Source organism: Larimichthys crocea, chromosome XII, assembly GCF_000972845.2.
Source record: "Larimichthys crocea isolate SSNF chromosome XII, L_crocea_2.0, whole genome shotgun sequence".
Taxonomy (NCBI): domain Eukaryota; kingdom Metazoa; phylum Chordata; class Actinopteri; family Sciaenidae; genus Larimichthys; species Larimichthys crocea.
Window position 1 is genome coordinate 19,752,500 of NC_040022.1, and position 72,089 is coordinate 19,824,588.

A 72,089-nucleotide genomic window follows, 5' to 3' on the forward strand; every position below is an offset into this window, starting at 1 on the left:
AAAGGAACTTCCTATCACCCTATGTTTCTCCCAGAGAGAGTACTTTTCGCCACATCCTGCTGGGCTCTGGCCCTCACACCCTCAAGGGTCTGTCCAACCACCTCAAAGCCCTCAAGACTAAAAGCCCTGAGGCAGACGCTGACCTGTTCCACAACCAGTTTGCCCTGGTGACCTGGACCATTCAGAGCTGTGCCAACACTATAGCAGGGGACATCTGGTCTTTTGATACAATGTAAAAAGTAATTTCCTCCCTGTTGTGGACCGAGCAGTCAAGGCACAGGAAAACACAGCTTTGAAATTCAAAAGGTGGCTTTATTGTCCCAAAAAAGATTTACAAAACAAGTAATTGAGCTAAACTAACTAAATTAACATAGTTATAGGGTCCTTAAAAGAAATCAACAAAAAACAACTCCACTGAAGAATACATCTAACACAACAAGGTGTTAACTCAACTAACAGACCTTCCGGAATGAGACATGAGGACCAAACCAATGAACACACACAGGAGAGAACAACGTAGCCACTAACTCTGTGCATAGAGCCAAGCTCCTTTCCCTCAGCCCCATCTTTTCCTCCCAGATGAACTTAAGAAGAAGAAGAAGGCCCCGCCTTTGTTAGACCAGGAAAAAGAACAGCAGCCAGGTAGCTCAAAGGCAAAAAGAGAGATAAATGAATACAACTGATTTTAAGATCAATGTAAACTAAATGTGTGCTTCATCTAGAAAACAGTGTGAAGGTAATAAATTAAAATCTAATTTTAAACCAAACAAACTGATTGTGTTTGATGTACTTTTTTTTAGACCCACTGAGCACAAACCAGATGGGATGGCATGTTGCTGTTGAATGCTATGGAAGCCATGTTGGTTAAGTGTGTCTTAAATTTTGAATAAATCACCAACACCATCAAACCTCCTAACCCACCACCATTGTACCCCATGCTTCATGGTGGGAACCACACATGCAGATACCATCCGTTCATCTTCTTTGTGTCTCACAAAGACATGCCGGGACTACTGGTTAGAGCAGTGTGGTCCAGTAAAGATTGCCACTTTGCAAAATGAGCTATGTTTTTTTAATTTTGATCTATTCATTTATTTGTATTTCTTTTTTCTCCCCCGTTGTCTGCTGAGATCAAAAGATATGAGTTTAAAAGCTTGTTATGCTACAACACCTTTACAAAAGTTAACTTTAGGGCCAAAATCAATATTAAACCACCTGAGCAGCAATCCAGAGAAAAATAGTTGTTGTGACAACTTTTGATCAGATGATGGAGACAAAGTAAAACATATGGTAAACCTTCCAATACTTGCCTTCAGTCTCCAACTAAAGCTTGGATCTTCATGAGGTGAAGGTCTGGATTTAGCCATTAGAGGCTCCTAAAACTTTTCCTGTAAAAACTCTTAAAGCTTTTTAGTGGGGGTGAATTTTTTTTTACCACTAGATCCTATCACTTGTTGTACTTTAGCTTTATTAATTTGGTCTATTTTTGATTTTTTTTTTACTGCATATAGATGAAATAGCAACCCTGATTTCAATTAATACGTCTAAACATGTGTTATTTGTGGAAGCTGGAGTCACAAAGTGTAGTAATATTGCAAAATTGTGGCATGTTCCTTTAAGAGTGGGCTGACAGCCTGAATGTGTATCAGAGAAGTGAGAGAAACAAAGAGCTCTCACTTCGCTGCTGATTCCTGCTGTGTCAAACGTCATCACGAAGAGTGGTGGAGAAAATGCAGATTACTGTAAATGAAATCAGCAGAAACACAGAAACATGAATTAGACATGAAACAATGAAAAACTTGTAAGCGTTAACAGCTGAGCTCTTGGTCAATAACAAAAGACAGGACACATCTGACATGTACGCGAACACAAGAGCAGCATTGCAAGATCTGCTGGTTCTTGTTGTGTGGCAAGAAGAAATATTAATAATGTGTAGCACTAACTGGATGTGCCACAAAGCTGCATTAGCTTTAAACAGCTGTTTTTGTTTTGCTATTAAAAGGGTGCTTACCATAGACAATATAAACTATGGATGTCGTATCAGTGACGTCACCCGTAGGGTCATACGTAGAGCCATACGTGAAACTCAGAGTGTGGTGGCTCTGGTCGCCATTTTGGCAGTCTTGCCTCTGTCGCCTCTCCACTAATCAAAAAATAGACGTGGGTCATCGGTGGACCTGAGGTAGGCTGAATGAGGCCTGGTTGCGCAAACAAGCCACCCGTAAAGGCACGTACCTGTCAATCAAAGCGAATTACGCATTATGAATTATATAAAAATTCAGTACAGTTGTCATGGATGTACAAATTATCTCTAGAGACCAAAACCATTTTTTGGTACCAGGCTGTAAACATGTTTATTTCTGCTGTGAAGTTGGACATTTGAACATGGGGACTTATGGAGACTGACTCACTACTGGAGCCAGCCTCAGGTGGACGTTTGAGGAACTACAGTTTTTGGCACTTTTGCCTTGGCTTCACTTCAGCGGAGATTATATTATTCACTCTGGCAATAAAGTGCCTAAACAATGATTCATTACACTCAGATTTAAAACAAAAACAAAAACTTAAGACATATCTTTTTTTGCCCATTCATATTCAAGGTTTTAATTTACTTTCTAACATTTAATTTATTTTATTGTTGTAATTTTTACGTTTGTTGATTTGGTTTTTAATTTTAATGCAATTGTTCATAAACTCCTTTTAACTTTTCATTTTTTCTTACCGGCTTTTATTTATTATAACATTTTAAATTGCGTGGCCTAAGTTTATCTATTTTTTGGGCTTCATGTGTGCATGAAAGGTGCTATATAAATAAATACAGCTTGAGTTTAGATACACCCTAATTTGTTTCCAGTGAAAAAACAAAATAAAAAGGTTAATTTTAATAAAGATCAGGAAACAAGCTAAGTACTTCTACAGACAGGAACAAGTGCACAGACAAGAGGCAGTTTGTTTTCCCCCAGAGTGACTCATCTTCACACACTCAAAGACGATCTTCGTGCTGTACAGAGACAGCAGAGGACTGACGCCAGCAGACAAACTGCTCAAACCCGGACTGTGTTTTCGGACAGGGCTTGTGCTGCAAGTGAACCATTCAACACGAAGTGCTGCAAACTTTACTCAGCTTCAGGCTCTTTCACTCCGCCGTCGAAAGGCCCTTTAAAGCGTTACACATGCCCGGACTTGTGAGCTTGTAGCCGGTTTGTTCGAGTGCCAAAAAACCCACCGGAACAGGAGGTGACAGCGAGTGACAGGAGCTGAGATTGACAGGTAGGCGCTCTCAGTGGAAACACGCATGTTAACACACAGCAAACATAATTAGACTTTTATTAATGGTTTCCGCGTAGCATTTAAATGGCAGCTGGCAACAGAAGATAGATGCTAAATGCGTGTTGCCTGCCACTTGTCGGTGTTTAATGTAATGTTATTTAAGCGAAGCAATATTGGGGCTGTTGCTGAGTCTGTGTGAACCTCTGCGGGGAAAGTTTGGCGCCACAAACTCTGGAATAAGAGTTCAAAATAAGGCAAAACACTGGATAAAGTAAATTATAATAACGATTAAATTCAACTAAACATGAAGTGGACCTCTGTCAGGCTTTAGTAGAGTCTCTTTAAAAAACTAATAATTTTTAATTTATAGTTTTAATTCAATAGTTGAAAATGATGTTATCTCATTTAATTTGAATTCATTTGAATTGCACCGTGCTGTCCTTTTAATGTTCCTGCTCTTTGTGTATAAAATGATTTGTCTTTACATGCCTGAATAGGACAGTCACACTTTTACCGCCAACTTTCATATTGAAGGAGAAATTTCAAGTTCAAATCATTCCCTCCTGTTGATGCTGAAAATGAATGCGACATGTTTAAAAGTGGACCTGCCATGCTCGGAAACACAGATGGAAAGGGTGGTGCTGTTAACCCGGTCTACCAGGTGTAAAGACAGTGGATAAGACGCCTCACCTCCAGTGTGTGGTGTCTATTTAACTGTCCTGTAAGGTTTCATTTTTGCTGCAGGTTGTACAAAAACAGCCAGCTGCTGGTGCTGACAGTTCATTTTACATGTAGATCATTCTTATAGTGAGTTTGTTTACCTGTAAGTGAAGCTACCCTGGCTCACATTAGGCCGAGGGGGCTGTATAAGGAGAGATTAATGGCTTAGTGAAGTATGTTTTGCCTGAAGTCTTCAGAGTTTTCAGTGTCACAATGTTGGCTCCAAGCAGAAACCTCTGTGGCTGTGCAGAAGTGTCAAAGACTGCAGTTCCTTGAATGGCCACTTGAGGCTGGCTACGAAACCAATCTACATTAAGAGCTATTATTAAAATGTCCAAGTTCACAGCAGAAATAAACATGTTTACAGCTTGGTAGGAAAACAGTTTTAGTCTTTATAGCTAATCTATCTGTTCATGACAACCGTACTGAGGCTGAATTTCTTTTTAACTCACCCGGTTCAAATTATATTCAGGCTTAAAGTTCTGCAGAATTAACAGCGTGGCTGTTTTTAATTGACAGGTGGGTGCTGTTACAGATGGCTTGTTTGAGCAACCAGTCATCATTCAGTCTGCCTCAGGTCCGCCGATGATCACCTCCTTCTCACATTTTTAGATCAGCTACGACCCTTCTGCCTACTCGGGGGTGAATTTGAACGGTAAATTTTGGCTGTGTTTAGTCTTATTGACAAAACTGTCACACCACTGTGGATGCCTGAATATGAGCTGGAAACTGTCTGACTTCTCCCTGAGCCGCCTGCATATTTCTTGTTAGTTGGGTCGCCAGTTTATGTAGAGTCGACAGGTGAGAGCTCCTGTCTCTGCCTAGAGTGAAAGATTTAGCTTGTCGACCATAGTTATGACATTATCATAACAAACCTGAGGTGGACTTAGATGCAGTTTTGAATGACCTTAATAGCACTGATATCTTCGCATCCTCTGAAAACAGGTAACATAATTGGAAATAGATGCCTCAAAATAACGGTCTTTGATTAAAGGTCTGGCCTGTAAGATTTCAGGGGGCTCCATTTACAGAATATGGCAGAAATTGATTATAATTTGTTTTCATTAGTGTGTAATCACCTGAAAATACTTGAAAATGGTGCGGGTCCTCTTCCCCCTTCATTAGCAGGCCTCTTTCACGAAACACATTTTGACATGTCAGAGTAAGAAAAGCACAGGAGTCCATTTATAGCTGCTTCTTGTCATGGTTTACTGGGACCACTGAACAGAACAGAACTCACCTTTTTCTACTATGACAACTCAGATTGTTTGCTGTGATGAAGTAGAAATTCCAAGTTTAGTCCACAAAACAATGCAAATATACATAACCCTCTTATGTAACTTTAAAATAGGCTTGCATAAACCTTCATATTGTGGCTATGATTTTCTTTTTGGACAAATGGCAAATATATAGCACACCTGAGCAGTGAAGGTATCATTGCAGCTCTTTGGGTTTCTACAGAGACAAACAGGAAATAATTCTGAATGCAGAGACAACAGACAGGCCTTTTAATTAGTGCAGAATGATCCTCATCATGAGGGAACTTTTAAGTCTGGGGAATTCTTTCAGTAAATGAAATCAGTTTAATAAGATCAGCGAGCATCCTCTGACCCTTGAGTTTGAACCTCCAGAGTAGTTCAGATTTTGTGACGCTGCAGTATATAAAATAAGTCGCATCACCCAGGATGATACAATACTTGTAAGTACAGAAAATATGAGTTGGACTTCAGAAAGACAAAATATGCAGCTCAGCTCCATAAGGACTTTTCTTGTTCCCACTTGCTGTGTGTCATCTGTCTCACACACACACACGGTATCAATCATCCTTATAGAGAAGTTACAACAAGCATGAAGGGTTTTTAGTTGCTCTTTTATTTATCCTGCTCTCTATCTCTCCACGCACACACACACACACACACACGCGCACACACACATGCGCACACACACACGCACACACACACACTGCCAGCCTGCTGTAATAACCCTCATTATCTGTAAATCTGAGTAATGCTCATTGTTTTATGCTTAGCATTATGTAACAATTTGCATATAGCTGACATTTTATTGATACAATTAACCTTAATGGTTGTCAGTGTTTGACTATAAAATCAGATTGACCCACTGTCTTCCGACAGGGTAAAGTCCAGGTCACCTTCGTACAAGAGACTGTTGATAAATCAGGTGGTTGCTGCTGAACACTACATGTATACATTATATTCAATATATGTATGGTGAATCTGAATTCAGTTTGGATTATTGCATTTCTTTGGGTGGTTTCAGTCAGTACTTCACTGCAGTTAAGGTCAATGGAAACTTTATCAGCCTAACTTGCTGATTTAATGGAGGATATTCTAAACCTCTTTCATTATTCTGTTGCTTCTATATTTCCATTTAAACATGACATACTTCAGGATAATTCAGTGTACATTACACCAACTTTAGTAAGAACGCATTCATTAGGGTCTCAGCACTGGAGGAAAGACAAAGATGGTAGATGATGCTGGATGATATTAAGAATGGGATGTTCCTGTGCTGTGGTTGAAGTGTTGCAATGAGCTAAAGACAGGCTGCATGGTTTCACACACACTTTGGGTCTGGTATTGAAGTAGGGCAGTTTGATAATGTGGTTAGATGTAAAAGCTCCTGATGTAAATACAACATTGTTGTGCCAGTGGGAAAAATATATACTCACCACTACATCATGAAACTAGAGTATATTATGTATATTATGTATATTTGGTTGGATTTAATTACAAAGTACTTTTATAGTTATGTGAAGAGGATAAGTATGTAATTTGTTCACGTACTATTGGTCTGTGGTGATAGTGAGAGAAAATCAGGTATTTTATTTTCTCTTCGTCTTCTATTGTTTTTCAATCTGTTTAAGTCAAACTCCATCTCTGATCTTATTCCTTACAGGATGTTTCTTTATTTACTAAACTAGCAGGATGAGGCTGACATGTCATGTGACATGAATGCAGTTAACACATTTACTGTCACAGTCAGTCATGCTCTCCTCACTAAAGACTGATTTAGTGGCAGACTGGAAGGCCACCATTGTACATGTCTGATTCCAAAAAAAAAAGAATGCAATGATTTGCAACTTCCTTCGACATAGTTTCACTTCAATACAGTACAAAGAGAAGACAACATATTTAATGTTAAAACTACACAATGTTATTCTAAAATTCCAGAGCAAGGCCAAACTGTACAGTATGAAGGGTAATGCTACACGGGCTCGGGAACACTCAGTTCATCAGAGCGTCTACAAATACACGTTAAGACTCTACCATGCAAAGAGAGAGATATACATTAGCAACATGCAGAAATGCCACTGACTTATCTGAGCCCAAGCTCAACTGAGACACACTGGTCTGAACATGTAGTGTCCTCAGTTTTCCAAAAGCTTACTGTGCGTTGTGTATAGAAAAGGTGACGTTACACAGCAGTAAATATTCCCTGTGTTACAGGCATACAAAAACAAAATCAATAAATTCATCAGTTAAATATCATGATATTTTACACACTTTTCTGGATCTGGGTTGTAGGATTTTACACTTTACATACAGTATTAGGTTGACAGTTGTTAATTTGAGGGCTAATACATGTCCAAAGCTGCAGTCGAGTCACAGCCTTGCATGTTTTAATTGTTTTGTTTATTAAACTGTGTGGTTTTCATTTTCATTTTTCAGTCCAAGCAATCCCCAGTGCGGTAGTCCATCTTAGTTTGTTGCATCTTTGACTGAATTGAAATATTTGGACCTTTGATTGATTCACATTTGATGTTAAACATTTGGCTCATCCAAGCTACACACACATTTCCAACATTTGCTCTCTTACTTTTAGCGGTGTCAGACCTGTTTAGATTTATTTGCGCAGATATACACAGATTTGGGCTGAGAACAGTTTTCTTTTGAACTACTTTCTACTGAAGCAATAGGCCTTAAAAAAACTAACAGAAAAATGCTAAACCAGAGACAAATAAACTGTTAGAAGGGGAGTTTTTTTCTTAAAGAAGGTTAAACCTGAGGCAGCTGGACTCAGTTGCTTGAAGATGTTTTGCCTTTGATCGAAGAAACTTCTTCAGTTCTGACTGACGAGCAGGGAGATCCGAGTACTTATCCTAGGCAGGATCGTTGACCAGGCCATTGTTTCACTTGGTTCGTCAGTGCTCGTTGTTGTGACGACTGTCGTCAGAGTCATTAAAGTCATTAGAAAAGAAGTAAACTTGATCATCTTCAGCTTTTATTACAGGATTAGCTGCAGTGCTTCCTCCTCCTCCTAAAAAGGGTATTTGAAAACGAAAGGAACCAGACTCTTGTACTTGACATGTTTAAACACAGACCTATAAAGATGTTGTAATGTAAAACTATTACTTCTGCTTTGAGACAGTATGATTGCAGATGTAAGATGGATTGAGAAAAAACTGTCAATACTGGCTCGATGCCCAGTGAGCAATTTGCAATATGGAAGAGAGTCAAATAAAGCCAGTGCCAACTCCTCAAGAGGATGTCACAATCCACAGGAGTGTTGCACCACCTTCCTGCATGAGTAAAAAAACGTTTTGAAAACACCTGATTACTTGCAATATTCCTCACTGCAGTCATCTCCATCAGACGGAAGCATGGGTTTGGTCTATACATGTGTGAGCTGTCCACCTGTCTCATGTACTACTGCTAATATTTTTTGGGGCACACTTTGACTGTATGGCCAAGGGTTAGGGTTAGTAGTTGTGGGAATTCACTTTTTCTTTTTATTGACTGATCTGTTTTATATCACCATTGACTGCTGACTCCTCGCTCCTGTTAACCATCCAGTTGGGTCACAGTATGATAAATGTTACAACATAGCAAAATAAGTTTCTGGAAACCAGATGAAACAAGGATTACCTAGTCTGTTGTGAGCCACATTTTGGTCTTTGTCATGGCAGTCATAATGTGTTCATGTGTTGTGTTATCTCTACATGGAAAACCCTGAGCAGGCTGAACGTCAGGATCTGCCCTTTACTGAGTGCACTCTTCTAGTTTAAACTACATGTCCAAGTCAGTAATTAAGAATGACAGCCAGAGATAAGAAGTGCTTTTTTCAACCAACTTGACTCTTCAGTGGGTTTATGAGCAGTGTGTGAACAATGTAATATAACCTGAAGACTTAAAGCTGGTCTCATACTGAGAAAAGAGATGTATCATACCATATTTAGCTACTAGCCAATTTTCATATTGCTTATTCTGTGCCAAAAACCATTAAAAACCCATCAATGAGCCACACTGTTGCCCTGAGTTACATGTTTCTTCGTTATGATAATTATAGATAGTTTATTTTGAGTCAGTCAATTACACTGTCCTGGGGCATTAGAACACCACACCTCCCTGAATCTGCATCTGAAACATTTACACCTTTTTGAGTAGAAAATCTACATTACACTTTACTATACAGCTACATTTGGGACCCATTTGAACAGTGTACAGACCAACCCTAGCCCTTATAAACAGAGGTAGCTGTGTCAGAAAGTATTGAGAGAGGGTTTAGGTAAGCAAAGGTACGAGTCGCTGTGTCTGTCTGATTTAGTGAATAGTTCTCTGATTCATCAAGCTTAAAGTTTGCAGTAATGTCCAAACAAAGCACTGTAAACGGAACCCTAATAAAGAATATAATGGAGACGTGTGTGACTGATATATTGATGGTGTTATACTGCATTTATTATCCTATGACTCATACCTACTGTAAGGTATAGAGAGTTTAATAGAGAGAATACAGGATTTCCTGTGCTATGTCCTCTGTTGGTGAGAGAGGATTGTGTTTCACACTGCTCAGCTCTTTATAGTGTCTCGTCTTCCTCACTGCAGCTTTGTTTGTCCTCAGGAGAGAATATAATCGACCTGGCCTCTATTAGTTCATATCTTATTACTATGGTAGCCTGATCATGGGAGTATTATCACTCTGTGTCCATAGAAACTAACCTGACTGCTCCAGGTTATTTGTTAGACACAACTATCTGGGAGGTCGGTGTTGAAAACTGTTTGGTACTTTACAAAAATACAGGCCAGATGATTGAATGGACCATCTATCTATAACTACTTATGTAGTCAAACTCTTACCAAAGAGAAGACAAAACATCTCTGTTCTTTTACTCTACCTATGATATAACTGATGCTATAGCAGCATCTTTACTAGCCGTCTTTGTTGTTTTTCAGGTACTTCTTACACATGTTGACACACACAGCTATCATTAAATCCAGCTAAACCTGTAGTAGTTCCTTATAAGACGATGACTGGTCTGTAAGCACTGTGTCGGAATATAAGAGGTTAACTCAGAGCCAGGCTAGATGGTTTCTTGCATGTCTTGTCCATAGAAATGTCATTAAAACAAGATTAGTTTCAAGCTCGTCACAGGTCAAGCTAGTGTCCTGAGAACCCAGTATGTTGTTTGTATAAACATTTGTACTGTATAGAAAATGTTAGTAGATGAGTTTAAAATACAGAACAAAGACAAAGGCCATTGTCAGTGTTCAAGAGTTCCTGGTAAACTCAACATGATGCAATTCAAAACACTTTTTTTTGAGTGGTGCCATGTTGACTTCATCAGTGGGGGAAGGCACAATGAATGAAAGGCTTTTCTGTTGACAGTGGAGTGCATGAATCAGCAGTGACTCTGCAGTGGAAAAGAGGCAGGAGAGTCTGGCTTTCTATTGAGCCTGACCAGTCCTGGTTAATCATAAGCTTATTTCAAAAGACAAAGAGTTAGGTCACAGGATGAAGAGTATATACATACTAATATTGTTTCAATAAGTAAGATGTACAGATGATACTGTTAAGTTTTGTGCTAAACTGATATCTCTATCATACATTTGCTACAGTTGGACTGGAGGGGGCAAATTTAGCTTTGTCTCAGACTGAATTTGCATCATGTGAGCTTGATATGTAAATGGTTATGGCAAGGTCACCATTTGAAGTCGAATACTCTCGTCATGTCAGTTGCAGACTACTGAAAAGTGCCAGCAAACAATCTCCAGTGGAGCTGCGCGCATTAAATAACTGGTACTTTTATTAAAAAAACATCATACATAAAAAACAACACCACACCCAATGTTCAAAATACAAAAAGAAATACATGCACTGATTTAAAATAGCGGCTAAAAGCTAACATCACCATGCTAACATGCCAACATGCTGATGTTTAGTGGGTAATGTTTACCTTGTTCACCATCTTTCATGTTAGCAAAAATATTATTCATTTCTCACGTGTCTGTTCATAAAGCAAAGTAATGGAAAATCAAACTGTTGGCCTAGTGATGCCGCAAGATGTTCAGGCAAGCTCAGAATACGACTTGACAATTCATCCAATAGTCAGAGCCATCAAAGGCATTCAGGCTTCATCCTCTGAGGACCATGAATGTTTGAACTTTCATGGCAATCCATCCAGTTTTTTTAGATATTTTAGTCTGAACCAAAGTGTTGGACCAACTAAAATTCAGTCATATTAATAAAAACATAGCAAACAACATGTTTTGCTGATTCTGGTAGTCACTACATTTGTTCCACTGACCTCAGTTGAGCTGCTTTTCTTGTACATTTGCTATCCTCGGTGCTTGACTGTGTTTGTGCAGCTTATTTCAGGCCTTTCTTACACTCTCTAGGGACTGGGTGGTGTTTTTGTGTCTTTATGTGCCAGGGTGGGGGCTCCAGCCATAAAGTACCTTCTCCCGCTGCCCTTCCCACTGACGGACTTGCGTAACAAATATGTAAAAACCGCTGGGGTCGTGTGATGTCGCCCTCCGGCATCATGGCTCAATAGAAAAAGACGCAGCCTACTGTTTCAGCCTGAGCCAGTAACGCATGAATAGTGCACGTGTTGATAAATGAATGACATCCCAGTGGCGATTTGTCACTTAAAAGCTGCCAGATTGTTTGAGTGTGTGTTTGTTTATAGTTCACGCCTATGAGCCTGTATGTGATTGGTGTTACTGTCCCGCGTGCTCGTGTTTCACCGTGCACAGTTACATACGTAGTCCTTTTTCCCTCTCAAACAAAGGAGTCATTTGTGGCGTGTATGCAGGGAGGAAGAATAGCTTGGTGTTTCTCCTTGTTGTGAGCTTCTCCTCTGACACTGTAGGCTCCAGTCAGCTACTTTACTAGGTGGTGGGTGGACTGTGTCCTCGTGTGTCCGTGTGAATTGCATTGATTCATTCATACTGGCCTCTCCTGCGCAGGGCCCCTGAGGCATTCCAACACAGCCCCCAGACCTGGTTTGGAACAATGTCAAGTCAATTCACATCAAGCATTTGAAGTTGCTTCCGGTTGGAGCCTACTGTAGGTTATTGATTCAGCAGACTACAGTCAAATAGTTCTTCTATAATTTGTGTATTGAGGACTTCTATCAGATTACATATGGTCTTGAGTTGTGCTTCTGAGACGATTATACTGTAGGTTGATCAAAGATATCAGATTCATCTGACCGGAGTGGTTTCACTTTTCAGTTTTGCAATGGTGTTATTCATCCCTGTGGTTTAGTGGGTTCCGGTGTTGCCAGCACTCTGTTTGGTCATGTGTGTAAAGTGTGAGTGGGTGGATGGTTGTTTCTGAAATCTTGGCTTCACCTTCATTTCAATAGTTGTAAAGTTGCCAAGAAATAGGGAGGAAGAAAAACAAAAGACTGGCACACTTAAACTAAAGTATATGAATTGTATAAAGGTAGTTGATTTTATATTTTACCCCAAAATGTAACTATGATTAAAGGTTATTCACATGAAGATCATCATTTTCACGTATGGCATGTCTACATTACCCTAAAGAGGCCTGCCATCCTTTTAAACAGGGACTTATTATTCTTCATGTATTTATCTTGAGTTGTTTCACCTGTAGGAACTGCTTTCAGAAAACACTTACTTATTAGAGTCCGGTGCGCTCAAACTGAGTGTGCGTCTGCAGGCCTTTTTGCTGTTGAAACCCTGTAAACCTCCCTTAGTGACTCATCCTCTCATCACAATATTAGGTCTCTCTGCGGGTGCACAAAGACCCAAGGGTGCTCACTTTCAGTCACTCAGGGGAGGATTCAGTGTGCTTGTGAAGGTGTTTACCTGCCTCATGTTGTCGTCTGCACAGGAAACACATCAGATCTGCACTTAGAGGTGACGAGGCAGTCTCTCTGGAACGCTTTGTGGAAGGAAGAAATGTTGATATTTAAACTCCATCAGACTAAAATGTGTGTCTTTTGTTGTCATTTTTCCAGGCAAGTCCTGAAACGTACTCCTGGGTTTGTGTTGACCAATGGATGAGGATGAAATCATGTGAACGTGTGCTAGCCTCGCAGTGCCATGGACTTGTAGCTGGGCAAAATCACACCTCAATGGACTGGGGTCCTCGCCTACACGTGGTTGACCTTTTGTTAGCAACCTGAAAGGTGTATCTACAGTGCGAGAGCAGACGCTGGACTCAGACCAGGAAAGAAAACCAGGTAAGAAGAGCTTACTCTCAGACAATAGTGCTGTATCAATGCTGTTCTTTTTGCTGCTGGGTGTGACTGCATGCTGCCTATGTGTTTGCCATAGTATATGCCGTTTCAACACACACACACACACACACACACACACACACACACACACACACACACACACACACACACACACACACACACACACACACACACTCACGAGTCTATCTGAATGTTTATCTGCCACACTTTCTGTTTGCTTTTCTGTCTCGGTGTGTGTGAGCTATGCAGACATGAGATCATGCCAAACAGTGACTGTGCTCTCCTCAGAGGGGTGGTCCACTGACCAGCTCATTGTATGTCTGAATGGGAACTATTCACCTTTGAAATGAGGAGCAAATACCAGGGATGATGTCATCCTGGGTCACACTGTTGGTTTTTTCGTGTTTGAGTGTGTGGCAGGACACTGAAGACGTCTTTTATGGTCTCCCTGCAGGTACACATTTAAAAACGGAAAACAGATGTGGTTGATTTCCTGTTTTTATCAGACGTGCCTTTGTGTGTAACCACGTGCCCCAGATTAATTTTATTTTCATTTTGTGGGACACAGTCACCAAACAACAATCCTTAGCTGATGAGGTGGAGTTAGGAGGAAGTGAGCGTCATGCTGGTGGTTTTAACAGAAACCCCAATGTTCCTCATGCACAAACAGACCCACGCACAGGATGCTAGCCAGCCAGACACTCCCAAACAGGTGTCTGCAAGCCTCGGTACAAAGAGAAATAATGTGTGTGTGTGTGTGTGTGTGTGTGTGTGTGTGAGAGAGATCGAAGGGAAAGTGAGAGGAACAGGCAATATGAGTGTGTACAGAGTATGTGTGCCTGTGAATGTAGGAATTGTGCCAACATGCCTTTGTGTGTGAGTGGGTGCACTCGCTGACACTTTTGTGCTTTGCTTTTGTTTTGTGCAAACGCCACACGAACAGCCGAATGCTGTGCCAGGCCAGTTGTTTATTTATCAGAGGCAGACCATCAGTGCTGAGCTGTGTAAATGGTTCTAAAATTGGAGCAACGCTGAGGGCAGGTGGAGTGCGGCCATGTTAAAGATGCTTATCTCCCGGTGCTGCTGAGGTCAGATTAGGCCTCCTTCCTCCGCCTGAGGGGACGTCTGACTGAAACATTGTGGTGTAAAGCTCCGGTTTGATACTATATTTATTCAAATACTGTGCTTAAGTATGATTACGTATGATTTTGAGGTATATTCACATTTACAGCATTTTCATTTTATGCCACGTATAATTTTACTTTGCTTAATTGCACAGGAAAATATTTTTGTTCCACTACATTCATTTCATTTTACAGATAAAGATGTTTATATATAAAGTCTTGTGTTACTGCCTGTGATTAAACGTTACTTTCAGAGTAAGAGTAAGTTTTACTTAAATGAAAATCCATCTTCTTCCACTGGTAAAGCTATTTATAGGTTTACTATCTCCGAACCCATCGGCTATCGTGTGTGACGATTTAGCCTCAAACAACGGCCAGTGTTTCTGGGCTTCTGTTGTATCTAGCGGATATCCGGAGAATAGATGACAGATATCCAAGACTTCCTCTGCAGTCCGATTCAAACTTGATTCTTGAGAATGACGAGAGACACATTTCTGCTATATCTTTAGCTAACTTAAAAAAGTGAAATTTCGTCGGAGGATAGCTGATGGCTACCCAGATTACATTTCAGCCAATGAGTTCTGCTTTTTTGCTCTTCACGTGGACTGTTGCAATGAAAGCCCACTCAAACGTGATTGGTCAATAGTATTTACAAAACAAACAGAAAGCAGAACACTTTTGATGACAAAGTCTCTGTCCTTAACAGCTTCTGCATCTATATGTCGATATATGTTCATAGACATGACTACAAGTGGAAACACAGGAAATGATGCTTTTTTTTTTTTATTTCTATGAATGGAAATCAGTGTAGTTACAGTTTCATGTGTGCTAGCTGATCCACTGTAAGCACCATGCAGTCCACAACACAGTTCCTAATAATCTGTGACTGTTTTTGTACTGTAGTTTGTGTCCCTGCATTTGGAAGTAGAAAATTTGTTCCATTATCACACGTGATGCTTCTTAGAAAATGAATGATTGAGTTACTTGCTTGGTTTAAAAAAAAAAAGTGATAGCGGGAGAGAAAGTCAGACAGAGAAAGTATGAGGATGGAGGGAAAGGTACTAAAAGGGAGTCGGGGAGCAGAAAGGAGGCTCCCAGAATAGCAGCAGCGACCAGTGAGTGTGCTTTTTGTGGAGTGTGTCTCTAAATGCTTGGAGGGCCTCATGGGGTCCAGACTGACAGAGGAGAACTTGGAGGAAACGGATCCTCTGGGAGTCAAAGTGTGTGTGTGTGGGTGTGAGAGAGAAGACTGTTATTTTAACCCTGAACTTGCATCCGGCTGTCACACCAAACACCTCCCTCTGCCCCCTGTTGCTCCAGTCTGCTGACCCGTCAGTCTACCTGCAGGCCAGTTGGCAAACACCTCACTGTCACTGTTTTCACTCGGCTACATTTCCTGTCCTTTCCCCTTCAGCTATTTTCTTTTTCTTCATCGTCCTTTCTCTGTTTTCCGTTCCACACAGTTGCACAGGTATTGCGTTACCAGCCCCCCTGAGGACTGGTGTGCTGTCTGTTGCTTCCCGGTGTATTGTATATTCGCCGTCTTGTTAACGCATCAGGTTTCCTGATGAACTGACCCTGTTCTAGATCACCTTGTGACACTGAATCTTTGAGAAGTTCCAGTCTTCTAGTCTGTAGCTGTGAGTTGCCAAAGTCGAGATCGCTTTTATATCTGAAAGACAAACCACAGGTTACTGACCATTATTTACATGTGAAAAGTTTAGGTGTAAGTGCAGTGTAGACAGCATGTCAAATACATCTGGTGTCAGTTTTATACTTACCAGCTCTACACCTCTGACAGGATTCATCTCTGGTTTTACTCGTGTCTCTTTTAAAGGGGAATACCGGGGCGTCTGATGGCCTCGTAACATACAGCATACTATATGACCACAAGGTCCAGATTAGATTTCAGTGGTGGACTGTCAGTGTTATTCCACACGCCTTTATACCTCTACTGTCTCTGCCAATGAAGGCAAAACACCCCAAAAACTATTAAAAAAGCAATTCAAATGTTTCTCATCCTGGGTGTTGATTGCATATAAGGAGTGCAAAACCTCTAAAGACCTTCAGTGTAGCAGAGATCATCTGAAACACCTGCAAGTAAACATAGACACTTGGCCTAGTTTCCTAGAAATCTTTGCACCAGTTGTCTCAAACTGCATAGTACAGGGCACATAATTAAAAACATTAAATTTTTACTTTAACTCATCTAGAAAAGCCATTAGAAAATAAATTCAGTCATTTAAATATTTTGAAAAACATTATTGACATTATTTATCGTCATTTTTATCGTGTGATAAATACCAGAAATTATCGGGTTACATTTTTTAGTCCATATCGCCCATCCCTACCACCCACTGACTTTGATGGGCAACTTTGACAGTTTGACAATTCATTTAAGACTGCAACACAGGACCATGAAATGTAAACATAACATAAAATGTATTTTTAATGAATGAATTACACATTTAATAATACATTGATGTATTTAATTCCAGTTTCAATTAATTAAGGATACATTTAAGTAATTAATTAATGATGTATTTATTTATTTAATTTTGGCACTTTTAGTCCTCCATAGTCCAGCTCATTGATTTACAGAATTGTCCATAATGTCCCAATACCTAACACTAACTTTTAATAGATATTAAAGAGATAGGTGTCTCAGTATAAAAGCCAAAATTTCTGCCGAGTGAGACCTCCATATTGTCTCATCCTATATATTGTCATGTCAACTGATTAAGTCTGCTGGCATGTCGACTTGGAAGTGGTTCTGCTGTGCTTTCCATTTGCTTCTGACTCAAATATTCTATTGCTCTTAAGTTTTATGGAAAGCTGAAGGAAACACATGTTCTTTGCCCTCATCAATGTTGTTATAATGATCAATAATCCTAATAAACAAACCAACAAAAAAAATGGTTCAAAGATACCATAATATCTCTTTAGTGCATGCATTCTTCACAATGTAAATGGTGAGAGGTCTATCGTAGAAGTTCAGGGTTCACACAGTTTTAACACCATGCAGGATTTCTGACGTTTCTGCGTTCAGTTGATAATGCTGAGAAACAAACAATGATGACAGACAGCTGGCCTCAGTTCAGTCTGTTGTTTTCCTTCATTTTCATTGTGTTTTTCTGTCGTAAATTATTTTTGATAAGCTGTATTTTCATTTTTATCTCTCTCTTTCACACACATACATACGCACACAAGGCCACAAGGCACAGTGTGTATTGTTGTCTCTTATCTGTTGTCAGTCTACTCAGTCACTCACTTCTTCTGGGTAGAGGGGACCGGAAGAGCAGCTTACATATTGACCAGGCACACACCCACACACACATATACACACACCTCTTTGTACATAAGTACAGACAGTGATGATGCAATTCTGCAGTCACCGCCCACACACACACACACACACACACACACACACACACACACACGCTGCTTTAAACACTAAGAAGAAAACTTTAAATTAGAGGAAGGTGCGGTGGACTAGATTTAGAACTTCTCTCCGTGGTAGATGTGATATATTTCATCAGTAGAGAGTTTGTCACATGTGTTGTAATATTGTAGTCCATCTTAAAATGCCATCTGTCAGGCTTTTTCTGAGGCCGTGGTGTGAGTGTGCGGATGGAAAGCATTAAGCAGGCGTTTCACTTGTCATTGCCAAAATGAAGGATAAACAACACACCTGCTGTTTATCAGACCAAGGGAGGGTGTCTGCTTTTTCCAAAAATAGAAGAGATTATGTCTCCAGAAACTTCTGACAGACATTATAGAGAATTATTAACATCTATCCTGGAATCCTGTGTGCAGAGGTCTGCAGCAATATTCTATCTCTGCTCAATAACTTTTCTTTACTTTAATATTCAAAAAAATATGGAAAGTCCACTATGCTTCCAATATGATATTAAACACACAGTTATGTTTTCATTTCACCAAAGCAATATAAACACAAATATATAAATTAAAATGTCCCTTTTCCACCTCCATTAGAGCTGTTCTCAACCTTCCTCCTAGCATGTTCAGGAGCAGATATTATGAAATTTTTTTTTTTTTTTCTTTTTTACAAATTTGAGTTACATTTGAGAAAATGGGATTTGGGTGTACAGTACTTACACCTGCCTCATAAGCGTGAATGAAGACTGCTTTGACTGCTTCAGGCTGCCTCCATGTGGCCAGATGGAGAAATTATAATGGTTGATGTGGCTGCAAACTTGTGGCTCACTGTATCATATGTGGGATCTAGGAGAGTTTGCATGGTGTTTAACAATATCCTCCCTCTTACACCACCTTTTCAGAAGTTCAGGCAGAACAACATGGCTGACAACAACATATATATATATATATATATATTAACATGCCAGGTCTCATATAATATAATATATACAGGTTATATATACAGTAGATTTAATGTTGTAAACTTTGTCCACTGCTATGCATTAAAAATGACTAAACCTAGAACTTCAACAACAAAATGAGTCATTTTATAATTAAAATTTCAATTACAATTTCTTTAACAGCCAAAGATCACACAACAACACAAGACATAGCCAGTGAGCTAATATTACTAGTAGTCCTACAGTAAGAAGCCCAGCTCAGCTTCTGCCTTTCAGCCTTTTATTTCACCAAGCTCTCACCAAAAGTCAGTTCAAGGTTCCGACAGCTTCTCGTTTGCTCACTCTCTCCTTTTCTCTTTTTAGCTTCCTCCATCAACTCTTCGGTCTTTTCACATCTGTCATTATGTCCACAGAGGCTGCTGAGCACAGTCACTGTGCCAACTTGCCCTGCACAGGTTCTGGTATGACACCCGCAGCATTCCACTGTGCCACCCTCCTCTGGTGCTTTGAGCTCAATGTCCAGGCAGCCCAGCTAACAAACATTAGGCAACAATAGTTTGCAGCAGTCTATCAGGAAGCTCTGTAAATCAGAGCAGAGCAGCCGGACATCAGAGGGAAAACCAGAAAACAATTTCTCCATAAGATATGATAAATGAAGAAGTTGGTGGTGTGTGAATAATGGTAGAAAAGTTACACCATGTTTCTGAAGGAGCCACATTTAGGATCTGCCTTGACTCCAGGACAACAGGGTTTGACACGTGAGCTCAGGGCGTGAATGAATTAGTATGTTCAGTGTGTCACTTCAATGTCACCACACACTCTCTCACACACACACACACACACACACACACACACACACACACACACACACACACACACACACACACACACACACACAAAGCCCCTGGCATGATGTATGAGCAGGCACCCAGATGGCAGTGAAACACAGAGAGCTTTAGCTTCTGATGATTTGCATACCTCATCACCTGTGACCTTGGCACCAATGCACACACCCAGATTAAGCGAGACAGCGGGACCCTTGCCCCATCCTCCTGTCCCCCTAATCCTGTCCTCTGCTAGCCCAGCATAGCCCAGTATTGCCGCGCAGACTTTAGACCACCCTCTTAAATCCCACCTGTTTAGCCTGCGGGGACAGAGGAAAGCCAACACCACACACACTCACGTGCCCCTTCAACACTTCCCAGAACAACAGCATGAAAGCTGAGGATTATATAGCATGGAGGTCTATCTGTCTCTCGCTCTCTGTCACATTCACATAAACACACGCACATAATGTGTTCTCTCTTTGTCTCTTGATCTCTCTCTCACACACCTCTGTCCGCAGTGGATTTGTTTAGCGTGCCTCTCCACCTCTGATTCAACCGAAGTGGAAATCTTTCTGAGAAAGGGGTGATGAGAGAGGATTTGTTGAGGATAATATTTCTCCTGACAACTCGGTATGAAACACTGTGTGTCCTACAGTGAATGGAAGCCATTAGGGCGTTTGACTCTGTGCCCGACCATGATTGATCCCAACTGAGCCTGCTGGGTTGGGGACAAGCCATCTTTCAACCACATCCTTTTCATCAGGTTTACGGTTTTGGACTTACTCCTGTGAAGCTGTATGTGGTGTTTTGTGCTCTGGATAAAAAGGCAATGATTATGATTCAAAGTCAAAATGTGATACTCTATGAACTCACATACAGTAAGACAATTTGTGTTTTTGCTCCTCCCTATCCCAGGGCAGCCAGAGCCCAGTTTAGATCTGGACAACAGGACAACATAAAGTAATAATGTGCATTTTAGTGATCTGAAGGGAAAAAAAAGTTCTACCAATACAGCATGTTGTTAAGCAATGTGAGCATTTTATACATCCATAGCAGAAAGATGACAGGAAATGAGACTGAAACAAAGGTTCTCAACCGTGTGTGAACCAGGAACATTACAGTCCCTGGTTGGAGTCTTAACTCATCAGCTATAGGGGCACCCACTTAATTAGATAATTAACAGGAAAGTCAGCAAGTAATGGCCAGAACCTTAAACAGGCCAACATGAAGCCCTGTACAGCCTAAGTTAAGATACTGTACAAGGCTAAAGGCTGGACTTTTTCAGTAATTTTGTATATTTACATAATATCACCTGACAGTATGTAGATACCGTAGTACTGTATATAATTTACATTTACAACATATCTGCTAAGTGATAAATTGTTAATTTTGTTTAAAGATTGACATTTTATTTGAAACTGTGTTGCTCTGATGATAAACTGGGCTTTGTCTACCATTCATCATCCATAATAACCCACTGACATTAACTATTTACAGTCAAGTAATTTTTGTTACTTTGTTACACGTCCATCCAGTTTAAATGAAACAAAGCCACTTCCATATGATGAAAGCCTTGTTGGAGCACTGAATTTACTGTTTATCAGAGTGTGCAGTAATGGAAATCCTGAAGGACTATGAGTTAACAGTTTGAGGCGAACATGGAGGCTGTATTATGTGGAGCCCTGGTTGTCTGTGTTTTTCTTGCCGTTGGCTTGTAAAACAATCAGCCAGCGACGGTGCTGATGCAGCGGATTGCATGCTTGAGTTTTCCCAGTAAACACACTGACCTCCTCTTTGTCATAAGATATCTCAAAAATATCAACCTTGCATCGCATAATTGACAAAATGACAAATAACTGTCATAAATCTTTATAAAGACTTGTGACTGGTGTCATGTCATATGATATGGTAATGTCAAGGAAGTGTTATGCACACCCCTAGATTGGATCATTTTTGATGTAGGGTCCTCTGGTTTTACAAAGTTCACTCTATATACACATTATCTTGCGTAAGAAGATAAATGGACAAATAAATAAATAATACAATTTTAAGCATTTTTTTAAGCATTCACTTCTTTCAACTTTTCCACTGTGAGGATTTTCAGCTCTGCGTCCAGTGGAATTTGAAATATTTGAACATTTTTCTAGCATTTTCTGACATTTTATGGTCTAATTGAATAATTGTTAAAATATCTGACAGTTTATTGCCAGTTTCTTAAATTTTTTCAATTCATTGTTTACACTATAAATGTCATGATTTCTTTAAACTGCATTTTTTTTGTTTGACCAATCTAAAATATGGAGTGAAAGTAGTTTGAGCATTGAAAAATGACTTAAGATTCATTTATTTAAACAGTTGGTGTGATCTGTCTCCTACTTTTGACTTAGACAGTGAAGATTTTCTGATATGCAGTGGTTTCCAGAAAAAAGGCAGCAGCAACGTGATCAGATTTGTTTCTCAGCATATGGTGAGGATTTAGAGAGAAACAAGAGGTTTGGATTTGACTGACAGCACGTGGATCAACAGTCAGGTTTCCGCCCACTGGTGTCGAAGGTAAAAGTAAAAAGCAGAGCAGAGGAGAAACGCTGTCTCCACAGTCCACACCCTGACCACAGCTGCATCAGCTTCCTCACTGGCCATTTGCGTTTTTTAACCGTGTCAGCATTTTCCCAGTAGCACTGACCTCAGCACAGTAGCAGAGTCATTGGTCAATCTTAACGTCTCTTTTGATAATGTACAGAAGTGAATCATCTGATAGCATGTCTGGTGTTTTTCACCGCCTGTGGGGTGAAGTCATGGCTTAAGTCAACAAGATCTGAACTCTGACTACAGGCTGTGGGTGGGTGTTCCCACTATGACCTATAAGAAGAAATATGTCTTTTACATGGGTGCTTTGAGTAAGAAAAGGATTCATGTGAAGTCCCACCAGAAACAGGTCTGTTACCCATTTAAGTCCATGTACAGCTCAAGAAACAAACTTTTGATGTGTTAAAGTTTGACGTCTGTTTGTTTCTAAGTGTTTTTTTATTATTAGAATTGGAATAAATGTTTTTTCTATACTACTAAAATCTGGATTTATGTGTGGAAGTACAGGAGAGGTTGGCAAGACTTGGTATTTTGTGTATTCAGGGTCATGGGTTCTTGGAGAGCAGAGAGACATCTTGTAGATGACAAATCACAGTATTATTTTCTTAGATTCAGTGTCTTCTTAATTGGCTTCAGCATGAAAGGAGAACTGAATTAGCACATTAATAAATTAATTTCAGCTTATTAGTTACTAGGAGTAGTGGGAGCTTCTAGAAACAATTGTGTAGTGTCTTTTCTGGTTCTGTCAAATATGAAAATAGGGCGTTGATAATGTCATCAGGGTTTTCATGGCTTATCTTTTGCTTGAACAGGAAATCTGCATTACAAACTCTGTGACTACAGTTTCTATTTAATATATGCACCTTTATGGGGCAGGGTGGAGTTAAAATCTGATTATTTGATTATTTTCTCATTAATCAGTTAATTGTTAGTGTTAATAAAATGAAAAAGTGTCCAGCCCAGTTTCTTTTTTCTTTTTATAAGATGTATCATCCAAAACTGAAGGATAGTTCACACTGAAAGAAAAGAGGGAAAGTCAAAACCAGAAAACAGAGGAATAAACCAAATTCTATGTCATATACACGTGAATTTAAATAAAACGTCAAACATTAGGATTTATTAAAATCTTTAGTGTATTTTATTTTCTCATTTGAAACATTATTCAGAAAAATATAATTCCATTCTTCACTACACTTATTGCTATTTTAATGTAGAAAAATGCAGTTTAATGATGTTAGTATCAGGCCCACAGCTACAATTAATTAATTAATTAATCAATCAAATTAAATAATTATCAATTATTTAATCATATAGTCTATAAACAAGTGACTGTTTTGATTTTGAAGGCATCAGTTTGGGCACATCATTATGTAATAATAAAATAATAATCAATGAATTTAGACATTTTTAGATTAAATGATTTGCTTAGTTAAATCCTTCAACAAATTAAACTATGTTAATTAGTCCTATCTCATCTAATAATAATAGTGACAAAACATAGTAGAATGATATATTTATTTATATGATTATTTTTAATCGTAAACTTTTAAGTTCCAAAAAAGAAAACGAGGTATGAAACGTATACACTCTGCACATGCAGTGCACCATAACTGGAGAAGAGGCTGTACTGTCCACTTACTACCCTGATTATATTTCCACCCTACGAGCCCCGCATCAGTAGTAGACATCAGGGGTTTCATCCAGCTCCTGTTCAAAAGCTTACTGCTTCCCCCAGAGCCTGCAGTCTACCCACCAACAGTCGTAAAGAGACAGGAGGGACCCCAGAGTCCAAGTCCTTTTTCGTCTTTAAGGACTCTGAACGGTCTCTTAAAGGCAGGGTTAAAACTGCCTGCGATGTTTGGCCTGGGAACACTGTGCTGTTACACCCACAGCCTGTCTGCTCTGCTTCTCATCGATCTCCATCACGGGGACAGAGAAGGCGTTTACATGTTTTAACAGGCTCGGCTTTACCTTCCCCCTGACACAAGATGGCTGATAAATGAAGCTCCTGGGGTCAAAGGTTGAAGCCCAAGCATTTGATTATTAAAAGGGGTTTTCCAGGTTTCTAGAGGAGAGTGTGTGTGTGAAATGCGGTCTGTAATGGAAGCGGAGAGGTCAAAGGTGATGGTGTGGTGCTCTTTGAGTAAGTGATATCATATGATGGAAGACATATGAAAATGCCAAAAAATATAATGGAAGAATAGGTTTGCTTGCATTTAAAAAAATGAGATCTGTAAAGTAAAAAAGTTCAAAGTTAAGTAAGTTAAAAAATAATTCTATGTTCCTATTGTTAGCTAATAAAAATATTTTTCTTCAAAGTAGAATAAAATGAATTGTGTCACCGTATATTTCACTCGATTCATACTCAATTATAAAGATTTAAAATCAACAACAGAAGCATTAACTAATAAATAAATCTGAATTTCTGGCCAAATATTGTAGCAGATGTGACCAAATTGGTTGATATTGAGTTTAACACTGCAGAAATAGCATAGACAGCACAAGCCATACAAAATATGAATGCTTACAGAGGCACATGTCGGCATATTTCTTGTGACGCCATGACGTCCACACATTCAGTATTTTTCTTTTACATAATATTTCCTTTGGTACAAAATTGCCTTTAAACTTTTATTCTACTTCTCTACTTCGACCTTAATCGTATGGTTATAGTATGATTATTTTTATGCTATAGTCAGTCTTACCCTTCCAGTTTTACCAGACTACCATACAGTCTGTAACAGAGCGTGTTAACTTCATCAGGGGGAGGTGGTGGGCAGCAGTGACCCCACATGACATCACAGCTCAGCCCTGCTCCATTTATCACAGCTTCAACCGGCCAGGATGTCCCATAAGTCTTTCTGTCTCTTCTTTATCATCTTTTCTTTAATACCGTAGCATCAGTTTTTCCATACTAAAATCTTTACATACTAAGTGTCCAAACCAAGATGTGTATAAACCACATGTGCTATGTGGGATGACTGTTCCTCCACCAATGAGAGCTGTCAGTTAACCTGCTGGACAAGCGAGTGTGATGAGTACATGTTTGTTGATTCTGCATGACTGTATGTTCACTTTCTATGAGAGTGGATGTGTAGACGTGGAAATGCGGAGAAACTGACCCAATGTGTTGGGAATGGGAGCATCGGAGAGGTTAGTGTAGGAGGCGATGGTGAAAGAGGAAAACGAGGTTGTGATCCTTTGGGGTTGCACTCAGAGATCTGATAGGCTGCTCCAGTGACCAGTCTGACCAATAAGGGTCATTGATTTGTGATTCACGTGTGAAAGAGGGAGGGGAACAATGCAACAGTGAACCCTAGAGACCAGAAAAATAAAGCTGTATCCATAAACAGAGAGAGGAAAGCTAGTTCAGCCTATCAGAACTCACAGGTTCATGTGAGACTCGTTTATGTATGAATATTAATTAATATCATTGACTGTCCTCAGAATGTGTAGATGTAATCATACGTATGTCAAGACTTAAATGCAGAAATGCAGGCCTCTGTGTTGTGCACAGTGTCCCTACGTTTTGCTGAAACGTTTGCTCACTGGTGCGTGTGCCTTTTGTGCGGAGGTGAGCGCATGTTTGTATATTTACAGTGCGATGTTGCGTGCCACACTCACACGTGCGACAGCCGGCCTCCGAAGGAGCAGATTCTACAACAGAGCAGAGGAGAGGAGAGGCGGAGGAATGAGAGCAAAAGGCGAATGTTGCTCAGTGGGCTGCGAATAACCAGCCTGAGGACATCAACAGGACTGGAATGGACTCAGAGAGAGAGAGAGAGAGAGAGAGAGAGAGAAAGAGAAAGAGAGGGGGAGAGAAGAAAGGGGTGGTAAGGAATGAGAGGAAAAGCGAAAATGAGGAGACGAGGGAAAAGGAAAGAAGACATGTTTAGGATGGAGGAAGATGTCTGAGCACGGTGAATTGCTGTTATTTACATGTGTTAATGATTTGCTCAGTGGCATCAGGGCTTGGACTGCAACACACACACACACACACACACACACACACACACACACACACACATTGTTCTTTTATTCTATTTTTCCCTCCATCCAGATGTCCACTCAGCAAGGATCCAGATGGCCTGGATACCCTCCCTATAGTGGAGAGGTGCTTTTGATACACATACATACACACACACACACACACACACACACACACACACACACACACACACAAAGCAGCATGACCATGTTTTTCTCCCTCTCACAGGGAGGATTAACTCCTCATTAGGGCTCCCCCGCCTCTTGCCATCGTCCTCCCCCCCCTCCACCCCACCACCTCTCCCTCCTCATGTCGGCATGCCTTGTCTGTCATTGGCTGCTTCTATCAGGACCACCGCTGACTGGCTCGCTGTGACTACAGGACACAGGGGAGCGGGGAGGAGGTGGGATGGGTTGATGTTGCCACGGTAATAGAGGAGGGCGACCACTCACCAAATCATCGAGCCGGGACAGAAATGGAAAAAAATAAATCAAGTGGAGGGCTGCAGAAAGCGGGTTAGAGAGTGAGGGACTGAAAAGAGGAGAGGAGGGGGGAAAAACAATAACGGCAACAGTGAGGGATTAGGCATCGACCGAGCAATCAGGAAGTCCATTTGGGACAAAGCAGCGTTAAAAATCCTCCCAGACTTTAGACGTGATCGTCAGAGCTGAGCTGCCAGTCCGATTGGACAGCTGCTCAAGATCTGTAGGAGGAAAAAAAACATAGAAGCATACACAAAGGAAGGATGAAATGAAACAGGTGAAACATGAAAAACAGCTCTTGGACAATCTCTCTGCTCTCGGTCGCTGTGATATTTCTCTCCTGGCGATGAGTGAGAGGAGGTAAGCTGGCCCGAGTGATGCCGGGGGCACAGAAATAGATTCAGAGAGAGAGAGAGAGAGAGAGAGCCAGGATCTGAAGAGCATGCGTCAGCACTAAGGCAGGGCCAACAAGAGTGAGAGAGAGCGACGGTGACAGCAGAGATGAGCGAGGTGGAGCGAGAGAGAGATTGAGGGTAGAAGTGATTACCGTGGCGTGAGATGGGACGACAGAAATAGAGCCTGCCGGATTTGTCACCTCCAGTGCCACACCTTGGCCGCATCATCCCCGACACTCCATCCAGGCTGCAGCGGCTTCTACAGACGGGATTTCCTCATCCAGGAGGACAATAGGAATCAATAAATGATCTGTTTCACACCTCGGATGCTTCGTGAAGATTAAAGCCACAGACGGGTGAAAAGAACAAACTGTATGTCTTTTTAAAAAAGGCGGATTGTCTTCTGTTTTTCTTCACAAGAGGAGGGAACCCTGTCTGTACACAACAATGCAAAAATAAGGACTGTGTTCATCCTGCATCAAGAATTATTGCCTGCAGCTCGCCAGAGGAATGCATTACTTAAACCCATTTCCATAAAGATAAGCACCTGTGTTTTTACAGACTGGTCAGGCAGTGAGCACAGCCCTGTTATCAGTGTGTGAACATGAGGAACTCAATGTCTGGCCATTTTCAAGGAAAGCTGATTCTCCCTAAATGAGGAAGACAATGAAGGTGGGAGCATTTGAGGTGATGCTGTAGTTAGTTGACTGATGAGAAATAATGTGCTCAGCTGTCTGATGCAGCGATGTACTGTGAGTGACATGCAGAATACCGTACTCGTCTACTTAATAACAGCACTGACCTCGCAGCAGGCTCACTGACCGACTGACTCACTAAGTGGGTTTGCTGACTGAAGCTGTGGCTATTTGAGGACTTCGAGGACAGGTTGCCCCGGGCAGGTACCGGTCGGGAGCTGGAGCTCCAACATGGGGGAGACAGCAGAATACCAAAGGCTGCAGGACACATCAGAGCCTGACTACCAACGTCTGCCCAGCGATGACGAAGAGGTAGACCTCTAAAGTTTCCTTTATTACAGTAGTGATGACACCACAAAGCTACAGACAAACAGCGAAGACACACAAACAATGAGCAGCAATTTCAACAGGTCCCGTTGAAAGAAAATTAAAGGGTGTGACATGATGTAAGGTATTTCTCACTGAGAAGAAAATGAATGTTAGATTGCAATAAAAGCAGTCAGGTAAACAGTAAGTTATTGTCTTATATTATATGTATTATACTAGTTAGTATGTATATTTGATTGTAGATAATATATATCTTTTTGTGGCAGGAACTCTTGGGTGTGTAACATGTGAGTTTGGGTCAGTACCCAAAAGATAAAAGAACATTTGGGTTTTCTTGTAACAGGATTAGTTATACTTTGATTAATAGTCATGTAGTGGGTTAGCACCTGACCAGGTGACAAGCACAAAGATAGAATATTATTTATTGTAATTTATTTTGTCTACAATGTTTCAAGATAAGTCTTTTTCCTCAAAAGACATTTTGTCATTTCATAGCAGGAAATGCACACATCTAAATAGTCAAATCAAAGATGGCTGAATAGTATCAGGGTCCTGGTGTTGTGCATGCTGACTCATTGTCATGACTTACAGGGACACGTGACAGATCAGAGGCATCATTTATATTATTACTAACACCTGAAGTCAAAATGTCCGCTGAGAAAATGACCGAATGTGTAAATATAATTCTGTATCACAGATGTCACCATCTCCTTCCTCAACCGTCACACGCACTCATGCACACACGCCGCCCACACACAAGGCCAGTCCCAGTGTGTACTGAGTTATTGAATGCAGGAGCATGAGGTCATTGATGAAGTGGTGCTGAATGAGCTTGGTGACAGGCAAAAAGTATGACATTTTATACCCACCCACCTCTTCCGCAAACCCCCACGTCCTCTCACAAAGCCACTATGCTGCCTTTAAAAATCTTTATTTTGTGTCACACTGTAGGGAGGCAAACAGGAAATGTGGCAAAGACAGAAGTGGATGATAACAAAAAGTTGAAAAGTACTTTTAAGTACAGCATATTGGCTAGGCTGGTATTTTGGCTAATATTGGCTTATTGGAGATGTATCAAATCTGTGTATGTAAATAAGATAAATAACAAGAAACTGCAGTATAGAAAAGCCAGACTAGGTTTGAGATAATTGATTTATATATATATATAATATATATATATACATATAATAATGGTGTCACTATTGTATAGTTTGTCCCCACGAAAGAACAAATTGATTTTTCAATATATAATTATTCAATATAATAATAATAATAATTCATTATAAAAAAATAAATATTAATAAAAAAATATGGGTTAGTATCTGCCTCAAAATCCCAGTACTAAATAGTTTTATTTAAGCAAAATTCTTGTATGACAGATTGTGTTAAGAAGATTTCTATCTTTTTGTTTGATGGAAAAAGGAAAACACACAAAAAGCTCAGTGTAAGTATAAAAAAAAAAAAAAGAAAAGAAGTTGTTTGTACTGCTACCCAAGCTCTGCATCACTATGAAAAGATTTCATATGACTCCATAGCCGTCTGTGACCGTGCACGGGACAAGTGGGTACAAAAGAAATCGGTGTATGAATGTGTAGATCTGTGCAACAGTTTGAATATGATGAATGTCGACTGTGTGCGGCGTTCAGGCTCTGTGTGCTAGTTCTGCAGAGTTAAGCCGGTGGACGCTGCAGCTGTCCCGCTTGCTCGGAGCTGAATCAGATCACTTTCTTCCTACAGCTGCAGCTTCGTGCTGAATACAGCGGTTTTCTGGTTTTCACACACACAGTCGTGACACACTGCACACAGCCATCGTCAGAAAGTCAGAGAGAAAGATGTGTAAGAAGACAGATGAGAGGAGGTCACATAAGGAAACTGGTGAGGTGTTAAGAGTTTACACATTGTTCGATCAGTCCAACCATCTTATCTGTAATACAGATCCATTTCTGATCTGTAATTCCTCTTTGCAGTATGAAGGGATTAGTGAGCTTTAACCAGCACTGCATTGTTGAGCATCTGCTGTATTTTTTTAAAATGGAAACAATAAATATTATCCATTTTTTTCACTGTACACTACTAGATGATTGCACAGTGTGTGCTGTCTGTAGGAAGTCAATCCTGACATTTGACCGACATTTTATACCGTCCTTTCCCCTCTTAACCGGCTTTAGGGGATCAAAGGAGAGATGGCTCAGGCAGGGGCAACGGTGGGAGGTATTAGCGGGGGGTTGTTTTGGTAGTCTGGCATTATACATATTAGGCCGAGCCACCAAAAGGGGACACTGTACTGTATGTCCCGTGTTCGCCTGGGAGCAGTCTGTTTGTATCCAAAACTTTTTTTCATTCCCACAGTCGGTTCTTGTCAACGCCCACGACACAGTGCCTCTCCTCTCCTGACTCTGAACGATGAGGTACTGTGAACAGTGAAGGGATTTAAGGAGAACGCAAAAGCCATACTTTGGCAGAGGGCTTACTATCTGTGAGATCAGGAGTGACGCATCTCTGTCTGTCTGTGCATGCAGGCCTCCGTCACAGGCATCGTCTGCGTGTAGACATTTTGCTTGCACAGTTGTAAGAAGGATTAATGATGTTTGCTCCACTACTCTCTCTACGCTCTGCTGGTTTCTGGCATCCGTCACCAAACCGCACACTGATGTTTTGCCACCAAAAGGTTGCAACTTATTTCAGAAATGCACTGGCAGCGCATCCGCCCGTATCCACTAAGCTATCTTAATTCCCAACACTGTATGTCAGTGTGAATCCAGCTGATGTGAGCGCATGCCTCTGCGTGCCTGTGTCTGTGTACAGTGAGCATCATATTACAGAATCAAGCCTAATGCGTGTGTGTTTGTGTGTGTGGTGCTCAGACGTAATGCAGACCTCACACAACGCTTTGTTCTTGATAATCTTATTAGCCTGCAAGCCACTAATTTGATGTCGATTCACGATAATACAATCTACACGGTCAGGCATTTAACTTGGGCTTTACAGTATTAGCATCCTTTTCATATTCCAGTTGAACATCCATTGAGTCATGCTACTGTTTGTGTGTGTGTGTAAGTGTGTATGATGAAGAGATGAAGGCCAGATAGGAGCACCTGGACCGGCCTGCTTTAGCTGCTTCATTGTTAATGTGAGGGACAAAGAAAGTCAGGCACGGCTCAACGTCCATGAGAAACTTTAACTTGAATATGAACATATTTAACAATTACCAGGGCAACATAATGCAGCTCTTTCTGCATTTCCATTTCCATTTCTTATTCTTGTTTTCAGTCTCATCCTGGTTTTCATCGTTTCGGGATATCTGTGTGAAGGTTCTCAGTCGTCCAGGTCATCTTTCTTTGAGGAGAGTTAAATCTGGGGCAAAATCTTTGTTGTAGATCAGATGTAGAATGTTTCACCTCTCATCTAAGAGGCGTGTTCAGTCCTAACATTTGGGATACATGTTTCTTTTTTATTATCTCTGTACATGAGTATGCAGGGTTCTTCTTGTTTTGATTCCTGAACCATCACACCTGCTCATTTCTGCACTGACAGGTTTCTGTCTATTGCACTCTGCTCCATTTACGGCTTCCGATGACAGGTAATAGAAAACAAGAGCAATAATACAATTCATGACGCACCTCCAAGCATGGCAGAGGAAGATTAGAGACTTGGAGAAGGTGTTGACGGGATGTCACGGTATCCTGACTTTTCTATCCCAGTACTCCAGCTTGCAGATCCAGGTTTCTCAAAACTGGAATACAGGTCTCCGAATCCAGGATATTGTGTTTATTGTGCAACTCCTTACCAGAATACTGCAAAAAAAAAAAAAAAAAAAAAGATCATGACCGGGATACTCATGTGCACGTAAACACACTCAGTCATATCAGTGTGCTCAACCAAGAGGAAAACGAGGAAATATTTATATCCATCAGGACAGACAGTGAACAGAACACTGTTCAGCACTATGAATACTGCAGTCTACATAGCAATCACTTGCGTGCTAAGATCACACTCATCCACCCAGTTGAACACTCCATCATAAGACTGGTGCTACCTAGTGGTGTCACAGTGGAGCTGCAGGTGGACTCACCGACCATTAATCGAATTGCTCTAATCTGCTTAGTCAGGAGGCAGCTGACGGCACTGTGACACATTCCTTCCACTGATTTAAAACGACCAAGCATCGGTGTGACTTTGGTATCTGATGCTCTCCTTGCACTGTTCAGTAAATACTGCACTGTGACACTATCAGCTCCAATGCCCTCCACTGTCACCGTCAGGTGTCCTCCTTTCTCCCTGACCATGATCTGTTACCTTGTCCAGCTTCTTTCCTGTCATTCTCACGTGTTTTGAGCTGTTGAATGAGCTACAGGCTCTTTGTCCAGCTGCTGATTTAAAGGAATGCGGGCTATTTTAAATCATCTGTTTCACAGTCATGTGAGTTACATAACTGCTCCCATACTTAAACAAACATTATTTCCCTACTAGATAATGTTGACTTTACTGTGACCCATTCCTGAGCCAACTTCTGGTTAAAAAGAGCAGAAAGCATGTGGACTTCAGGAATTTTTTTATGCCATTAATGGCATAACTCACTCCGGGGAGTTGTGTTTCCATGCTCTGTGTGTTTATGTGTGTGTGTGGTTGCAAAAGGGGAAAAGAGAGAGAGAGAGAGAGAGAGGGCAATGAAGGGTCTGTGCTTTCCCCCCCTGATGTCCTGTGACATCCTGTATGCTTGATGGTTTAGAGCCAGATTCATGACATCTGAGTGACTGTGAGAACGAGACAAGTTCACACTTAAACTTTTGAAATAATGGAGAGTGCGGCAGCTAGCCCCCCTCAGCTATTTCTCACAAGAATAAAAGGTATTGTAGAGGCTGTGGACTATTCACACTACAACATAATGTATGTGAGGCAGTGAGGTGTAGCAGTGTGTTTGTGATTTAACTTGATTGTTCAAAATGCACCTCCACAATGGGTAAACATCATGACCAAGCAGGACATGTCAGTCCACCTTCATATGTCAAACACATAAGCGCAGGGTGGCCGACTAAAGAGGGGGCTCAGGAGGTTGAGTGGGTCGTCCACTTAATCAGATGATCGGCGGTTGGCACCTTGCATGGCAGCCAGTGCCATCAGTGTATGAATATGTGTGAATGAGATATGTAGTGTAGAACATTTTGAGTGGTCGGCAGAGTAGACAGAGAATCCTTCAACATGGAGACATGAAGACTTTTGCCACAATGACTCCCTGGAATCCATTTCATCTGGTTTCTCTGATATAAGGGGATTTATTTGGTTACACCTTAATTGGTTCTTTGCATTTGGAATCATTCGCATGTATTGCACTGGTCACATACATGTGTTTTCTCAGTTAATGTCTGTTACTGTCATGCTTAGTGTGCCATTGAGATAAATAGAAAGAAAAGAAAGTGTAATGTTGTTAGATCATAAGTATAAATGACATGATCTGACTATTCAGAGAAACACTGCACTCATATCCTTTGAATGACTTCATAGTAAATTAGATAACTTAAAAACGGCTAGTAATGTGAATGGAGGCACGCAAACGTATGCACACAGAGCACAGCATGTCTGCTGTCCTGCCTTTAATTAAAGTCAGACATTTTATGAGAACATCCCACTTTTGTTGTTGTTTTCTCTTTCCTTCCCTCTCCATGATTCCACCGCCTGCCCGCTCACCTCCCTTCCTTCCTCTAGTAAACTCAAATCTATCTAATTAAATGCAGAAGAGGGTGACAGTGAATGAGAGAGAGGAGAAAAACATCCAAAGTGAAAAGGGCAAAGGGCCAAGTCAAATGCTGAATGGTTTGATTAACTAGCAAAGACTGAAGAAAAGCAATGAGCAGAGAGAACAAAAAGCAGTGAAATTAGGGAACCAAAAGCTTAATGGTGAGAGACAGAATGAGAGGGGGGCTGCTGCTCCTGAGGGTCTGAAAAGCAGCTGGTAAGGGTTTGTTTATAGTCAGCAGAGGGGGAGAGAGATAACATTTTTGGTGGATTAGAGGCAGGAAATAAAAGGCAGCACCAAATAAAGAAGAAAATGCAACGAGTTGGCCAGACCCTAGGGAGAGAAGGAGGGAGGGAGGATTAATGAAGGAGGAGAAGGGTGAGGTTAAAGACTTTTACACTGCAGTGGTAAAAGACAGAAAAGACGTCAGTGAGAGAGAAAAGGAGTGAGAGAGTGGACTGAAGTCAGGTGGGCAGGTCTTTTTATTTTCAGCTGAAACTTGAAGTATTAGTCGCTCGCTGAAAGACATCTGCTGCCTCTGTGATTTATCCTCGCCAGTCAACAGGCCTCTCTGTTTGTACTGCTGTAAACAGGAGATAAGTGGATTCTGTCTGCAAAGCTACTGCAGTCTTTAAAACACACATAAAACACATGGGTACTTTGAAGATCTAGATCACACTTGTGTGTATAGCTGCAACTATTTTCATTTCCCATTAGTTTCTCTGCTGAGAGATTAATCATTTGACCTATAAAACTTACAAACAGCCTAAGTCGATGTCCCCAAATAGCTGGGGCGCCAAAGATCCACGGGGCGGTCGCGAAGTTCTCTTGATTTTAAGGGGTGTAATAAATCTAATGTGTTTAAATATAGATGAGTCAGTATTTAATTCATTAGTGTGACAAAAACAACTACATTTTAACGGCTACATTAAACGTTTATTCATTTATTTAAATAAATAAATCACTATAGAAAAGTAAAAAATGTAGGCTATGTCGTGAAAATTAGGGCGTGTGTAACATCCCGTCTGCAGTATACACAGAGGTAACCTAGCAAAGGAAACAGAGATCTAATGGAAAAATGGCGAAGCGTCAGAAACACATGCAGGCCAACGTAATGGAGTGCAAAAAGACAGTGGATGCGTTTGTGCGCAAAGTGGAGTATAAAAAGAATAAATTGGCAAAGGGAGACCTGCAACAGTTTCCTTTGCTACAGGAACAGTCAGGGAGGAAGTTACCGGATGCTTTGGCCAGACAGTTCACCGGCCACATGGAGGAGCTTCAGGAGCAGATGCACTCGCATTTCTCGGATATTAATAAACATGTCTCAGAAGACGCATGGGTGATGGACCCATTTCTCGCAAAAGAAGAGGATGTGGAGTACCTCCAGGCTGAGGATGAGCTTATGGATATAAAGTCCAATTCTCTCTGTAAGCGGTTTTATGCTGAACATGGATACAAGCGGTTTTGGCTTGTGAAAGGACCAGGAGTCGCTCCGAGACTTGCTCATCATGCGACCACCAAATTTCATCTTGCCATTTGCCACAACATACCTGTCAGAGACTGCATTCAGCACTCTGGTCACCATCAAAACAAAGGCACGCAACAGGCTTGATGTGCACAGTGACTTTCGTTTGGCACTTACCAAAATGACACCAGACATCCCATCACTGGTTCAAAAAATATACAGTCTCATTAAAAGACAGGCTGCCTGGACTCTTAAGGTGTGTGTAGTGACAGTGAAATTAAAAGGAGCTCATAATACAGAGAAAAATGTGTTCCTAAAATTTTAAGTTCTGAAGTTTATATATTGTAGTTTTACACAGGTTTTCCCTCTGTTCAATGCTGCTATTGTTTTTTTTTTGTAAAATAAGTTATGATGTAATTGTGTGTGTGTGTGTGTGTGTGTGTGTGTGTGTGTGTGTGTGTGTGTGTGTGTGAGAGAGAGAGAGAGTTTTAGTTTACAATGGTAAAAATGTGGGTCCCTCAAGAAAAAGGTTGGGAATCACTGTACCACAAGTTTTTGAGTTTAAGGGACAGTCAGACAAGGAATTTGAATTTTAAGATGCGCAGGCAGGGACAAGGATCGAGGAATAGAGGGGAAGAAGTGGTCAGTGTTGGTTGTGTATGTGCTGTGTGTGCGTGTGTGTGACTGTGTGTTTGGGGGTTTCATCACAGGAAACAAGCTCTCCATCCTGCAGTTGAATGTGACCCTTTGGCCCTTGATCAAATGCTCCTCCGGGCTGAATACCATGAAGCCTCTGTCCTCTGCACCACGCACTGCTCTGCACTGCACGGAGACGGTCCGTGCAGTGCACTGACTGACTGACTTTCCCCTCCTGACTGACTGCAGGAGGGGAAAGAGGCGGAGGGGAGGACAGAAAGATGTGGGAGTAGAGCAGGGGAAAGAAACACAGGAGGGAGGAAGGTAGGAATGAGGGTACATGAGGGGAAAAAAGTGGGAGAAGGAAAAACAGCAGAGTAAAGATCAAGTCACAGGAAAGAGATGATATAATTCTCAGACAGTAAAACACACCTTATTGTTCCCTGAAAGAACCCAGACACACATCGTGTTGCACCCTAAAATGTGAAACCAGAGACTCACACACACTCTGGCTCGCTCCTCTTTGCTGCCTGCCCGACTGGCGAGCGACTGAATCGGGAGAAGTTGCTCCTATTTTTAGCCCCACGCTTGATGGAAGGATGGAAAAGCAAACAGACAGTAGCTGCACGCGCAAAGACAGAGAGAGAAAGATAGAGAGGGAGTCTGTGTGTGTGTGAGAGTGTGTGTGAGAGAGAGAGAGAGGGAGAGGGGGAGTGAAGGAAAGGAGGGGAGGAAGGAAGGAGGAGTGACTTATTTGTGAAGTTCTGCAAGTTTGGATGACTGGCTCATTGCTGTCTGAGGAGGGCACATGGCTGGACTGGGCTCAGGGCAGAGCTGGGTGAATTTCTCTGCTGCAAACAGCAGCTCTTAATCACTCCACAGCCTTTTTTCCCCCGCACACATTACAAGACCGCTTAACTTCTCTTGTGCACACTGAAGTGCTCTGTGAATTGCCTTCTTGAGGGAGCTGAAGCTAAAGAAGGGGCTTACAGGACGATTGCCCCGCCATGGAATGTAGCAGATTTGTGTACAGGATCGTAGGCAGCTTTTCTTCCCCGTCTCGGGTTCGGAGCTGCGGGTCTGGATATGAGGAGTGCATGTGCTTCTTGGAATACCCTCAGAGACTAGGGATGTCAAACTGGGAGGACAGTGGCTCTGATTATGGTTTAAAAGAAGAGTAGCCACCTCTGGCTATATAAAACGTGCATGCACTTTCTTTTTTCTTTTTTCTTTTTTATATTTTGTTTTTTTTTGCACCTACACTCCAGACGAAGGACTTCAGGATGCGACGCTTTGAAAAGCTGAAAAAGTCATTCCCCTTCCTGGCACACTTTCACGTATATCGAGTAAGTCTGGTGTCTGTCTGATGTCTCCCTGGTCCAAAGAGGGGTTTTATTATTTGGTAATATGACATGGATAGTTGTAACTATAGTCAGGAGCATGTGGTCTACCCAGATGTTTGAATATAGCATTTGTGTCATAGAAATGGTATTGTGTGTGTGTGTGTCTGTGTGTGTGTGTGTGTGTGTGTGTATGTGTGTGTGTGTGTGTACTCTCCAGCTGGACTGAAAGCCGTCCCCTGGGAGGGTTGTTGTTATTGCAGCAGGATGTTAGAGCAGAACAGATCTGATACAGGACATGGCTTTGGCCAGGAGATGTGTGTGTGTGTGCATTTCTTCACCACCATGAGGAATGAGTTCAGACTAGAGGCATTTCTCAGCAGGAACATCATGTTGTTTCTCTGCATCTGAGTTTCTATATCCCTCTTTCCCCTCCCTGTGTCACATTTTTTCTTTTTATTTAGTTTACCACATCTACTAGCAAGAAATGTCAACTTTTAATGATTTATTTGAAACTGAAAAGCAGGGCTATGTTTCTTTTTTAGTAACATTTCACGTCCCTTTCAAAAAAAATCACACACTCACTGTTTTAGAAATGTGGGGACACTATTAATACTGGACTTGTGGCCTTGGTTGGATTCCTCAGACTCCTGCCATAAGTCACACCTAATAGCTTGAATGTAGCGGTCCTCCTGCTGACCTCGCACCTCCACAATGATCATCATCCTCTTCATCCCATTACAGGAGAAGTCAAGATAAGCACTTTGGAGAAAGCTGTTTTACACATAACTAAAGAATGAAGAACAGATCACCGTTTTTTTTTTCTTATCTGAGCTTTGTCCGATTAGATACAAGCCATCCAAACCACCTCATTCAATGAAGTTATTTCAGTGCAGCACCTGTCTCCGGAAAAGTGTAAAACATCATATATATATGTCTGGCTAATAATTAGTTAGCAAGCTGACAGAGAAATATGATATAACGTCTTCAGCACCTTGATTTTGACCCCTCATGCCTCAGATGTGACACTGTCATGGAAGGAGGCCCAAGAGGAAGCTGCCTTGCGTCTTTGGCACCATGCAGTGAAATAACACTTACATGCTGACTGCCAAGGGAAGATCAGACTCGGCGGATGATGGTGGACACTGTGTACGCCCCATAAAGGAATATGTTTTGCTTCATACACAATGTTTTTTTTTTCTTCTTGTTGGAAAAAACTTTGGCTTTAAACTCTTAAGAACTGCAGATCAACTAAACATGCCACATGGTAAGAGAGCATTCAGCACAGCTTAGTGCAGAAGTGGACCAGCCGAACAGACTGCTGTATCGTCTTTCTCAGGGTAAGGTTCAGGCATGATACAGCAAAATGCAAAATATGGAGATGGATTCAAATGACTGCAGCTGTGGTTAATTCTAAAGCCACAGGCATAGCAGGCATTCAGCGAAGCCTGCGTCTCTATGAAGTGGATCTTACAGGGCAAGTTATATGACTCTAGATCAGGTTAACAATGTTCTTGTTGTACCTGCTTTGCTCTTCAAGCTAACATCAAAGACTGTTCATTCGAACAAAAACAGGCTCAGACCATTTTCAGTTGACCTGTCAGAGTGGATGGAGCCTCCCGCTGACTCCGAGAGCCAAAGCTGAATGTTTGGACGTTACTAGAGAATATCAGCTGACCCACTTTTATGTGCATTGCAACGAATTTGTATCAGGATACAGACATCTGTCATAACCATCTAGGGATTGAGCGATCCCAGCAGACTGGCCTCAGTCAGACCTTCAGAAGTTCATGGAAAATACAGGACCACCCACTTTGTTGAACCTTTTTATCCAGAGGACACATTAGGTGTGTGTTTGTGATCGACGGAAAGATGCTGTCTTACTCTACAGGTCACGGTCATTAAGCAATAGGAAGTGACCTTTAACCAAGTCTATTAAAAAGAAGTTTAAATGACAGAGAGGAAGCTGTGACCCCTCTGACACTTTCCTCTGGACCTTGTAACCTCAGCTCAGCCAGCACAGGAAGTTCCTCATTCACAGTCTAATTAACTACTCAGTGGAGTGACCTCTGTGCCCCAGAACATTCACCCCAAAGGTCTCTCTGTCAATCTTTGCGGATTAGGAATCTTTGTCATTCTTTGTGTTGATTAGGTTGGTTTGTTCTTCCGTTGACACTGAGAGCAATGCTATGGCTCAGTGTGAGCAGGTGTAATGGAGGAGCAGATGAACGCTCTTTACTGGCTTTGCTCTGAATTAAACTCCATCAATAGCCACACGAAGTAGCCCATCAGGATTTAAACTGAGTTTAAACTAAATTGCGTGCTTGTTTCAGCTTGTTACATGAAGTAGACAGTGATGGATGCTGTTTTAAGCTGGGGTGGTGTGTTTTGACGTTGAAGATTGATGGTCTGACTCAGTGTCTTATGGAGGGATGTAGTATACCTATATATTGTGGTCAGATTGTTTAAGAGCCTCCCATTTGTCTTCACTGACACATATGGACACCAGATGTGCATCATTCATCTCATGTATCTCGTGTATTTGCCCAAAATACTACCGTCTTTTCCTGAAGTATGTATAAGAATCTATTTGGATGTCATGTGAATAGTTTGAAGAAAATAGATTGCTGACTAAGTGGTACATTAACATCACAATGGCACAGTATCCGTGTAATAAAAAAAATGAAATAGGGTGATTTATTTTTTCAAGTAAAATTAGTGTATAGTTAGCTTTTTGGCCCACTGACAAACAGCTGATGCTGTGTTTGGCCACTTGCCATGATGTCCCTGTTTATGTGATGTCAGTTTTGGCAACCCAGTCTGCAGTATTGCTGTAAGGCATATTTATGACTACCCGTTGACTCTGATGTAAATGTCTCAACTTCTAAGCAGGTATTTCAGCATGCTGTAAACAATTACTGGCGAGCACACAATGCATCTGAGCTCAATTTCCTCCTTATTTTGTACAGAGAAGAATGGTTTGATTGTCGCTCAGTGACTATCTGGCTGTAGTTTGCAGGTTTGAGACCGAGCATTGTGCAAACTGTTGAATGAATATTGAATGTGTTAAATGGAGTTTCCTGTGCTCTTGTGTGTGTTCTGCAGAAACTGGGAAGTAGCATGCAGTGCGAGGAAGGCACAGAATGGCTGCTGGAGCTGCTGATGGAGGTGCAGCTGCAGCAGTACTTCCTGCGGATCCGAGATGACCTTAATGTCACGCGGCTGTCACACTTTGACTACGTCAAGAACGAAGACCTGGAGAAGATCGGCATGGGTCGACCTGGTGAGAAACTGTGTGTGTGCGTGTAGGTTTTGTTTGTGTGCACAGTATGTACTCTTGAAGATGTGTGTCCAGTCTACCCAAAGGCCACATTTTAATTAGGCTCTGCTGGGATCCTGGAAATGGTTTTGGTTAAGACAACATCACATTAAGCTGAACATAATAAAGATGAGCAAGAGCAGTGCTAGCTGTACGATTCATTTGTTGACCCATTTCCCTGCTGTGTATATAAATATATTGTAATGTCATTCCTGATTTAAGGTTCCATTTTAAGGTATTTTTTCTGCAGAACTTAAAAGGATAGTTTGCCTATTTTGGAATGGGGTAATAGGAAGAATTTATGGATAGTCAGTGTATTACCTACATTAAACCGTCCATAGCAGTGCAGAGCTCTGCTTCTGTAGATAACACACTGACTACCTCACACAACCCCTCTTCAAAATTTTTGTGAAATAAAGGGCAGTACGATGGCATCAGCAGAGTCTTGTTTGTTTATTTTCCCTACATAAATCATAGACATTCAACAATGTTTTACTACTTACATATTTTGCCCCAGGTCATACACACACTCCTGTAGTGGCTTTGGCAGAAAAGCAGTCTCACTTGTTGGTAAAAATTTGTTTGACAGATCAGAGAGTGATTTTCGGAAGCTGCCAAGTATGCTCGTGTCTGAGGAAACTGCCTTGCTTGTTTCCACTGCGTTAGCTCCTCCTTCTTGAATAATCAGAAGCAGGCAGCGTTTGTCTCCTCAGCTCCTCTCTGCTGAGGAGACAGCTCAGCTCCTTCTCTCATTGGATGGCATCATCAAGTACACCTCGAGAGTGGCAGAGTCCCCTAATCTTTCCAAATGCAGTGGTACTCTCCCTCATCCATTAATTATAGACTGCAGAGAGATTAAAAGCTATGTTTAATGAAGAGTGTCCCTCCAATTTTCACTTTCCTTTTGTGTTACTATATAAGGGGATATTCTGCATCTATATATAGCCTGAAGTAATAATTTTGTCTGCAGTAATGGCAGTGTGCCATGTGGCTCACCTTGAGCATAGCTCAAGCAAATCCTCCATCACTAACACCCCTAATAGCATTTTAAAGCCACAACTGGTAATTAGGCACAATAGGAAAGCCAAGTCTTTTGTGTGTGTGTGTGTGAAGGGGATGGTAGCAGTAATGTTAGAAATCCAGTTAATGAAGGGCCTCAGGGCCTCAGGGCCTTGGGTACCGAGCCGCTTAAGTCTAATTGCACCAATTTCCCCATCTCATATATTCACTCACATCTTTCTCCTCCGCTTTGCTCTCTCTTCTCTCTCTCTCTCTGCTCTCCATCTCTTCTTCTTTCTTTATACTTTATCTCCAATCTCTTCTCATATAGAGTGAGTGTGTGTATGTGTGTGTGTGTGTGTATATGTATGTGTATGTATGTATGTATGTATGTATGTGTATATGTATGTATATATATATATATATATATATATATAGATATATCTATATATAATATATATATATATATATATATATATATATATATATCTCACAGTTGAGTGTTTGTATCAACTTATCGGAGATTATTTGGAATTCAATATAGTATATCGTCTCTAACTGACAGACTCTCTTTTTTTCCTTTATTCTTTTGATAAAGGACAGAGACGACTGTGGGAGGCTGTGAAAAGGAGGAAAGCCATGTGCAAGCGCAAGTCCTGGATGAGCAAGGTGACAGACATAGACAGGCACAACACACACACAGAGGACTCATTTATTATGGTACATGGTATGCTTGACATTATGTCGCCACCGTGGCGTCTGTCTGTCTGCGGGTCACAGTGTGGGCACATTCATGTGAAGACAAGAACTGATGAACAATACATGGGAAAAACTTAACACTTCGACCACAGTTTCCATGTATACAGATGATATAATCGCATTTTGCAACACCTTGTTGAATGAATTTTTGTTTCATCACAAAGACGAGCATATTGTAATGTAACCTTTATCAGTGTCATGTTGGTTAATCTGATCCCAGTGCTGTTAATGGGCATAATGACATAATATTGAGACACTGGTGGTAGTAGTGGACTGTGAATGGCAGAGCGGTTTCAAGTCTTTTGTCTTTGAGACAAGTTTACAGCTGTGCATAAAGCCTCACGGTGAGTTTTTGTCTGTTTGAAAAAGTATTTTTTAATAGTCACTCCTCCTGGTTTTGATCTTGACACATCTCAGGATCAGTGCTGATCTTGAAAATGACTATATTTTAAGTAAAAGCTCTAATTAATAGGCAGCATTGTGCATTATTGATCAGATCTAAAACTGCTTTACTTGCTGCTGTACTCAACTTATAAGATTCAGCTCTGAAGATTATAAAGCTCAGTGTCCTGCTTGTGTTTATAAGCTAATAAGAACTGTAACATATGGGTAACAGGCACGTTAATGTAATTTCAGTCTTTTCAGCACAGATAATCATTTATCTCGACACTGTAGAAGCATTTACACAAAAACAAGTCACCCCCTCCAATGTCCTTTTTACAGCAGGGCAAGTGGCATAAAAATAGGTCATTTTAAATAATTGATACGATAGACAAATGAAAACATATGAATAATAAATATTTAACAAAAAATGAAAAGGAGCTCTTTTAATAACTAAAAGCAGGAACTAGCACAAAAATAAATGATTTGTAAGTTAGAATAATGTGCATGGTACAGACTATATCGTTTTATAATAATCTAATTTCTCTGATCTGTGTTTCTTTTCCTCGATTTTATTGTGGTGCAGCTGCAACTCAAAGTGTGTGTTGGCTTTCAGAGATGTTGTGCACATTCTTGTGATGTTCTAAATTATTCATGACAACTAGGCACAGTATTACATTTTTCAATATTTATGGGTTATCAAATTGACTCAAGTCTCACAGTGTACTAGTTCAAATCAGGTCCATGTCTCCAGTGAATGGTCACATAGTGTTAAGAAAATGTTGCGTGTGTGTGTGTGACAGAAGCTTCTGGCTTTGCTAAACATGTGTACTTCATGTGTGTGAAGGTCTGTGGTAATTGTGGACGAGGTCGCAGTGATTTCTCCTTTCAGAAGATGTACACACACATCTGTAGGAAACATTTCTCCAGAAAACAAGACTGCCTGATCCTTCACACGAGAATGAGCACGTACACACGGGTCAAGTCACAAGAGTTGGTGACACACAGATTCAGAGCATGCTGCATTCACAGAAATGTTGTCATGAAGCATAAAGTGTCTCTCTTAAAGAGACAGAACCATGAGTGTCACTCATTCACTTTCACTAAATAAAAAGTACCACATAAGCTCATACTAACTCTGATGCACACCAGGCTGTGAGAAATAAAGTGTGTGAAGGAATACTGAGCAGACATTGGCAGTACTGTGTGTGTGTGTGTGTGTGTGTGTGTGTGTGTGTGTGTGTTGGCCGTTCTCAGTGGAAGTCGCGGTGGCTAGAGGACGGTGCTTGCCATCTAAAATTACACCTGTCTGTTTCCCCCTTTGGCACCATCCTCAGCTGGAGTAATCTGCTTCCTCAGCCATGTTTGTGTGTGTGTGTGTGTGCCGCTCTGCCATAGTCTGAATCTTTTGAATGTCGAGCCTCCTATTTGAAACCCACTTACCGCACAGCAACCACAGAGATGTGGTGTTTTTAAAAAAAGGTCTGCAGCATTATGTCATGTCTGGTCCAGCGTGAATGTGAAACCACACACCGCTTGCTACTGTTTATATCTGGCCAGTCAAATATGTTTGGCAGTGGGGATTCATTGACACCTCTTTTTCACTGACCTTTTTTTTATGAGCCAATACATTCACATTGGTTTCATTCACTTCATGAGTTTATTGCTTTAGGTTTGAGATTGCTCTACCCCTGAGAAATATGTGATTTCCCCTTCATCAAATCAAATCAAATTTTATTTGTATGGCACAAAGTCACAAAGTACATTTGCCACAGAGGGCTTTACAGTCTGTACAGAGAGTGACATGTGCATTCCTATTTTGGCAAACAGTCTTATTTAGAGCCTCAACAAAACAAAGGTTTCCGTTAATGCCTCTGCACAGCACACACATTGTACGAGTTCAAATTCAGGGGAATGGAAAGCTCTTAAGGACACAAACACACACATGCACACAGAAACATTCAGGTCACTTAATCTAATAGTGCCTCTTAATGGGTACTTCCGAACAGCTAAGTCATTGCTTCTGTGTTGTCAGTGCTTAAGCCAAGAGGCAGGAAATTTCTCTCTCACCGATAATGATAAGTGTGTGTGTGGAGACATTACATCATTATTATTACTCACATTGTGGGGACATAACTACGTTCACACAATCACATTGTGGGGACTCTCCTTCCTTTTGGGGACATAGTCCCCATAATGTATATAATTAAATTTTAGGGTGAAGAATCGTCTCAAGAAAATGAATGTCCTCTGAAGTGATTGAAGTGTGTGTGTGTGTGTGTGTGTGTGTGTGTGTGTGTGCGTGTGTGTGTGTGGTGGTAGACCGGCTTCTCCTGCTGTCCCTAGATAAGAGCTGAGGCATCACTGTTGGTGGTGGTGATTCCACTCATCTGAATGCTGGACTCTGGCCATAACTTGACTCTGCTTTCCAACCGCAGTCTCCTCACATCACACAACACACCCACAGAACACATGGTGAGACAGAAGAGGAGGAAGGAGTTATGATGTCGAGGCTAACTGTTTATATGAATGATGAATTATGCTTTGAGGTTTCAGCACCTACAGTAGACTTAGTGGCTCTGTGGGTATGTAGAGAGGCCTGCCAAAGCTGGTGCGCACTTCCATTAAAGCTGTTAACTACAAAGTGGGTTGGCATGGGCTGCACTGAGACTGTTATTGGTTGACTGTGCTGCTTTAAATGTTCTCTTACCTGGTGCCGGTAGTGCAGCCATTTCCAGTTCAGACCTCTTTGCTGCCATCACAAAGTGAGCGGGAGGATGTAAAACTATCATCACTGATTGATAATGCATGATACCTCCGGTGGGTGAGTGGGTAATGTCCTGTGTGTAGGAGAGAAGTTGTCTGTGAGGCTGACAGAGATGGAAAAGGGTGGGAGATAGAGTTCATAAATGAGTGCCTGGTGTTTTTCTTCCATGTCCACCCACTCTCTCCTGTCTCCTGAGAGCAAAGTGACCAGACAGATAGCTGAATGACTAATAAAAGTGGAAGATAAAACTCAAATGTGGACCTTCATGAGAGACTTTTCAACCATTCAGGCAGTTGAAGGGTTCATACTATTGTTATGAAACATGAAACATATTCTTGTCACTCATAGACAAACGGTTTTATCAAATAATGGTGTTTTTTAGTTTCCAACTTTTGCTCGCCTCATTGCACGGCCTGTGTCATTTGCTCTCTCTCCTCCTCTGTTCATCTCTAGGTGTTTAGTGGTAAGCGTCCAGACGGAGGAGATTTCCCCCAGCAGGGCCAGCCGACCTCCTCCTTTCGTAAGCTGTCTCCCACACCTCCTCTAGGCCTGGGGGATGGAGTGCTGTCCGCACAGCCCGGTGGTGGTGGTGGTGGTGCTCCTCTTGATGGGCAGCAGCAGGCTCTGACCTGCCTCATCCCAGAGAAGGATCTGACGGTGTTTGAGAAGCTGGGGGACGGCTCGTTTGGTGTTGTGAAGAGAGGAGAGTGGCTGACGCCTGCAGGGAAGGTGGTAAGGAGACCTGTGCTTTATATTTATTTAGTTCTCTTAAGTGAAAAAAACTTTTGTTAAAGAAAGAACTGGGCCATGGCAACACTACTTCAGTTGTTTTGCGTATAAAACATGTGGCTTCTTTGCATTCTGTGCTGATGTAGGACTTTGTAAAAGCAGGCACATGAATCTGTGTACTCATACTGTCTTTATAACGAGTTTGTGCAAATTTAATTCAAAGATTTCTGAAAGGCTGAAATCTTTGTCCTCGTTTACAGCTGAACGTAGCTGTGAAGTGTCTGAAGACAGATGTGCTCAGTCAGCCCGACGCTCTGGAGGACTTCATCTGTGAGGTCAACGCCATGCACTCCCTGGACCACCAGAACCTCATTCGCCTCTACGGTGTGGTGCTCACACACCCAATGAAGATGGTAGTGGACACACAGAAACTCACACACACAGGGAGGACAGATAAACAGAAACACACATATACAAACAGGTGTACAGTCACTAGTGTACTTGCGTTATCTTGACTTCCTTGTACTCTCATGTAAATATCCCTCTCAGGCGCCCTCTCGACTTGCTTCTTGACCTTACAGTCTGTTTAAATCATGTCAAACATATTAAAGCCTTTGTCATGACTGGAGAAAGAAGGCAGACAGGAAGGGAGGAGGACTAAAATAAAGACTGACATTTCAGCCTTGTTTTCATCCCACTTGAACCCTCTAGTTATTTCCTCTGGTGTATTTACGCCACATGCTTTTTGGACCATGTTGTGATTACATTCTCCCTTTTCTTCCTCCTATTCTCACACCCTTTCCTCCTTTCATATCACCCTTGACTTCTACATCATCTATTCCTCCTTTCCTTTTCACATTACTTCCATGTTCCTCTTTTCACCCACTCTCTCTCTCTTTCTCTCTTCCATGGTGTGAAGGTGACTGAGCTGGCTCCCTTGGGTTCTCTGCTGGAGCGTCTACGATGTGTCCGTCCACAGGGCCCCGTGTTGATCCACACTCTGTGTCAGTATGCAGTGCAAGTGGCCTGTGGCATGGCCTATCTGGAGCAGAGGAGGTTCATCCACAGGGACCTGGCAGCCAGGTACAGAGGACCTTTTTAAATTGGATTTAATATTTTTTAGCAGCTAAAAAAAGGTCAAAATGTATTTTCTAGAGAGGGTGTATTTTTCTCTGTAAAACCTTTTTTTTTTTTTTTTTTTTTTTTTTTTACTGGTATGTTGAATTATTTATATTGCTTGCTCCTTCTCCTCCACCCAGAAATTTACAAGCCATTACAGGGAGACTTGGCCCAAAAGCAAAATGACTCACTGGTTGGCTGGGCTGTACTGGGTGGTCTAATCGCTTGGCCTTGCCCAAATTTGTCACTTTCACTTAACTGTCAACATGATGTAGATTGCTTGAGAAAATCTTTAATGACTGGCAAAAATGAGTCACTTTCCCAGTTAAAGCTGTGATAAAATGTTGATGAGTCCACACGGCTGCTACAGTATGCCAAACTCTAAGAAGATTTCTAAAGCTGCGGTTTAAATGCTGGAACCTTGTAGTGAAGCGTCTGCTGATTTTATAACCAACCAGACTGTGAATTGTATTCTTAATACATCTCAGGTTTATTTGATAATTTAAATTAAAACCTGCAGAGGTCCTGAGCTGTAGAGCTACATTCATTTCAACTCCCCTTTTTCAGCTGGATATAGTTTGATGAACCTCTTAAATCTGTTTCTGTTTGTCTCCTGCGGGGGCCCAAAACCATAATGTTGTCGCTACTGTGGTAACTTATGAGTGTGTTGATGGCCTCAGTACTATGCCACCTAGGCAAAACTTCAAACCAGAGTTAAAACTACAACAAGCTTTATATTAAAAAATGCACAGAAAGCTAAACATTTTACCCTTGTCTATTTAGGAACATCCTGCTGGCCTCAGCTCACAGAGTGAAGATCGGTGACTTTGGCCTGATGAGGGCGCTGCCTAACAACGACGAGCACTATGTCATGCAGGAGCATCGGAAGGTCCCCTTTGCATGGTGTGTGGACTGAGAGAGCAGCACAATAACCAGAGCTGTATTGGATGCAATCCAGAGATGGATAGGAGTGGTTTTAGTGGTTAGGATAGGAATCTGATTTATTTTATTACAGAAAGTTTCCACAGAGAAATCCGATTGGTCACAGCTACATTCCAGCTGTGCAGATAATTCTTTTGTTTTGTTTTTTTTGTTTCTTTGCCAGATTCTGAGTCAGTCAAAAAGTTTGCTAGCAACCTATCCTTCTTTCTTTTTCTTTTTCTATTTTCATGCATATACATGTATGGTTTTAGTTGAGGTTTCTAAACTTTCCTAAAGAAAAGTGCCTTGAATGTTTGAGTAGTTACGTTGAAAATATATCTCTCAGCCAAAGTGAGTGTTACTTTCAGACACACATGCAGATAAATGATTCAGTGTCCGTTCTGCTGCAGGTGTGCCCCAGAGAGTCTGAAGACCAGAACGTTCTCCCATGCTACAGACACATGGATGTTTGGAGTCACTCTCTGGGAGATGTTCACACACGGCCAGGAGCCATGGCTGGGCCTTAATGGTAGCCAGGTAAATGCACACAAAAATCTAAACATATACAATATGTATACAAAAATATTCTGACACCACTATATTCTTCAATTGTCATTCGTCTGTTGACTTTGAATGTTTTTTCTCCTTTGTGAAAAAAACCCAGATCCTGCATAAGATTGATAAAGAAGGTGAACGCCTCCCGAAGCCTGAAGACTGTCCGCAGGATATCTATAATGTCATGCTGCAGTGTTGGGCTCAGAAACCTGATGACAGACCTACATTTGTCGCCCTGCGGGAGTTCCTGCTTGAGGTACGAAGGCTGTCATTTGAATAACCACAGGTCTAGGGTCTTAAATGTGAGGGTTGTTTGAGCTTTATATTTTAAATATCAAGGACAATTTATTTAGGCCCTCATGAGCAAAAGATGCTAGATTGAAATGTTAACAACTTTGGTTAAGAGTGATCAGTGTTCCCTCTGACTTCCAGCATCGTAAAAATGAACTTTTAGCTCCACCTGGTGGAGTTACTGTGAAGTAGAAACTGAAAAATACTCTCAACTGTAAAGACTTTCTCAATCAGCACATACAGGTTTGCTGTGTCTGGTGTCTCATGGGTCTCTTTTTTTCAGACCATGCCCACAGACATGTGTGCTCTGCAGGACTTTAACGAGCCTGACAAACTCCACATCCAGCTTGAAGATGTCATCACCATCATCGAAGGGAGGTGGGTATTACTTTGAACAAGAATCCTTCCTCCAAATTGTTTGCTATTAACTAACAAACAAGCCAGCCAACCTTATTACTGGTAGATGCTGTTTCAGGTCTTCAGGTCTTACCCAGTGATCTTTGAGATATTTTCAAGTAACTCATTAATGGTTACTAATGAAAAGATATTGGATTTCTATTTAAACTAAAGTCATTAAGAATAAGAATAATTTGGTGTAGTACATCCCTGCAAATGACTCTCCATGTCAGTAACTGTCATTCTCTGTGTTTCATTTCTTTCTTTCAGGGCAGAGAATTACTGGTGGCGAGGTCAAAACAAGCGGACCCTCAAGGTCGGACAGTTCCCCAGAAACGTGGTGACATCAGTCGCCGGTTTGTCAGCTCATGATATTAGCCGGCCACTCAAGAACAGCTTCATCCACACAGGACACGGAGACTCCAACCCTCATCGCTGTTGGGGCTTCCCTGACAGGATTGATGAGTGAGGACCTACTTCTGTTTACTAACTTTTAGTCTTATATGAATTTAGTTGGAGGTGTACTGTATGTACAGGATCTGAATGGAAGTTGTAGTAAGAAACGTTCACCAATAGATGGCACTAGCACAATATTTTAAATGTTTTCTAGCATTATGCACTATTATCACACCCACTTAGTTCCTGTATTTTGACATTCACTGTATTTAAGTCTGCCCTTCTCTTCCCTCCAGTTTGTACCTCGGGAATCCCTTGGATCCTCCTGATGTCCTCAGTGTAGACCTCAGTAGTGCTCGGCCCACACACCTACCAGGACGAGTAAGAAGTGAGTAAAGGAGTTGTAAATAATAATGATGACCATTTTGATTGACAAATAACAAAAACTCTCTTAAGTATCAACCATCTCTGGGTTCAAACTCTTTAGTTGGCACCACTGATCGAGACTCATTTAGTATCTGACTCATTGGCTAAAAGTCAAATTTGGAACAGGGTTGGTTCTCCGGCACTGAAACTGCAATCTTCACTTTAAAAGCCAATTTTTGATCATGAATGTCAATTACAGGTACATATTAACATTTGTTATTATTATTAAAGACAAATACATACATTATCATTTGTAATATGATAAAAATAAGCAGCTATGTTGTTTTTTTTCATTTACATCATGGGTTGTGCTTCAAATTTGAAGGTCATGGCGGAACAGATCTCACTTTCTTTTCTTAACACTTGCTGTCAAAGCTTTTATTTGCACTCTGACATTTGCTTCCAGCTTTTTTATTCCTCCCCTAATCTTTCTATCTTTGCTACTGTCTTTTTATTTTCTCTGTTTCTCCTTTGCGGTGGTGGGATTTTATTTTATTTTTCCAGAGGAGCCTCCTCCCCGCCCTCCTCAGCCAGCAGTGTTAATCAAGAGTAAGTCTGGTTTCCCTCAGCAGCTCCTCACCCATTGTTCCTGCCCTCTCTGCTCCCTCCTAGCTCCACTTCTTAGAGGTACATCCCATACTTTTTTGTTTCTTCTTTTGCCTGTCTTTGCAGTGAATCTGTCATCTACTTTTATTTCCTCTCTTAACATCAGTGTTTCTCCATCTTTCCGCCCCTGTGTCCCTATAACAGAAGTGCAGTGTCCTTGCTGTGCATTATCGGACTAACTTCCATCCTGGAGACTTTTTGGAGTGGAGTGTGTCTTGCATTTGTGGTGTGAAGTGACCTCAAAGAGCATCAGTGTCATCACTCACATATTTTTTTCAGTTAAGTAATGAATGTATTGTGTTTGCGTTTCCAGAGCCTTGCTATGATCCAGTGAATAATGATGAGGAGATTACTTCAGCAGGACTAAAGAGATTATCACTTCGGAAAACAGGTTCCCTCAAAGGCTTAAAACTTAAACCCGCTGCGTGGGTCTCTGCTTCTAAACAGGGGAGTGGCCGGATGTCAGGCTCAGGCCACAACCCCAACAGTGAAGTGTCCCTCATTGACTTTGGGGAGGAGTTCCCCGCACCCACACCCTCCCCATCCCCTGTGGTTGAAATTCAAATTCCTTCACTGGCAAAGCTAGCTCTGAAAGCCGAGAACATCCTGGACCGGACACCACCTCAGAGTCCGTGTAGATCGTTGCCCCGCCCCCTTCACCCTACGCCAGTAGTGGACTGGGATGCCCGGCCATTACCCCCACCCCCGGCCTATGATGATGTAGCCCAAGACGAAGACGATATGGAGGTACGGTAGGAGGTGATACAGCACATTTCACATTATGCCAACATCTCCTGCTCTGAAATCACCTCCATCCAGAACAGAATGTACTTAATTTGTGAATTTGTTTTCTCCACAAAGGTGAGCTCCATCAACAGCTCGGAGCAGCAGCATGAAGAGGAGCAGAGTGATGTCCATTATCCAGATGAAGCTCCTCCCTCTGGACAGAAGGTGGAGGGTGAGACTCTTGTCTCCAGGGGTCCAGACAGACCAGACCTGGAGGACAACCTCTTTCTCCCCAGCAGGCAGAGCCAGGGCCTGTCCACCTCCTTCTCCCAGTCAGCAGAGATTTTCCAAGAACTCCAGCAAGAATGCATGAGAAGGCTCAATGTACCGACTGGAAGCGCTGCCCAGTCGAGCGCACCATCACAGATCTCAGCCTTGTGTCCCCAGACTGTCGTATCCCATGATGGACACCAGCAGAGTGTCCTCTCCTCCAATGAAGACAAACCCCAGATTCCCCCCCGGGTCCCCATACCCCCTCGTCCCATAAAAAGGGGTGACTACACATCTGCTCGCTGGTCAAGGGATCTCTCACTGTCACCCACACCAGCTGACACCACAGAAGACGTTTCAGGCCCAGGCCAGGACCGACCACCTCAGATCCCTCCTAGGGATCCTTTGTCCCAGCCGAGCTCCAGGACTCCCAGCCCTATGGGTCTGGTAGTGGGTTCTCCCCAACAAAGAGTCTACTCTGTCAGCCCCACTACTATGCAGGCTCCGCTTACCTCCTGCCCCACACATACCTACGGCTCCTACCTCTCCACCTCTCCAGGTAAACTCATGCCTACCACACACAGCTTTGCCTCAGATCCTAAATATGCTGCACCCAAAGTGATCCAGGCACATGGGAAGGACGCCGCCAACAAGGGCCCCTGTATTCTTCCCATCGTTCGTGATGGACGTAAAGTCAGTAACACCCACTATTACCTTCTACCAGAGAGGCCCCCATACCTCGACCGTTACGACCGCTTCTTCAAGGAGGCAGAGAGCCTACCTTCTAGCGGTGTGGAGGAAAGACATGTGCGGCAAGCTAACACCGCCACCGTCAGACCCATGGTGGTCAGCAGTCAGACTCTCCAGGGTCACGCCCAAGGACAGGGGCTGGTCCAGCCAGGCGAGCTGAAGGCTAATTTCTCCTCCAACAACAACAGCAGCCTGGGTGGGCCGCGGTCAGGGATGAAGACATCAGTTAGTCTGCCTCGTGTTTGTTCAGACGGGCTGACAGCACCAGTGGTCACTGTTTCCTGCACCAGGACAGACGGTGGAGGGAACTCAGCTGACAGGGTGAAAATGGTAAGGTCAGAGTGATTTGAAATGTCTTTTACAACTTCCCGTTTGATACACACTGTACATAGTTTATCATTTATATCATGTGCTCAAAGGTATTATTTATTGCTTCAGTAATTAAAGTGCTAAGCATACTCACTTTATCTTTCATGATGGATGTGCAGTTGGTTAACCTGCAATATACAGTTGACCTCATGTCCTTAATGTTACTTTGATTGCTTTTTTTCTAAATGAAATTAAAAGTATAGTCCTTCAACTAGATTGCCATCAGTTTCCCATCAAGAGCTAAAATATCAGTGCAGTGTTCAGCGTAATCCAATAGGTAAAAAAAACTTTGAATGTAATATAATTGAGCGTGGTGCATATTTAATACATGGTTATAACTGGCTTTTCTCAGTTGTGCATACACTGAACACAAGGGGGCAACAGTAGGACATTTTTATTGGTGGTCCACTCAGTCCAAAGCTTATAGGGAAAGCTGTGTCTGTGTGTGTTTTCCCATTCGGTTAGAGACTGACAGTAAGGGAGAGAAGTTTGCAATTAATGGCAAATACAATAACTGCTCAAATCTGTTCTAATAGAAGAAGTAGATGAACACACACACAACAGCTATTGTGGATAGATGGTGGAGTGATGGACTTTTGTGCCGTGCCCAGGAGGAAAACTGGCACCTTTCTAGCTATCAGTCCACACCCCATAGTGTGATCCAACTAGACACCTTCCAGTTTCCAGGCAAAGTCCATGGACTGAGCTAAGTGTTATCAGAACTAAATTATGATTGATGTGTAAGAGCAAACCAGAGTTGAACTTATGAAAGCTAATGAATCAGACTAATTAAACTGGAAATTACATTTGAATATCTTTTCAGTGTAAAACTTGGGAGTATACAAGCACTCTGTTCCATTATGAATAGCACAAATTAAAAAATATGCCAGTGTTCTTCGGAGACGAAGACTAAATCATTTTAGCTGTGAACTGAATTTAAAAGATGGAGAACCAGAGTTTGATTGGCGATTTTTTTTTTTCTGGCCAATTGATTCTGACACCGACTGAACCAGACTGAACTGGAGTTAGAATCACTGTGAAACACCAAAGGCTTTACATCGATCAGGCACTTGGCATTTTTTAATGGATACTGAAGTGCAGTGAGAATGTGGGATCAGATAAACTGAACTGCAGAGGAGTCACGATGTCAACATGCACTACACGTTTACTAGCTGTAGTTGTTTGAATATTACAGCAGTATAAATAAGGAAATGAAATAAATGATTATACTGCTAGAAAGTCCTATCACAGGAAGATGGTGTCGGTGTCATCTTATTGAAATTAGTTATCTTAAGGTGGATTTGGGTAAACCGAATTAGTAGTACTCAAAAAAGCTTAATCAAATCCATTGATGCTTAAATCCTGCATTTGGATTCTTATCAACTTTTTTTAGATGAGGCTAAAATTAAACAAAAGAGCTTTAATAAATGCCAAAAAGATTTAAAGACATCTTTTCAAGTAGAAGAATCTTACTTGATTGTCAGATTTGAAAGTGTCTGTACACGAAGGAACTAAATTGATTGAGAAGATCGTGTATGCACTGTTGAATGCAGGACTGAGGTCAAGTGTTGTTGGGTGCTGCAGAGACTAACACTGTTGATGTTGGTGTGATTCAGGTGCAGGAGGCAGTTCATGGTGTGACAATAGAGCAGTGCCAAGCCGCCCTCCAGAACCACAACTGGAACGTCCAGAAAGCTGTGCATTATCTGAAGGTGAGAGCACTGCAGGCAGGTATTAAAAAACATATATCCTATCTGTTGTTTATACTGTGAACAACAGATTGTCACCACCTTTATTTGGTGAAAAATGTTGCTACTGTATGATGTGTTATTTATGTTCTGCTATTATCTATTGTAAAGTCTGTGTATATGTTGAATAGTGGATGAAGCTACGGTTACAGGTTCATTCATTACAAGTATCAAGTTGTTAATGGACCATGTTGAGATTTATGACTAATTCTGGATCACATCTTATGAAAATTTTAATTTTCTTGTTGCCTCATGATTGGGTTTTCAGCAGAATATTTAATTAAGTTTATGGACGTGAGTCAAAATTAGAATTAAATAAGTGGCCTAGAATCTTGGAGCTTGTGGTAAAAGGCCCACTTCAGATTGGAGATTTCTTTCTACACCTCATTTAAATTTTTTAACTAATAGCATTATTAGTTGATGTATTCAGTTATAATTTTGGCCCAAGTTTTTACTGCTTCTCATCATTTTTTATGCTCCACAGTACTGGAGTATCAGTTAATAAATAATGTTCCAGACATGAAATTGTTGCATACAAAGTCAAGAACAAATAAAAAATAATATTCGTCTCACACTGTTAAAAAAACCTGACCTGAGTTACAAAAACATAACTTTTATATAAAGTTAGAATAACAAGCATCTCATGGTTCTACTCTATCAAAATAAAGACTCTGAAGTGCACGATTATACTGCAGAGCTGCAATTACTAAGAGAGAAGCACAGTACTCAGTGGTAAACAGTGCTGTGCTGCAGAATGGTCCACAGAGATCCAGTTCATCTAATCTCAAGTCAGGTTCTGTCTTAACCTTTTTTTATACAGGATATAACTGCGATCATTTCGAATTGCTGAATGTTGTTTTTACTTTATAGGTTCCTTCATAGCATATAATAAGAGCAATTTTGTTGAACTTTAATGGAATATGAAGTCGATGCTGCAATAAGCTAAAACTAAAATCAAAACACCATAAATAAAGACACTCTGAAGTCTCTATATCAGTATTCAGCACCCTTTTAGCTGCCTGTGGTTGGTGACACAGGCAGAAAGAAAGATGTGTGGATGGCATTCTCGGATAGCAGTGGGCTCAAGGGATTACTTGACTGCTCCTTAAAAGTGGCTGCAAAGTTTAGAAAATGGAGAAGTAATGCAGTCCAAAGGTCTCAGTTTCAATCTGAGCAACAGAAGTGTGATTGAGCAAAACACTTTGAATTTGTACTAAGGCTGAAATAGTGTCACAGTATACTTACTGGTGCTACAGTCATACTCACCTGAAGGTATTAAAACAAAGATGAATTCTGCAGTTGTCTCCTATACTGTACCTGACACTGCTATAATGTCCCATCTCATGCATTCTCCCAGCTTCTGGCTTCTTTGTGCTGCAATCGTTCTTATCTTTGCTGGTTATCTGTCTCTCTGCAGGTGGAGCAGCTGTTCTGTTTGGGTCTGAAGAGCAGGTCCGAGTGTCTAAAGCTGCTGGAAATGTGCGACTGGAACCTGGAGGTGGCCAGCACACAGATGTTAGATAACTATGGATCCACAACAAGACAGAGGTACAGTAAACTACTCAAGTATCTGTCATAACTTCCTAAATAGAATCTATAATCTAGAATGGGCTGTACTCTCATAGTATTGGCCAGATCAGCTTCTTTAATTCTTCAGTGTTGTTACTTCATATAGAACCGCTAACATACATTTAAAACTGTAAAACTTGTTCCAGATCTTTTGCCTGTCATTGTGGCGGTACTGCTTGTTAAGTGCAGTTTTTGAACATTGCTTCCTGAAATTGAAGTCAGTCATGTATGACCTCGCTCCAAGCGCTAATTTGGTCATGCCTGTGTTCGGAATACATACTATTAAAATCTGCTGCCTAGTTGTTAGAGATTTCCACCAAATACGAAGTACTGCAAGTTTCTGGAATAGTTAACAGCAGGTATATACAGTAGGGATACAGTCTGATGCAACGAGACCTCTGGTGTGTTCTGCTAATGAGACTAAGAATCACATTTGGTTGCTAGACTGTAAAGTTTTCTCTTTCTCTTTTCCTTAGAGAAATACCTATACATCTTATGGAAATGTTTTTTTAAAGCTTGAACAATTTAATCTGTATCTCAGGCCCCAAAAGTGGAAGTCTCTATTGCAATGTAAATGTCGTCTCCTGATTTTCTCAATCTAATCTAAAGCCTCTTTCTATTTGCAGACGGTGACAGGAATCTCAAGCTGCTGAGATCTGATTGGAACTTTCTCATTCTCAGTAAAACATCATTAGAGGAGGTGAATCTGCCCCTGACCCTTCACGTTTATGCTTCCAGTCAGAACACTGTAATTTGACTCTGGAAGAATCAAGCACATTTTCACTGAACTGGCACAAAATACCAAACTTCATCATTTCATTGTACATACTTAGCATGGACAAAGGAATTTTGCTTGTGGGGAAAGATTTTGGGTCATATCTTGACTTTGGTCTGAAAGTTACGTGATTGTTGTATGTATTAGGAAATTGGAAATTGTAGACATCTACCATGTTTTTAAAGTCAAGGCAAAAATGACACTGTGCTTTTAATTTGGTGAGCCTGAAATTTGTCATTCTAACAGATCTGCACAGTGTCACAGATCCTACTTGCTACAATACTCAGTCGGATCCACTTATTGGTATCCTCACTGCCACAATTACACTATTGACCAACTACAGAGATACTTTAATCTTTTCTTTTGATATCGGCATTAAAAAGACAGTTTGAAAGTGACAAGGCCAAAATAAGTTAACTAGCACAATATACACAGTAGCACTTCCTGAAAAGGTTTCTACTTGCTACGAGGTCATTGTATTTTGTCAGAAATATGCCAAGAACTAGTTCGGACTCCTATTTAGTGAATTTACCGTATTTCGGAATTTATAGTAATAATAATAATAATAATATTAGTAATAATAGTGTACAGTGAATGTGCAGATTTTTCATTAAAGGTCAACCTCCTGTATTGGCGACTGTAGTGCCACTTAGATGAAATTGTTTTGAAGACCAATTTTTAAAAATAAATATCATATTGTACCTCTACCAGAAAAGCACAACAAAGCTAATATTTAACTGGCTGTCCAGGTCATGTTGTACAGGGAATCATTTGGCCTGTCTGAAGAGAGGTGGGGATATGATGATGCTGCTGTGGAGACGAGGAAACGTGCAGAAAATAATACTTGAGGCAGTGACGCAGTGCTGCGCTCTCTGTGCAGAGAGTCGAAGGTCAAACCAGTGTACAGAATTCATGGAACGAGAACGAGAAGCAGTTTGTCCAAGATTCACTTCTTATGAAGACCTACAGAACTGTCTAATTTATATCTAAATGGTATATAATTCTCTTTAAAAATCTAATTTATAGAGAGACATTTATGTCTTTGTGAACAAAATATTGTATTATTTTAATATATTTTGAACACAATGCTCAGAGACAAAAATAGACTGTTATGTCCATTACTGGGCAGGCCATTTATTAAATTATTTTAATGCGTCACTCCTTATGTTTAATCACCAATTTATGACTATTGGCACATGTGGCCCAAGAACAAATGGGCTACCAGTGAGTAGAAACTTTCTTTCTCCACCCCTGATGTAGTCTTTCCTTATTCCTTCCTTTAAAGCACTTTGCCCGCACAGAACTCCTGTGCATCAGCTGAAAACTCCTGCCAGCTTGGTATTTTCTGTATACGCACAGGCTACGTTGGCAGCTAATATCAGCAACGTTGTGAAATTTGCCCCAAGGCTTACATCCTGTTCCATCATCATCACTTAAAACGACGACTGTGATATTTTGGTCAGCAGCTTTAGGGGCAATCATTTAAGACCGGAAAGACATGTCAGCTCTCTGTGAACTCATTCACTGCTGGATGGGACGATACATCTTCTGCCTGGGTATTGTCACAGTAGAGCCCTCAAAAAAGGAATAGTTCAAAACTTAGTAAAAAACTTTTGGGACTGTGTAAAAGTTGGGACTTTTGTTCTTCGGGTTTATTCTGGATGTGAGAACTCCACTAAAAAGAAGGAAGTAAATGGCATTTCACATGCTTTGACTTCTAAAATCTACTTTTATGTGATCAACCAGATGTCGACTTGTTCCCAACAGTGCTTCTCTCTATAGAAAAAATAACCAACTGGTACCCATCTATTTAAATTATAATATAAATGTGTATGTCCACATGTAGATACTGGCGTTGCTCCAAACCAAACAGCCCCTCCATATGTCCACAAACACCCCAGAATGTAACAGGTCTGAGTGCAATCTGTTTGGACAGAAACTTCAAATGGCTGAAAAAAGCGAACATGGAGCCACAACAAGCCTGCTATCTGCATGGACACATTAAGAGGCTTTAAAAAAAATAAATAAATAAAAACAGTGTTTTGAATATATCTATAAAGGATGTGCAGGACTGATTTTGGATGACAACCACCAGTAAAAGCTTTCTCCCGTGTGCAATAAGGCTGCTGTCGAACCTGTAACCTCCCAGTCTGTCCAACTATCAGTGCCATCCGGTTGTATAAAAAAACAAACAAAAAAAAAAACTTTCATCTCTGTTATGATGTGTCCATTGAATGCACAGGAAAAACAGTTTTCAGTACGAAATGTTTGGTGAGTCAGTTCTCCTCCCCAAAGTTGGATGAAGTTGTCCTTAAACACTGATCCAGAGTCAGTTTTGCCTTCCCCTCCCCCTTTTGATTTTTTTTGGTAAAGCTGATCAATAATCAGTGCATAAGAACAACTTAATATGAGCAGTGCCTCCGCAGTCAGTTCATGTGTTGTTTGTCTTCTTACCAAGCTGCTGTAGTTGTATTGAAGGACTGAAGTGAACCTTGTGGTGTTATGATCGACCTAAAGCAACATTCTCCTGTTGTGGTGTTGAGACTCTGATGTTAAAAAACTCTGTTCAGTCTTTGTTTCTTCAGAAACCGTCTGCTATTTTAAGTCATTTATATTTTAGCTGTTTTTCCTTCAGTCCAACTTGCCATTTCTTCCTCATTTGTATGTGTTTGCTTCCCAGAATGTGTTTTATTTTAAATGCCTACTGTACAGTTGGTTTTCATCGTTTCTCTCGTCCTGGGTTGATGGAAATGTTCAAGAGAAGTTCATGCTGCCGAATTTATAAATGTATTTTTTATTAAAGAATTAATTATTTTTTACCTCTTCTCCTCTGTTTATTCATCTTTTTCACAAATTTTAGTTTGTTCTTTTAATTATTAGGTGCTGCTTAAAGGGCATCATCATGCAGGATTTTGTTTTTACAAGTTAAGACACACTAGAGGCAAACGCATTAACGTTAATTAATATGAGACATACTGCATTATTTAGCATCAACAAAATATGACTACTAGAACAATAATCTGTGTTTACACAATGCTCACCAGGTTTTGTTAGTTATACGTCATAAATGTGAAATGTCAAGTTAGGAATTAGTTAATAGCTCAGTCCATCTACAGGAAATTAATCAACACCTATTTTGATAGGTTAATTGAATTTAGTTTATTGATTTGACTAATTTATCATGCAACCAATTAGGAGTCTATAGCGAAGCTACTTGAGCTAGTGTAGATTTGAGCTTAAAGCTAATACAAGTTATAAGCAGGGAATTGATTCTCTACTTAAAGCATGTGGGCCTGATAGGGTGCCAGGTGGTACACCGACCATTTTCTAATTCACAATGAAAATAAATTGTTTCACACAGGGGTTTTTGTTGTTGTATACCAATTAGCAAGTGTTTTAAAATGTCCCTTGTCTGTTACTTGGGAAGTCGTATATTAGTGATCAGTGATCTGTGCAGTGCGCGTTTGGTGACAGGTTGCATACTGACTCACACAGAGCTGCTTTGATTTGCGTTGTCGTTAGCGCCACCTACAGGTTGCCTCATGGCAAATGATGACTGAAGACGGCAAACATTAAGAGGATGGCAATGAAAACAGCGTCATTCCCTTATAGCAGCACAAGAAAAGAGAAGATTACAACTAATTATTTGTTTAGATAGCTCGCTCTTTGCACTTCGGTATCCCTAGAGCCTTCCTGAAGGCACTAAAACTGACAAGCATTTGTTGATTTCAGCCTCTTTTACTCCATAACGATTTTCTGTTTTTCTATCTTGCTTTTTACCAGTGTAAATGGAATATTTTGAGCTTGGTACTTTTCACTATTTCATAGACCAAACAAATAATATTTTAAACAGATATAATAATTAATGGATTGAGTATATCAGGGATATCCAAAGTACAGCCCAGGGGCCAATCATGGTCCACGGCCAGATTTCATGTGGCTCAAAGCTTCATTTTTATAATATATTATTAATGGCCTGCTAGGATTGTCAGATACTGTATGGCTGGAATATTTGGCTTTTTTTGGTTGACATAATGAAGCATTTGAACCTCTAAGGACATAACTGGTGGTGTTGTATATCTGTAGATGTGACACAAAACATTACTTTCTGAATGATTTTGTTAAAGAGAAGAGCATGAGTTTTAAACTTAAATGTTAACAGACTTTGCATTACTCATAATAAGTCATGTTTAAAATGAAGATGAGGTTAACATTTGTATCCACTTCATGCAAGTTTAATGTTTTCCATATAATTTATTCTTGGTTATCTGACTCCAGATGTGAAAGAAAGGAAGAACTGTTTTTTAGATTTGGATTACATTGTGACAATGAAAACAAAATTGTTACAGAACCTTTGTATGTAACTTTGATTTTGATATTTTTAAAATGTTATCTAATCTAGTATTGAGTAGATGAAAAGTATTGTTAATGGTGACCCTAAATGTTTACATATAACCAGCTGTACTATGCAGTGCAGTGAGTAACTGTATGGTGGCAGATCAATCTGAATCAATTAGGCTGTGTTTGTGATCATTGACCTTCTGACAACGTGAGACCTTGATCCCTGTGAGAAAATAAAGCCAAGACCTTGCATGTGTCGACTGTATTGATCCTGGCAGCACACATACTGTATCAATCGACCTCATATTGTTTTTTTTTTTCATATCATCTGCTGCAACACCAAGCATTTAGCATAGTTCAGAATTTGTTTCCGATGTGTCAGGACCTACAAGAGCATATTACAGACTCATTTGTTTATTGATATAAAATTTATACAGAGTGAAATTGGACAATGTGGCCGAGCGGCTTGGTGGAAACTTCTCTAAGATGCCATGGATGGAGGAACTACTTACTCTACAGTCACATACATGAATTATTATTATTTTTCCCCCCTCTGGCATAATTCACCATTGTTCTTTTCTTTACATACACATCCTGCTTTACTGTTGGACCTGGAGAACTTCTGCTTAGTAATGAGTGAACCCAGTATGCCCTTCATTCATCTTATTGGTGTGTTTATGTGTATACATTATCATTACTCAGCCCCTGGGCAAATTACTTGAGAAACAACTGGTACAACAGAAAAAGCAGGAGAAAGGCTGCCAAGAAAGTGCAGAGGAGCAGATAAGAGTGTACTTTGTGCAGTCTGGAAAAGAAATCTTCCGGCATATATATTTATATTGTGTATGTGTGTTTACAGTTAGCTTTATAGAATATGATTTTAGTATCTCTCTTTGCTCTTTTTTCTGTTTTTTTTTATAGGAAGATATATTTTTCCCCAAGACTATTTTTTTCTTTCATCGCCATTCCCTTTGTTGTTCTGAGTTGAAACTTTAGCTTCGAGCAGAGCATATACAGTAGCACAGACAGAAACCTTCAGTGTATGATGGAGGGGTGAAAGACGGCGTGATGACAGGGGGACGGTGGATAGGATGGGCCATGGGACAAAGTCAGAGAGGAGGAAGAGAAGAAAAGAAAACACCGAAGAGAGGGAGGGTGTGGTCGACAAGAGAACTGAGAGGGAACTGGTGCTGTGCTACACTACACGGATCTCTCTAATCTTTTCTTCACTTCCTCTGTCTTACTACTTCTATCAGTATAATCACTGTAATAAACATTATTTCTAGATAATTTTTCTCCATGCAGTAAGGCTGGGTGATGGGGATATATTTTTTACACTTTACGTATAAAGAATTCTACAATATATTCTGTATATATATAATATAATTGAGCATAATGCAATGAACTGTTTTATGTATTTCATGAGACAAAACCATAAAAACAAAACCATTAACGTTTTAGTTTGTTACAATTACAATTTGCTTTGAGTCATTAATTTGGTACAGTATTTTAGACATTGGAGATGACTCCTCTGAAAGCTGATACTGTATATGATAATATTAAATTAAGGTATGCTTAAAGCTGCATTAATAGATTTCCTGGCCTCTTGGGGGCAGCAGAAACAAGCTGTAAACATAACGTTGACATATTATCATCTGTATTTTAGTTTATATGGCTAACATGTTTAGAAACATTTGATTATTTACCCAACCAGCGTATACATGTGATTATTAGCATTAATTTGGAGTTGTGTTTTTGGTTTAATATTCACTTGCATTCACTTTTAACTCTGCCATCAACTCCTGATGTGCATCAGCTAGTTGTCAGATCTGTCTCCTGTTTGATGCTGAGCAGCAGCAGTGTTTAGGTGTTCAAATCAAATCTTTAACACTGAAGCTGTACTGAATCATTGTGTTCACTAAATGAATCAGTGACTTTAATATCAGTAGAGTTCCCCTTAAGTCAGGGTCTTTCTTCATCTTTGACCACTTGCGTGTTGATTGACCTTTTCTTTGCAAAGAAAATAAAAACCTTGTCGGCCGGCAGAAGTCTCTATTTCATTCTTCACCAGCAGCAGAGAAATTTCTACAACAGCTGTGAAACGTTTAAAGAGATGGGCTGTTATTGGACTCATGAATGACAAATATTATATTGGTACATTATGTGCATGTTCCCTCCACCAACCTCCACTCATGGATGTAACTGGATTTCTGGAAGTGCAGGTACCTGGCGTACCCGGACATATTGTACAGAGCAGGTGCCACAGCTGTGGCTTATAGGTGAAGAAAGAGTAACTCAAGTGTGACATTATTACTGTACGACAGCTGCAGTTAAAAAAAAAAACAAAAAACATATAGACAGACTTTTCTACAGCAAAGTAAACTGCAAAAGTTGCTAATACAACTCCCAAGCGTAACAAAACACTAACCCATTAGTGCGACCTTTCTTTTGGATTATAAGAAATAAAAGTCCCCCTAGATTTTGGAGTAGTTCCAGATGGGATACCGTTATAAACATAGAGTATATGATTGCCTCCTCTACATTAAAACTTGGTGAAACTATCTTTGAATCAACAGAGAAAAAAGATGACATCAAAACTTGAGAGATACAACCACAATAAGAAAAATAAATCTTTGAACCCTGAAGTGTGTTGTAGAGCAACACAGATATATTGGAGCCACAGTAAATCGAGATTGCAGTACAAACACAAACTCTCAGTAATTTGAAGGGTTGAAGAAGACAGAAGGAGGCATACCTGAAGCTCTGGAGGGATGTGGACGTGTCTCCCTCTGGGTTTCTGCCCTTAGTTTAGATACTGCATGACTCCTGCACTCTCTGTGTTCACCTGGTGGGAAAAAAGTAGATCTCATTCAGGTTTATTCCCCAATAGCCAGTCTATGGCCCAGTGCCCTCATTACTGTAACACCACTTCTCTACTGTGTCTACTTGTGTCGCATAAGAGATGATTATAATTGCTGTAAACAATAGTCCATCCACCTTGTTTATCTGGGGCTGGGTTGCAGTGGCAGCAGGTTTAGCAGAGTGTCCCTCTCCCCAGAGATGCATTCCAGCTCCTCATACTCCTGCCAGATGTGCTATGTAGTCCCTCCAGCAGGTTCTGAGTCCGTCTCCGGGTCTCCTCCCAGTTGGATATGCTCGGAAAAATTCACAGTACACAGGAGGCATCCTAATCAGCTGAGCTCCACCCTAAGGAGGATGCTCATATTGGCTGATTGTATCTGCGATCTCATTTATTTAGTCACTACCCAAAGCTCATGACCACAGGTCAGACGTAGATGAACTGGAAAATTGAGAGCTCCCTGCACCGAACTGCCACTTTCCCATCACTCATGAACAAGAGCCCAAGATACCTGAACTCCTTCACTTGGGGCTTAAACTTAACCTGATACACAAAGATAATTTTCTTCCAATCAAACACAGTAGTACTTACATTCACTTTTTATCAGCAAAAGGCTTTGTGTGTATCCTTGAGGCCTAACAAACACTGAAGGCTTTTCCTTCCTCTTATAATATTTGCAAAACTGTTGTATTTCAAAGCTTACATTGTCTTCAGAGTGTAAACTTCTCCGTTGCTTCTGCTGAACATTTCTTGACACGTTCCTGCCACCAACTGTCAGAAGAATAATATGAAACCGCTGTCAGGATTTTGTATTACAATGTATCATCTGAGACACGTGAATGCACAATCCTTGTGTGCATTAAAGCATAACGCAAACAACATGAGGCGTCTCATCAAAACACTGATCTGTGAACTGAACTGTGCTACAAGAGGTCAAAAACTTTATGAAGTTTTTCAGTTGTGTTGGAAAATGGCAAAAGAACTAACATCTGCTTTGCAACAGCAACCTAAGGGGCTAATAGGAAATTTCTTACATATTCAAAGTTGCTGGTAGTAATGATGTTGTCGATTATCATGATTATTATTGTAATTATAATTACTCAGCACCAATAAAAGTGAACAATGACAGACTGCAGCTACGTTTAAAAATGCAACAGGTCCTTTAAATATTCATAAATCTTAATACACTGAATAATGAGACAATTAAGCAGTGACGTTTTGTTTGCACACTTATAGCTCTATTAACGAATAAAATAACGGCTGAAACCAAAAGAATAATATCCAGACATCTGAGTTATGAATCCAAGTGAATAACTGATGTTAAAACATTTAAACATGATTTGTATTCCAGTGTTTGCTGCCTGCATCGAGTACTGTCTGCCAGCAGAGGCAGGTGAGCAAACTGATTTGTTTGGAGACTGAATTTGTGTGTGTGTGTGTGTGTGTGTGTGTGTGTGTGTGTGTGTGTGTGCAGATAAAGTAACTGCTGTTCATCGGCCTGTGTACCTTCGGCCTCTTTCATCTTTGAACTTTATAGAATATCGAATCCCTTTCATTACTCCTCTGTCATCTTTAAATGCTTAACACACTCACACACACATGAATGTATCCTCGACCTTTTAGAGTAACACAGAAACCCACTGACATCATTATGATCATTATTCTAAAGACATTTGACATTTAGTATTTTTTTTAGTATTTTGGGAAATGGTTTTATGAAACATTTGCTTTTTCACCAAGAGTTAGGCGAGAAGATCAACACCACTCTAAATTGAAAAAAAAGTTGGCTTAGTTAGTTAGCTCTGTGACATTGCAGCCACATGATTGGTCCGCCCTTCATGGTGTGTCATACTCCACCAGGAAAAGTTGCAGAGCCTTTTGACTCTGATTTGATCATTTTTGTGTGATTCCTTTGCTTCTAACATGGGTAGGTACAGTAGGCTATGTAGTTAAATCATTTCCCCTTTGTCTGTTTTATTTGGAAAATTTGCCAGATTCTCAGACACAGATGCAGTTACTGTGTCTGACTTCAGTCCAGCTCGATCTAATGCTCTTTGCTGCCTAAGGAATTTAGGGTGACTTTGTCCAAAGGTTAGAAAATCCACCTAGCAGCACCTCTAAAACTTGCTAATTAACACGCATATCCTCTTAAATCCATTCAAAAGTGAGTTGTGAAAATGGTTTCACAGGGGTTTCATGACTCACTCACTGCTAATAGGAACATCTTATGACCTTTGGGCGGTTTTGTTCTAAGCTGTTGTGGCTATAGCTTAATATTTTACACATATATGACAAATGTATTACTCTTCTAAGCAAGAAAGCAAAAAAGCACATTTGCCAAAAGATGAGAAAAAGTGTGAAACGTAGAACTTAATTGGGATCATGGGTTTTACAACACAGTGTGTAAAAGTATCTTCCAAACAGTGAAACTGAAACTGATTACTTTGCATCAGGGTTTTTACTTTTCATATTTTACTTTTCACAGTGACACACACAGTGACCGGAAAAGTAAAATATGAATATGAATAATGTCTATACACATTTACTACTTTGTGGTTTTGAAGGGAAACACTAATCATTAGCTTGCACACTGGTCTCCACTCCCAGACAATTTTACTGCTTAATTCAAGCAGGCATCTACATCGCTCCCCGCGGCAAAAAATGATGAAATGGGATTTTTATCAGAGGGACACATTGCAGAACTGGACACGAGACATCTCAACTCTGCAATCTTCATTCTCACTGATTTGTGCTGGAACTTGTTACCTTTCCAGCCCATGAGGACAAAATATTCAATATTCTTTTTTTTTCTTTCTGTATTTTGCTATATTAAGGGTACATCTGCCTGAAGCAGTTCTGACCAGGCACTTATTCAGATTGTGTTGTCAGAATTTCAATCAAGCCAAACCGATGTGGATGTCCAGAGGAAAGTGCCAAGCTCAGAGACTGCAAAGTAGGTAGATTTCACATTCCTGCACAGACTGGGCTTTGTTCTCCCAGGAAAGCCCATCTTAATGTGCACTGAGCATTTTCCATCAGCAGCTACCACAACTTCACCTTCATCAGTACTGAGGAAGATGAGATCAAGACAGAAACATCTTCCATCAGCACAACCCCATGAATGCTGAAGACACAACCCCAACCAGCAACTCCAGTTTCTGCTGTCCGAGATAAGAGCATGACTTTTATCCTGTTATGTGATACAGATGACTGTACAGTGTATGTCTGAATCCTGCTTCTTTACTACACTGGTGACACTTTCCATAATATTTCAGCAGATTACATATTGTACTTTCAGACATATGAGGCAGTTTGTTCACCAGGACTTCATCTGGCCCAAAATTTTTTTAGATTCTTATCATTTCCTCCAGACATAAAGGTCTGTATTACCTGCCAAATAAGTACTTTGATGGTCTTTTGAACAACTTCATCAAAATAAAAAGATAACATAAAATACCTGCTCACTACTATGTTGTTCAAGGACTTGGCTAGACTGTTAATCAGGGGCTGAGCCCAAATTCTTCTCCACCAATAACTTTTAAAAACATACTTCTACACAATCTGTTTCCATATGAGCGCTACACAATAGGTTTGTGTTTGACTTAAAAATCTGCACATGGATATTCAGACCTACCTACTACCATTAACACTAGGCCTATGTGGTGAATAATCCTCCATACCCATACATACAAAGGCAATTTTAACAAATTACACTTGATTGCGATTTGGACCTTCTTGATATGCATCAGGTGCAAAGACGCTGGAGGTGAGTCACAGTTGGGGATGCTGAGAGTAGGTCAGTCATAATAATAAATTCATTCGAAATGGTATGTGATGTTTTCTCTGTTCATTTCAATAGCCAGGAAAACATGTATGTAACAGAGTGGAATTTAACATGGAGCACTGGTGGGGGAAGGCGGTGCAGTAGATAGATAGATTTATAACTAGAAAGCCAGTTTGTTTTTTTGGACAAAATTATCCTGTGGGATCCACTTTGTTTTTCTCCTTCATTTCATTTTCATACAATGTTACTGTTTGTACCTGCCAACCCTCCAGATTCTCCTGAGGGTCCCATTTTTCAATGCCTCCCCTGTGTCCTCCCAGGCTCCATAAATTCACTCGCAGGAAAATAGTCTCTGAATTTAAACAAAATTTCTGGAAGCGGAGGAGGGATGACCCTGAACTCCGTGGTGGGTAAAGTCTCTGAAGGCCTAGTTATAAAACTTCACTAATACCGAATCTCACTCCGTGAAATGTTTGCAGCTTTGCAGCTTTTTAATGTTTTAAGCAGACTCATTAAAACTAGAACTCTTCAAAAGAGTCTTAAATAGTCCCTTGATGGCTATGTATATAATATTGCTTTTAAAAAAGGTCAAAGTCACATGTCCTAAAGTCTTTACCAGATGATTATCTATGTAGTAGACACAGGAATAAGGAGCAGCATTGTTCTTGTAGTACATGAAAGTGCTAGTTAGTCTAAATCACAATACAGTATTATAAGAACATGATGTAATTTTGTAATTTTTCAGCATAAACTTGCTTACTGTGGAGGTTCAGCCCCTATACTAAAAGACTAAAAGACTAAAAGACTAAAAGACTTACTAAAAGAACTCTATACTGTAAAAAACAGAAATAGCTTCTTTCTTGACATTGTTCACAAAAAGGTAACATTGTTCTGTTTAATCTTATTTTGTGTGTCCATTTGTATTAGTCTGAGATGCTGGTACTCTAGTTTCTGCATGCCATATGGGGATCAGCTGTTCAAAGACCAGCTTTATTGCCACTCTCTTTCCAGCAATAAAAAAAAGTTTTACCTCCTCAGTCACAGTTCATCCTCTTCCTGCTCCAAAAATAACAACTTTTTGTGCAGTTACCATCATCAGCTTGAAGGAAAGAGTAAGAAACATTGAGAATGTTCTGATCCCGCAAACCTATCTACAGTACCAAGCTATTCCACGACATCTAACACAATATTGTAACAACAATAAAAGTCTCAGCCAAATATATAGAATAGTGTCAGCGACCCTAGAGACATTATAAAATGCAGAGTGTTTAGCGCAAACACTGTTTAATAATCAAAAGCTCAGCATATAAGTTTTAAAAGAAGCACAAAATAGATGAAACAACAAAATAAGAAGCAATTTCACTATGATTGAACCTGTATGATATATATTGAATGAAACCTTGAATATATTGAATGAAGTCTGAATATATGGAATAAAACTTTGAATATATTGAATGAAACTTGACTAACGTCAGACTTCACGACATCTTGTGTAACGTGTGGATGCTATAGCCATAGACATATATACGTAGACGCCGCACTGAGCGTTGAATCGTACGTCAACATCGCCGCCATTTTGGATGTGGCAAAGTGGAGCGCCACCCTTAAGTTGCAGAGTGGCAACAAACAGAAAAAGCTGTGCAAGAGTATTCTTTTCCAAGGTTTTTACCTTGGAAACACAAACACAGACTGCAATTGTATAGCTGTATAGATATGTATGTTCATCAATGCCCCCCGTTTATATGTGTTCATCAATGTGCACCCCCTTCCGTGTGTAATTTTGATATATTCACACTGTTATCTACACTGTGAATATCTTTTTATATTTGTCATATTTATACTGTTTATATTTGTATATATATTGTATATATATTATATATGGCATGCTGTTCAGGAAATTAAACCTTTGAATATATTGAATGAAGTCTGAATATATTGAATGAAACTTTGAATATATTGAATGAAGTCTGAATATATGGAATGAAACCTTGAATATATGGAATGAAGTCTGAATATATGGAATGAAACTTTGAATATATTGAATGATGTCTGAATATATTAAATGAAACTTTGAATATATGGAACGAAACTTTGAATATATTGAATGAAGTCTGAATATATGGAATGAAACCTTGAATATATTGAATCAAGTCTGAATATATGGAACGAAACTTTGAATATATTGAATGAAGTCTGAATATATGGAATGAAACTTTGAATATATGGAATGAAGTCTGAATATATGGAATGAAACTTTGAATATATGGAATGAAGTCTGAATATATGGAATGAAACCTTGAATATATTGAATGAAGTCTGAATATATGGAATGAAACTTTGAATATATGGAATGAAGTCTGAATATATGGAATGAAACCTTGAATACATTGAATGAAGTCTGAATATATGGAATGAAACCTTGAATATATTGAATCAAGTCTGAATATATGGAATGAAACTTTGAATATATTGAATGAAACCTTGAATATATGGAATGAAACTTTGAATAAATACACTGGCGAATGCGTGCCAAAACCCTCCCGATACCCCTGCCCAATCGCCTGCCCGTACTTCTGACAAAGGAGTTCGCTGAATTTTTAACCGTGACAGGCCTACAACAGGCCAGGCAGCTGCTTATCGGGCCAACCTGAGCATGCCCTCCACCTCTCAGGAGTGCCCCAATACAGCGCCTGTGTACACACGAAAAGGACCAAGACACTGCACACTGCACACTGCACACTTTTATAGATTATAAAGTCCAAAACAGATAGCCGTATTTTAAAATGCAGTTATGGCCATGTAGGTGATATGACTATGTAAATGTGGAGCTGTTTGTGCGAGTTGCCTGCTCTGAAAACATTAGGATACAGTGCGCTGCTGATCTCTGCTCTTATCTCCGGGGAAAAACCTGAGCTGCTGAATTGTGAAATAGCTGCAGATGACAAAGAAGTTTGTGATGAAGCAAAAGTTCTTATTACAGAAAGATTTGGAGCATCTCTTCGGACTTGAAATTCTGACCAGGTTTATGTCTGTTCCCTCTGACACTGTGTTACCATGTTGACAAGGTTAATGTAACTTCTGCATTTGATGTTTAAATATGATTTATTATGATTTAGTGAGAAGGATTTTGAACTATGCAACATTTAAACATCTTCTTGTATTTAAATAAGTTATGTTTAGAATTTACGATGTGGTAGACTATCACAGAACTTAGTAAAGTAATGGCCTAAAGGTTAGAGAAGCGATCTTGTGACTGCAAGGTTGTTGGTTAAATTCACAGACTTCAATAATTCTGGAAAGTTAAGAGCAAAGCAGTCTGGTTTGTGTGCCCTTAACCCCGACTGCTGTAGTAGCAGGTTGTTTAATGCATATGAGGTAGGTGAATGTGACAGCATATACAGTATATACAGTATATACAGTATAAACATCATATGTAGATCGTATATGAATGATAATATTTACATTTTTTACAACAACAACAACACAAACTGAATTTAAATAGTGAGAATAATAAATAATGTACAGGTACAGTGGATGTTCCTGACACTTTGGGTTGGTGTGTTGGCCTATGGGAAGAAACTCTTCTTGTGTCTGTTTGTTTTACCATGCAGAGTTCTGTAGCACCTCCCAGAGGGGCGAGAAGTTAGAATAGGTCGTGCCCGGGGTGTGATGGATCTGCAGTGACGTTCCTTGACTCTGGACATGTCTAAGTCCAGAATGGAGTCCTGAGTGTTGGTTGTAGTCTGTTCCTGTCCTGTTTGGTGGCCGATCTAAACCAGACAGTGATGGATGAGCAGAGAACAGACTGGATTATTTAGGTTTAAAACTGGAT

At 40.6% G+C, this 72,089-nt stretch overlaps 1 protein-coding gene across 5 annotated transcripts; it reads left to right on the forward strand.

Moving 5' to 3' along the window:
- The first annotated feature begins 2,989 nt into the window (after positions 1-2,989).
- On the forward strand, positions 2,990-59,277 carry tnk2b (tyrosine kinase, non-receptor, 2b). 5 transcript variants are annotated; one of them, XM_027285109.1, is made up of 20 exons: positions 2,990-3,270; positions 13,220-13,444; positions 26,556-28,211; positions 40,507-40,684; positions 42,318-42,388; positions 46,080-46,358; positions 46,616-46,768; positions 47,275-47,438; positions 48,258-48,377; positions 48,806-48,932; positions 49,060-49,206; positions 49,525-49,619; positions 49,908-50,102; positions 50,330-50,421; positions 50,964-51,008; positions 51,379-51,812; positions 51,927-53,141; positions 54,797-54,892; positions 56,346-56,476; positions 57,124-59,277. In XM_027285109.1, the coding sequence occupies exons 3-20, from the start codon at positions 28,131-28,133 to the stop codon at positions 57,128-57,130; spliced, it is 3,630 nt and encodes a 1,209-aa protein (XP_027140910.1). In that variant the 5' UTR covers positions 2,990-3,270; positions 13,220-13,444; positions 26,556-28,130; the 3' UTR covers positions 57,131-59,277. The 5 variants fall into 5 exon arrangements, with proteins under 5 accessions (XP_027140910.1, XP_027140913.1, XP_027140911.1 ...); XM_027285112.1 differs by lacking the exon at positions 26,556-28,211; XM_027285110.1 differs by lacking the exon at positions 50,964-51,008 and having other exon boundaries at positions 2,991-3,270.
- Positions 59,278-72,089: the final 12,812 nt, after the last annotated feature.

Bases quoted from the DNA above. Each gene is read 5' to 3' on its own strand.
- tnk2b (XM_027285109.1), top strand. From the start codon at position 28,131: ATGGGGGAGACAGCAGAATACCAAAGGCTGCAGGACACATCAGAGCCT. The intron at 28,212-40,506 runs GTAGACCTCTAA...TGTGTTCTGCAG, and splicing joins TGCCCAGCGATGACGAAGAG to AAACTGGGAAGTAGCATGCA. The intron at 49,207-49,524 runs GTACGAAGGCTG...TCTTTTTTTCAG, and splicing joins TGCGGGAGTTCCTGCTTGAG to ACCATGCCCACAGACATGTG.